Below are 58535 nucleotides of genomic sequence, written 5' to 3' on the forward strand. Positions count from 1 at the left end.
TCCTGCTGACAATTGCCATTTCTGGTGATAGATGTAACCCAAAGCCCCCCAGCTCCACCTGCTCATACTCTCATCTGTATGTGCATGTCTGCCCACTTTAGCACACTCCCAGGTACACACACCCTAGCCAAGATATGAAACTACCAGTTTCCAACTGCCATGGATGTCTCATCGCCCTTTTACTTGTGGGGAAATCGCCCTCCCCTCCCCTGGGTGGCGTCCTAGGTACTTAGGAATAGTGGGGAGGGATGGGGAGATTGTGCTATGTCTCTGAGGGGCGGGATAGGAGTGAGCACCTGTCCAAAATGCATACCTCCATCCCCAAATTCTCAATGGCTAAGTGGCTTAACAGGAGTGGTAAGGAAGGAAATCTTAACCCCCATCTTCAACATCAAAGCCCAAATCATCTGCTAGGGGCAGGAAGGAAGAAATGTCCTTTTCCTCTTGTCAAATATTATCCTGTCTTCAGCTAAAGTCATCCATGTGCTGTGTATTTGAGACTGAGGACTGTTCCGGTCTCCAGCCCATGACTGAGACACCCTGCTTTCTCCCAGTGAGTTCCTTCTCCCCCTATCAGTCAGCTCTGCACCCGCTGACCCAGCCAGGGCTGGTGGAAGAGGGCGGGGAGAGCTTACTGTTTGCCGAGTGGCCTTTAGGACCCAACGGAAACCCGTGCCTCTTGCAGCAGCCTAACCCAGAAGCAGGGGGGAATCCTGAATCGAGCTGAGAGGGCTTCCCCGGTTCTCCTGGGAACCCCATCGCCCCCCTGCCAGCACACACCTGAGCAGGTAGGACCGCGCACGCCCCTTCCCAATTCCCCCTCGGCCGCCTTCCGCCGGGCTTCTCCGCTGCTGATCTGGTCGTTTCCCTCTCGCCAGTTCAGGCTTTCCCCATCCCTCCTCCCCCACTGATCACTGTGGTCCGGGGAGGTGGGAGCCTGGGAACAGTGGGGTGTCTGAGAGCTCGGAGCCCCCCGCACCCTGCAGCGCCCTTCCCGCGCTCCCTCCCAGGCATTCCCCGATCTCAGGCTAAGAATGGAAAGTGGGGGGAAGGTCTGCCCAGGCCCCACGCCCTTGCACCCTCCTTTGCAGTATTGCCTAATCCCCCTTCCCCCACCTCACCTCGACAGGAGAATTTACCGTGCTGGGGTGATAGTGGAGGGAGCAGGAGAGGAACCAGAGCCTTCCAGGGGGATTTGTCTCTCGCTTCCTCCTGGCCTCCCCGCCCCAAGAGCTTGGGACTTTGGTTTGCCCCCAACTCCCTACTCACCTTGTAGGGGAACTAATGCCCCTTTCCAGATCTCACACTCAGGTGGCTAAAGGCTTTGCTGGAGGGTAGTGGAGGTTGTGAGCAGTTTTCGGTGACCTGTTCCTCTAGGGAAAGTTCTTTCATTCTTTCAGCTTAGAGCCCCCATCACTGCCAATACCTCAGCACCTATTGCAAAGAACCCCCCCCCCCCAACTACGTGTGTGTGTGTGTGTGTGTGTGTGTGTGTGTGTGTGTGTGTGTAGACCATGTGATTTTAAATCTACAAGCTTTGGATAAAGGTGGCTGCGTGCATTGAAGGGGAGAGATCCCAGAATGTGGCCCAGGCCAGAACAGGCTCAGCCCAGATGGCTGGGGAAGGGGGTGTGGACCAGATCTGGGAGGCCACCCAGCCATGCCAGCTCCCTGGGCTCCTTGGCTTTCAGAGCCTCAGGCTCCTGGTGTTACCCCAAAGCTTCTGCCCTCCTGCAGGCTCTCTGGGAAAGGGTTGAATGGCACCTACTGTTTACAGTGGCTTATTTTTCCCTCCAGCTGGGGGCTGACAAAGCCTGCTCTCTGAAGATCTAGGGCATCTCATTCTGGTTTAGTGGGTTTGCAGGAGGGGTGTATGACCTGTCAGAGTAACTGTGTGAATGTGTGTATATCGCCTCTGAGCAGAGCCGACTGGGGAGGAGAGTGATAGGAAAGACTGGTCACACTTTGGGGGAGCCCCTCTAGCTCTCTGTGGTGGAGTGGGCAGCATGTCCCCTGTCCCCAACTGTGAACTCTATCTAGGTGTGGGGTGTGCTTTGCAGTCTCCATGACTCCTTGGATCCCCAACAGGTTGGTTTTGTAGGAAAGGGTGGATAATGGAGTGACTTCAGACTTAGTTCTGCTCTTGACCCAGGAAGCAAAGTAGAGATTCTGAGTGTGAACAGGTATGTGCATTTGTACTGAAGCCTCAGTTTTCTTTCCTTCTTTCTTTCTCTCTTTCTCTTTCTTTCTTTCTTTCTTTTCTTTTTCTTCCTTCCTTCCTTTCTTTTTTTCTTTCTTTGACAAAGAAGGGAATTTATTTCAGTGAGGCTAATACAAGGAAGACAGCAGACTAATGTCTCAGACTATCTCCCTCAGTTTCTTCATTTGTAAAAATGGCTATTGGTAGCAAGCCCCGCTTGCCTGATAGGGACACCTCCATAAAGGCCCCATAAGACAATGTATTCTAAAACCCAGTGCAAATGGTAGTTTCCGCTGGGGTGGGAGTGGGGGTTCTAAGATGGGATTCTGTTCCTAAATCTAGGTCAGTCTCTCTGCTTTGGCTTTCCCTCGCCCCAATCCTTCCTTGCCCATCTGGGGGATGGTGGAATCAGGCAGGCTATTGCCCTAGGGGCTGCAGAATTACCCTAATGCCGGTGGTGGCTGTTGCCAGAGAGCCTGTGGTCAGAGAGGACAGATCTCTCTACTAGGCTTTTCTTCCTCTGGGGCTCCACACCTTCTCCCCTGAGCCCCGTCTCCACCTTCCTCTGCCATGCCTGCTCAGCGTCCTTGTCCCTGTCTCTCCCCTGCCCAGTGGCCTCCTTGTCCGGCTCACTGGACAGGGGCCCTAATCGGATTGGACAGCTGAGATATGTGTGGCGGCTGAGAGCAGGGGGGAGGGAAGCCAGTGGGAGGATGGTATGAGGGCTGCCCCTGGCACTGTCCAGGCCTCCCAGGCACCACCTTGGTCCTGCGGACTCCCGGCTTGGCTTGGTCCTGGGGAAGGGGTGCCAGAGGAGGCTAGGAATGAAGATTAGGGGAGGGGGGAATCCACCCAGGACCCCAGGACCTCTTTGATCTTTGGTGGCCTAAACGACACTATCTCTGACCGTGACCTGGAGGAGAGGACAGCAGGTGAGGGCCAGGCTGGCTCTGCCCCCTCCCCCATTCTCCTGGCCCTGTTTTCTTCTCTTCTTGTTTGGAAATGTGTTCACTTTCCCCATCCAGCCCCTTTGGCCAGTTCCCCCTTATGGGTCACATCTGGGAGCTGCTGGGGGCACCATGTGTCTGCCTCACTCTGGGCTGTTTCCTCCCCTCCAAGGTATTTCTCTCATTCACTCTCTGGGCTGGGCGCCAGGACTCCTGGGTTTCCCGCCTGCCTCCTGGTGCAGGGCTGTCCTTCTGGCCTCCAGAGAGTCGCTAAGCTGGTTTCCTTCCTCCTGTGTGGGGAGGGCCTTCTCCCTGGGCTGGGAGGTGTCAAGAATCCCAGGTGGGATAGGGGTGGGGGCACCACAGCCCCTGGCACTGTGTACCCCAACTCCTCCCTCCCAGCCTCTGACTCAGCTTGGGGGCAACACATGCCCTGCCTGGAAGGCATGGCCTGTTCTCGCCTCCAGGCTTTCATCTTTACATGTGGGCAGCCAAGATCTTCTGCTATTCTTTCAAGCTTTTTTTCTCATGGTATCTGGGGGTGGCCATCGAAACCCCTATGTCTGTACCCACACATTTTGGGGAGCAGAGGATTAGCATAATTAAGGCTGGGGCACTATTTTGTCTTCTCTCCAGCTGGGCCAGGATGAAGGAAACCAGCACAAACTTCCCCATGCCAATTCCCTCTGCCCTCAAAAGACCAGTCAGTGGAGCCAGGCCCTGCCCTCTCGGTGCCCACAATGTGGTTGGCACTGATTTGTCAGAAATTGGGAAGGTTTCCCTCTAGACTGCTTGCCTCCGCTCTCCTCCTCTCGGAGGGCAGGGACAGCTCCAGGATGGCAGGCACTTATGGGCAGGCCTCTCCCCTAGGGAAGGGGTGTGGGATGCCCCTGAGATGGCCAGGTTGGCACTCTCCCCAGGCTGGAGTCCTGGACTTGGTTTGGAGCTGGGAGTTTGTGGGGGAGAGCAGGACACGGGCCTCCCTGCCCCCCTCATTTCCTGCTCTTTGGGCAGCTGTGGGCGAGAAAGGCTGCAGGGACTATTTTTAGTCGGTCTGTCCCCTGGCAGGAGGGACGTGCAGAAAAGCACGGGGCAGCAGAGGGGCTGGCCAAGGTGAGGGTAAGCAGGCAGGCGGAGGAGTGAGGAAGAGCCAGAGGGGCAGCAGACAGGGCAGAGAGGCACGCATTGGGCTGGGGCAGGGTCTGGCAGAGAGGGTCCTGACCCAGGTATATGGGCTGGGCTGGGATGAGGAATACTGGGCACCCCTTGGCGGGTTCTCTGTCCTGCTAGACTTAGAACCCTGAAAGGGCATTAAAGACCACTTAGACAATCCCTCCCCCTTGTGGAGGAGCAAACAGGCCTGGGTGGGGGCAGGATATTTCTTGCACTAGGACATGCAAGCAGTCGTCTGGCTACACTGGGACCCCTTGCACTGATCTCTCTTCAGGGTCCCTCACCACACCTGGTTGTGTCTCCCTCCCCTGCTGCAGCAAGGAGGACCTGGTTGTTTCCTTCTCTGCTTGTTTATGCACCGTCTCCCGTCTCCCGTCTCCCGTAAACCCCAGCTTGGTTTGTTTAGAAGTCTCCACTATGTGGAGAGAGCCTATGTCCAGGCTGGAAGGAGGTCAGGGTTGGGGTTTGTTTAGGTGGCCTGTGGCCACTGGTGTGAATCGAGGTGCTGGGCATCTGCCAACAGGCTCACAGGCTGGCGAGTCTGGGCTTAGAGACACCTCAGGGAAGGGGCATCCAGTCTCATTCCACCTTAGAGACCCAGAGAAGGCCCGGATTTGCCCGCAGTCCTGAGATGAGCTAAGGACAGACCAAGGACGGGAGTTTTGCAGGCTCTCCTGAGCCCTCCGGCCCCACGGAGGTCATCCTGGTTGTTTGCCAGTGCCCCCAAGAAAGGAGGGGCACAGGCAGAAGAGTGGGTAGATTACCAGAGGCTTCCAGCCACAAGTCAGAAGTGAGCCCTCCTCCAAGGCCTGGGGGCAGAGCACCTGGTTGAGCTTTGGGAGGAGAAAGTTCAGGAGAGAGTTGAGGTCCCTCAGGACTCAGTCTCCGGTCTCAGTCTCACCCCCAGGGCCACCATGTTGCACAAAGACTGTGAATGGTGCCCCCTGGAGTTGTTCAGGGCCCTGCCTATGGAGGCAAACATGGTGCTTCTGTCCCCCACCTTCTTTCTTTCAATCAGCCTCAGATCCAGCTGGAAGGAGGTGTTCCAGGTGGGCTTGAATCCAACATTTCCTCCCCCACTCTGCCTCCTGCCACTCTGTCTCCTATTCCTCTGTTGCCTACCCCCTCCCCACCAAGCCTGGCACAGTGGGCCACAAATTGTGGTGCAGGCACCCCTCCCCCCTCTCCATTCAGTCTCTATGTCTCTGGGGGCTGATTTATCCTGCCCCCCCCCCCACTCCTGCCCGCCTTCAGGCCTGCTGCAGTGTGTGAGAAATCAGTAGTGCAAATGGATTGAGGTTGTTCAGCCAGTCCATTCCCCTTGGGCCACCCCCCCCCCCCCAATCCTCCTGGGACTTGGAGAGTTACCCAGTCCCCTTCCGGCTCCACATACACAGTGATATACACACCTAGTGGCTGTAGCTAGAGCGCTGAGCGCAGGAATTACTCTTTCTGTCCATCGCTGCCTCTGTCCCTCTCATTCTCTCTCTTTCTCTCATATACTGGGCTGGCCTTAGCATGACAAATACCCTTGACCATTTATTTTCTAGCTTGGGTGGAGTGGGGGTGGAGGGCCTTAGAGAGCAGTAGGCTGCCAGCCAGAGGTGGGGGGAAGCAGGTGGGTAAGGGAGACTGGGGGGGGGGGGCGGGAGGACTAGCTGGGGAGGGATTGGGTGACAGCCCACCCCATCAGCCTCTGGTAATCCAATCCCTACACCCCACCCTCCTGATTCCCCTCCTGTTCAACAGCTTCAGCAGCTGCTGGCAGAAGCAGGGCTGGCAGAAGTGTGTGTGACTGCATGTGTGTGTGTGTTGGGGGTGGAGAGGGGCTGTGGGGGCAGGAGGTGCTGCCAGGACATGTTAAAGGAGCCGCACAGCCTGGGTACGACTTGGGTGGCAGGAGGAGGTGGGGCTGGTGGGAGAGTGGGTGGTGAATGATGGCAGGGGGCAGGCCGCAGCGGGGCAGGGCAGCCTAGGGGTCTCACAGAACTTGTCTGCACTAGAACAGGGCCTGGCAAGCTGGGGGTGGGCAGTGATGAGGGGACAGGGGCGGGTACAGCTGTGGCTAGCCCTAGGATGCCTGCTCTTCGCCAGGGGGCGCATGTAACCATGGAGGACACAGCCTGCCCCTGTCCCCAATCCCTGGGCTGTGCCTGCTGGGCATCACAGTCTTGGTGACTAAGTCACTTCTGTCCTGGGGCTGGCAAGGTGCCAGGCTCAGCTCTTCTCGGTAGGTGAGTCACTGCCCTGGCATCTCCCCCGGATGCAGCTGAGTCACCAGGCTGTGCCTGCTGGGCAGGTGGGCACCATGCTTGGGGTGGGGTTGGGGGACCATGTGTGTAGCCTCCGGTGTCTTCTCTGATCTCTCTCTGGTATGTCCTGGCCCTATCCACCACCCTGCAGCTCTGGTGTTTGTCCCATGTGCTCTATTGAGGGGGTAAAGAAGGAAGCAGCATGGTACTGAGTGGAAATGTTTGATTCGGAGTGAAGGGGGGGCGGTTGAGAAGGGGCCTGTGGGTCAGAATCTTAGCTCTGCCGCTGGCAAGCTGTATGACCTTGAGCAAGACAATTTCCTTTTCGTACCTCAGTCTCCTCATCTGCACAATGGAAACAGGAGCCGTGCCCCAGATTACCCTTCAGTTCGAATCAGAGGGAGTGGAGAAGTGAGCGTGCTTGTGGGAGGAGCTCCCCCAGGGATGAGGGGGGCGGAGGGCAGCCAGGGAGGGGAAGAGGAGTCAGGGGCTGGGCTGGTTCCAGCAGACATTTCCCACACGGCCTGCATCCAGGTAGTCTCTTCTCACTCACTACCAGTGTGGTGCTATTCTTGAATAGGAGCTCCCCACCGGCTGTGAGAGGGAGGCCTTGTTTTGCTGGAATTGTGGGCCCTCCTGGGGGGGGTGTGTGTCTCAGGGCTATTTTGTATCTCCTTTGAGTGCTGCGGGCTCTCTAGGGTTTCCCTTTGGAGAGAGATCCCTGTCTTGGGAAAACAGTGGCTCAGACTTCTTCCCCAGCCCATTGCCTTCTGTATACAGGAGGGGAAGGGCAGGCCCCAAGAAGGAGTGTCTTTCCTAAAGAGTGAGGAGCCCCCTGGCCTGTGGCTTTTCTCAGTCTGATAGTCTCCTGCTGCCTCCTGCACTTTTCTCCCCTCCTGTGTAGGGTCCCTGCAGGGTGGGGGTGGGGACCCTGCTGGGGGTCCGGCACAGCTGGAGTTCAGCTGCTGCAGCTTGAAGACTCCTGGCCTCCCACCTGGGGACCTCTCCTGTTTCCTGGAGTCAAGCCTGGGTAGGGCTGGAGCCTGGACAGGCAGTACTGGGTGCCCTGGACAGGGGGAAAGTGCCCCAAAGGCCTGTGGGCTGTGTGCTTGTACATCTGGGGCCAGTCTTCTGTGCGTGAGTGTCTGGCCCCCTGTGGGGAGTGGGTGTGTGGGTGCATGAATTTCTTCCTCCATCTGCACATGGGCCTACTGCCGTGTCTGTTCAGGAGTGTGCCCCACACTGCCTCATGACCTTGTGCATGCACAAATGCCTGTCTTATATGTGCATGTTCTGTTTGACTCAAGGATGTGGATACATGTGTGCTCTGAATATGCATGTGGGTGTGCACATATGGGGGGGGTCCTGCATGTGCGTTTACACATCTGAATCTCAGTGTGCACGAGTGTACCTGACCCTGTGTGCTGGCACGTATATGTGAAGGCCTTTCTTCGTGGGAGGCAGTGTACCCGTGTTTATGCACACTTGCATTTTTGTGTCCATAGCTTTAGCTAGAAGGGATACTGGCAAAATCTAGGGCAGGAAGAGCCTGTGTGGGCTAGGGGTGGCTGGCGCTGAGCCCCCTCCCAAGCTGGTCTCACCCGGGGCGACGCCCCCTGCTGCTGGTTAGGCTCAGGCTGGAAGGACTGGGCGGTTGGGGGGTGGGGGGGGGGGGTTGGGGGGGAAGGGGTTAAGCGTCGGCGTCCACATCTGGGAGCCATTGGCGCATTCCTGCCCGCTGAGCGCATGTTTGCGGATGGATCTGGACGGGACAGGACGGGAGGGGCTGGGCGGGCGTTTCGCACCGGTGGACGGAAATCCAGACGAGAGCGCGAGAGCGAGAGACAGCCGGGCCTGGAGGGCGGGAAGGGGCCTGGGGAAGCGCTGCCCCAGCGCCCTGTCCCTGTGCCGGACCTCAGAGCAGATCATCCCACCGATCAGGCTTGTCCTACTTTACCAAGGCTGGGGGGCTAAAGCTGGAGGGAACAATCAGATACTCCGATTCTCCACCCAGCTGTGCAGCCGGTGTGATGGTGGACAGAACCCTGTGTCCATTCCCGACCTCCTGTTCCTCGTCTGTAAAGCGGGGGCCGTCGGGCCGGTGTCTTTGAGAGCTTTGCCAGCTGGGTCAGGCTGAGAGTCTTCCTCACTGGGGTGGAGGCCTGGGAGTGTGACACTTCCCCTTCCACTGGGAAGTCCTGTGGGGGCACTTGTGGCCACTTCTCTGACCGGGGAGGGGGGTGGTGTTGTTCCTTAATGATTTTGCTTCCCCCCAGTAGGCTGCTACAGGTGGGGACGCGATCCTTCCAAACGGAGCAGCAGGCTCGAAGGGGGCCTGTGGCTGTGCTGGGAACTGGGGTCTCTGCAGATGGAGAGTGATTCAGATCTTGCCCCGCTAGAGCAAGAACGAGAGCTCTTCTGGCCCCTTCAGACTGGGCCAGGAGAGAGAAGCTGGAGTCTGAGAGTCCTCTAGCACTGAGGGGTGCTCCTGGGCGCCCCCTGGTTGGTTCTTGGAAGATCCAAAGGCCACTGCCCTTCTGGGGGAAGGGTACTTGGCAAGGAGATGCTGAGGGGTTAGGTTGGGCTCTAGTTCCTCAGACCTGCTCGAACTGGAGAGGTGTTTGGGGGAAGAGGAGAGGAGTCATTACTCGAGGGAGGTATACCTACTCTTGCACTTCCTTTTTTTTTTTTTTTTTTTTTTTTTTTCAGATGAGAAAATTAAGATTCAGAGAAAGGAAGCGACTTATTCAAGGTCGCACAGCTCTGAGTTCCAATTGATCCCCAGAGAAGGATTATAACTATAGGAGTTAGGGGCTTAATATCTAGGGCCAGAGTCACTATATTCACTTCTATATTATGCTCTCTTCCCCGGTTTAGGTGTTGGGCGTGTGTGTGATCTGTGCCTCTGCGAGTGTGGGTATGTGTGATTGGGGGCAAGGGAGTGTGATACCACACACTGCTGTCCTTTCTCGACAGAGTCCTCTTTCCATTCTTTCCGCAGAACTCCTCCTGCCCTCTCAGAATCTCTCCTTTTGGGGCAGAGGGAGGGAATTCTCCCAGATTCCCACGGTCCAGCCTTTAGCTAGGCGCGTCTCCTTTAAGACTCGCCCTTCTCCGGGTCTGTTAAGGAGGGGCGGGGGGCGTGATCCCACAGGCCCGCCCCTGGCTGGTGATAGGTCGGTGGGCGGGCAGAGGCGGGTCTGGGTGGGGGAGAGGGCCGCCCCTCCTGCTCCGTACCCTCCGCCCCCCTAGTCTGGGGCTCCGGGTAAAGTTTCAGCCTCCGCACGTGACTCGCCATGGCCGCTGCCTTCGCCCCGCGCCCCTGAGCCGCGGCCCCCCAGACTGCTCCTCTCCTGGGATCCCGTACCCCTGACGCTTAACAGCACCGAGGCGCAGGGTCAGGGCAGACGCCGAGCCCGCGGGCGCTCTGGACGGATTGCTTCCTCCCGCTGCGAGGTAACCTCTGCCCCGGGGATTTTGGAGAGCCCCCAGCTCCCGCGGGCACCGGGGCCCCTTGGCCTGTCTCTGATAGGAGCTGCAGGCGGGGACCTGGTGCTGGGCGGGTTCGGACGGGAACCCGGGGTTTCCTGGGCTTCCTACCCCGCCGCCGCCGTGCCCAGGGTGGGGGAGTCCAATCTGTGCGTCTGTCTGCGCCCGAGTGTTCGCGCGCAGCCGTGAGGCATCTGGGGCGGTCTGCCGCGCGTGTCCCCGGCGCCCGAGCTGTGGCAGAACCGCCGCTGGGAACTCCTACTCCCTCTTGCTTTCCTCTTCAAAAACAAACAAAACAAAAAGACTTTCAAACCTGTTTGGGGAGAGATCGGATGCCCAACGGACTAGCCCCCTCCTTTTCCTCCTGTTATCTGAGCTGCCCTGTGGTTTGGGGAGAATCAGCCCGGAGGCCCACCCCCACCGGAGCAGGCGGCTGGGGGGCGGGGCCCGCTCAGCTGGTGTCCCCCGTGGAGTGAGGGGAGCCGATCGAATTGGGTAAGGGAGTCAGTGCAGTACCAGGAGGGAGGTCTCTGGATCTAGTGCTACCATGGGGTTATGGAAGCTTTTTGGGGTGAGGGGAGGACGGAATGGACTGGTTGTCTTTGCTCTGCAGAGGGTGTCTGGGACCTGGTGCCACCCACGAGGAGGAGAAGCTGCTAGCCAGATGTGGATGTGGAGGGGGGGGGGTGCTGGAAAATCAGCTTGGCTATGCCCCTTCTCCTCTCTGGGCACTGCCCTATTGTCAAGTTGCTCAGTGGGAAGGGCGGCAGGCCACCAGTGTGCTAGGCTGGGGATGGGGACCAACTCCTATGGAAATCAGACAAGAAAAGCCCCACAGCCTTGAAGATATTTCTCTGCCTCTGTCCATCCTGTCTTGGATAGGATGCCCATGTGCTGGCATGGGGTACCCTCAGCATTCAGCTGGTGCCAGCTCCTTCTACCAGATTGCTTTCTGCCTGTGGGCTGTGTGCACATGTGTGTGTGTATATGTTCTTAGAGGGACTATTCCTGAGAACACTCCCCCACTTCCCCACCCCCTTCTGCTAACTCCCCCTCACTTTTGCTCCTGACCACCATCCCTCCTCCAGTTTCCTGGGTGGGAGATTCAGGGATGTCTCTTGTCCCTTTCCCTGGCTGCAGTGGTCATAGGGCAGGGTTGTTCTAGGGAAGTGGTTCAGTAAAGGCACCAGGTCTTGCTACAAAGTGGGCTTGAGCGCCAAGCACTTCTTCAGGGCCTTGTGCTTGATGGGGAGGCTGGGTTGGGGAAGACCCAGATCGGAGCAGGGGTGGCTTGACACCTTGGGGCTTCCCCCTGTTGGGGGTGGAGATGAGTCTGGGGGAAGAACAAGAGAAAGAGTATTTGGAGCTGGAGGAAAGGGGGGGTCTGGGGGTTTCTGACTATGAAGGGTGTTAGTGTACTGGGAGGGGCTGGGACATCAGTTCTGTCTGGGAGTCTGGGCTGTGTTGGTCCTGAGACCGAGTAGTCACTAGGGTCAGACTGGAGTAGGCCCTTGGGAGCTGAGGATCTTAGATTTGGACTTTGAGGGTGTGAGTGAATGTGCATGAAATGGTCCATGCAGGAGTTTCCCCACCAGACTGGTGAGGGCAGTGCAGATGAGGTAGCAGTTCTGAAAAGACCCTGGGTTTGGAATGGCTTAATCCTGGCCACCTCCTCCTATCACCTCTCAATCTTCATCCTTAATTTGACCCTAAATGCCCCTGCTACCATTCTGGGACACTTCTCTGGTCCACCTCCTACTCCCAGCCATGTGGCAGCCTGGCAGGAAGCTAGCTGTGGGCAGCCCCATCCTGATCACCCCTGTGCCTCCCCCGCTGGGCACAGTCACCCACATGTGCCATGACGCGGTTCCTGCCACTCTGTCTAGTGTGGGGTAGAGGACATTGTCTGAGTGGCACTTCAAGTCTGTTTTGGGGGCATTGACCCAGACCTCGGTTAATTGGCTCCTCCTTCCTAAATCCTTTGGTCTTAGAAGCTGGCTCTGCCCTCTAGGACCTTTCCCCCCAACCCACTTCTTGCTCAGACTTCTAGGTTCTTTAGTGGGGTAGTCCTCAGAACTGTGTGACGTGAGGGTGCGGCCTGCTCCAAAATATAAACCTCAGTGCCTGGTTCCCTGCGCTTTGGGCAGCATAGGCTGGGCAGGGCAGGGCCTGACCTGGGCTGAGCTGAGGGATGGGTGTGTTTGGGCCTTTCTGGAGGTCTGTTTAGGAGTAGTGTCTGGGATCTATGGTGATGGGCATCTAGGGAAGGTAATCCTATCCCTGTGACGAATGAACATGGTAATCTCCACTTGCCCAGTGCCCCACGCCCCTTTCTGGTGGCAGTGGTTTTGGGAGTGTGGGAAGCTGGCAGGGTCCCTGGCAAGATGACCAGGGTTGTCTTGACTTACTGGGTTTTGGGAAAGGCGTGTGGCAACTGATACCTCAGCTCCCAGGGCTTTGGCCGCACATCCTCTCTGATGCCTGCTGTCTTTCTTCCCTCCATTCCCCTCTCCACCCTCTGGCTGCTGTCTAGAGCCCACACGGTTTGTAGGGGATGGAGGGTGGGGGCGAGGGCCTGGATCTCCGTGTGTGTCCAGGGAGTGTTCTGGGGATTGGCAGGATTGGCTGAGAGTGTCTGGGTGTCCCTGCAGGGTGGGTGGTGTGCAGGGACCAGGCCCAGAGTGTGAGAATGTGTCAGCGTCGGTGTGTCTGTCCCCCGTCTGGCTTGGGTGTGGGTGTCTCTTGCTTGTCTGGATCTTGCCTCCCGCTCCAGTCCCCGCCTCCCCCCCCCCCCCCAACCAGTTGGGACCGCCTGCTTGCTCTCCCTCTCTCTCCGCAGCAACTGGAGCCTCCCTTGCCTGTTCCTGGAATTTGGAGAGGAGGAGGAGGAAGAGGCAGGCAGACAGACCTCCCACACTGTAGCCCGCCTGCCTGGCATCATGGGGAAATGAAATAGGTGCTATGGAACTAAGGTTTCCTTGCCTTGTCTAGACCCTCCAACACACATCACAGAGTCTAGGGAGCCACGTTTACAGAAGGGCCTTGGGCTGCCCCCTACCTGCCTGGCAGTGATGCCTCCTTCTACCCAGCATCCTGCCTGCTTGGCCCCTGCCGGGACCTCTAGGCACCACTGTCAGCCCCGGGAGCGGATGGGGGATTAGACTGCTGCCAGCCTGGCCAGCACCTGTTGCCAACCCCCAGCGCTGTAACTGGAGCCGGCCGTGGAAGGGGGCTACAAAATGACAGGTGGAATTTCTGCAACCAGGCAACCCCCCCCCCCCCACTGGATATGCCTTTGCCTTCCGGCCGGAATAAGGAAAGCCTACCCCCCCACACCCCCTCTGCAAGTGTCAACCTGATCTCAAGGATGATGTCCCGATCCTGCCTGTGGGGGCAGGGCCTGGGAGATGGGCAAAGGAATGGGTTTATTGCTGTTTGCCCAGTGACCCCCCCCCATCCCCTTCACAGGCTGCAGAGCTGAGCTGCCCTTAAGTTAACTGAGCTCTGTTGCTCAGGGAGGGCTGGGGGGCATGGGGGTTGTGGATGGGGGTGGTTCTCTGTTAATGTTTTAATTGCATAAAAACTGGGAGCTCAGCTCCCGACCAGTGGGGAGTCTGGGTCTGGCTGGCCGCCCGGTTTGGGCTAAATATAGTCTGGGACATCTGCAGAGAAGGGGAGGGGGGTGGAGGGAGGTTCCTTTCCCCCCACCTTCCACCAAGGTGCCCTCGTCTGGGCGGGCACCTTGGAGCAGGGAGGGGGATTCCTGAGCACAAAAGGCTGGGGAGAGGCGGTGGGGGCTGGGTACAGTTGGGATCTCGCCTGTCTGGCGGCCAGTAGCTGCCTGAGATGAACCCAGAGGCTCAGGACAGGCTGGAGTGGGGTGTGCGGGCTGTATCCAATGGCTCTGCTCCCCTCCCCCCAGAGCTGCCTGAGGTCAGGCAGTCTCCGTGTGTCACTGCGCCCTGCCGGCGGCCGCCGCCGTGTGTCACCGTGACCCACTCTCTGTGTGCCTGTGTGTACACACCTACCTAGGAGTGGCTCCCTCCCGGCTCCTCCCCCAGAGCCTCTGTCCCCTGGGTCCTACCGCAGATCCCCAGCCCTCCTTCCTTCTGCCCCTCGGCCCACGGTGAAACCTCCAGCCCAGGAATCGAGACTTGAGAAGGGGAAGCTGCGGTGGGGAGTTCTCTGATCTCTAGTCACGGCAGGAAGTGGAGGGGAGGGGGAGGAAGGGGGAGAACCGTGAGTGGCAGGCCAGGAGGGAGGGCCCATCAGCCCTGCGACCAACCTCACACACTGCGATAGGGGGTGGCCACCCTCCCAGCTGGCCCCCTTCCCTCCAGCTCCAAGTGGGGGAACCTTAAGGGACAGCTGATTCTCTAGGGGCTAGTAACAATCTTTATCACCCCCCAACACTGGAAAAAAAAAGTCTTCCTGTCACGTGGCTGTCACTTCCTGTCCCACTGTGGTTCCAGGGATGTTTGTTGTTGGTTGCCATGGAGATAGCCGCCGTGGGCACTACCCCGGTTCTTGTGGGGAGGGAGCTGCCCCTCCCCCCAGGGCCACAGTTGGGAAGGGACTTGGGGGGCCTGCCTTGGGGGCTATTTCAGGCTGAGTGTGTGTGGTCTCTGATGCTCCAGATCCTCTAGGCAGCCCCCCCCACCCCCCCACAGACTTCTGTCTGTGGGAAGGAGTCACAGCCACCTACTCAGACCCAGTGTTGGGGAGACCGTGACTGTGCCTGGCTGTGCTTGACTGGCTGACTGTGTGAGTCTGACTGATTGTGTGGTCCTGTCCCCTCCAGGCTAGGTTGTGCTGCCTCAAAGATACATCACAGAGGTTCGTGGGACCTCTGCTCCCTATCTCCTTTTACCTTTGGAACCTTCTCCCATCTTGTGTTCTCATGGAAATTGCCTTCCCCAGGGAGCTTCTGGGATGTCTTGGGGTATAAGCTGGAGTGGGAGGAGGCTGTGGGCAGGTTGTGTGTGTGTTTGGGGGTGGGGAGGTGGGGGTCTGCCTCACCCTTGCACACAGCCTGTACCAGCCTTTCTCTGAGCCTGAAGGCCCTGTGCTTTAAGGGGCAGGCCATACGACTTTGTGACCCATTCTTCCCACCCCCTTGTGGGTTTCCCTCTTCAGCCAGGGATGGAGAAAAGGAGATTCCCCCTAGTTCTAACCCCCAACTGGTAGGCGAGTGCAGAGTAGGAAGTTCCTGGGGGGTCAGTGGATGGAGGGGTATGGGGCGGGGTACAGTCTGACTCAGGCCTGGTCTGGGGTCAGAGCCAAGAGGATATCCTGAGGCAGGGGATTGGCGTTCCCGGCTTCCCTGCAGTCGAGGTCCCCAGGGAGGGGTGCTGGGAGGGGATTGGTAGGACCATGTCCTGCTGACTTTCTGCCCTAGGATTCAGAATCTGGCAGTCTCAGGTTTAGGGCAGAGCTGAGGGGATAGCGGAGGGCGGGGATTGCTGTAGCCTTACACACACACACACACACACACACACACACACACACACACAAACACAACCTTGCTGTGTGTGCTGCCATTGTGAGAACAGTGTTTCCTGCGTGGTATAGTGGGGAGACAAGTGGTGAGGGGGCAGCTGCCAAGGTGAAGGTGGGGAAAGCCCCATGCCAGGCTGGGTATAAGGACGGTGGTTTCCAAGCTGGGGGGGGGGGTCCCCTTTGTCTGTGCCCCCTTGGTCCCCTGCCCGGACAGAGGGGCCTTTGTTTGGTCCACACACTCCTGTGGTCTGGCTGTGGCTTCGGCAGGCTCATCTCTTCCTCTTCCTGTTTTCTTCCTTCCCTGTAGGTTGCTCCCTCCTTGAAGCCTGGGCTGCCCCCTGCCCTTTCACCTACTCTCTGCTTTGAAAGAAGACCCAGTGGGTTCCAGGGGAGGGGGAGCTCAGCCACCTTGAGCTTTGGAGGTCCCAAGCATGTCTCCTAGGGGGCTCTGGGGTGCAGTCTTTGGGGATGCAGGAGTTGGAGGCACTGTCATGCCCACAGAGACCACCATTTCCTCCTCCCAGAACCTGGCCTGTCCTAGGTTTGGACTTACCCAGTTGCCCTTTCTGCTTGGTAATCAGTCACTGCTGGAGGTCAGGTGGCCCTGCGTAGCTGGGACAGAACCTAGGGCCAGGTGGGGGCACAGGTTGAGGGGACATCAGACCCACTCTTCTGGGACTGAGTGCTGCATCTTGAGGCAGTTGGGCAGTGGCAGCATCCAGAGGAAGATGCTGGACTTCATCCCTCCCCTAATCCCCTCTGAGGATGTGCTAAGGGCCTGCACATGTTTGGGGCAGGTTTTCAAACAAGTCCTAGCTCTAGTGAGGCAGGCCTGGGATTGCAAGGGTCTGGTAGAGAAGAGGTGCCCTGTACCTGTCCCGACATAGTCCAGGCCCTCCTGGGGTGGTGATCTCTTTCAAAGTGGGGCTGGCCTTGCTGGCTCCCTGCAGCTGGGACTCTGGTGAACAAAAGGTAAACAGAGGACCAGAGTGGCCAGACTGTGGACTTGTAGGGGAGGAGAGGGGTGAAAGCCTTGGCCAGAGGAACCTTTGGAAAAGGGAAAGAGGGAGTAGTGATCATCACTGCTCCCCAGACCCTGCCTGAAGATCTGAAGAGCTAGGAGGAGGGGAGAAGTTGTGGCTTTGTGTGTGTGTGTGTGTGTGTGTGTGTGTGTGTGTGTGTGTTCCTGGAAAGTTTATAAATAGTTCCAGCCCACTGTTCTGGTTTAGAATCTGCCCTGTCCCGCCCTGTCCTGCCCTGCCCTGCCCTGCCAGCTCCTTATCTGATTAGGGGGTACAGAGGGTCCAGGTCTTTGTTTCCACCAGGGTTCATGTCCTGTGTGTTCCCCTGGGTACCCCGTCAAGTTGAGCTGAGCTTTGGGTGTCATTTGCCTATGATTCATTGACTGTCTAGAATGCTGAGGAAAACCCCCATCTCCCCTTCTTTTAAGCTGCCCGGTCTCTGTCCCTATCTCTCAGCCTCTCTGGGACTGCCTGCCTTCTGTTCCTTGGGAGCCATTGTTGCAGGGGAGCCTGGGAGCTGAGAGGAGGGAGTCAATGAGGAAGGGAGGCTGGATCAGCTGGGTTTGGGGACCCCCGGCTCCTCTTCTCTGGGGATAGGAAAGGAAATAGTCTATTTCTCTTCCCTTCCTCCCCTCCCCAAATCCAAAAGGTTTCTCTTTTTTGGTTTGTGAAATGAAAGAAGGGAATTTGGGAAAGCGCTGTGGTTGGGCATCCACCCACACCCGAATATCCCTCACCCACATCCCTCTTCTCAGTCTGGGGGGAAGCAGACCCTGGAAAATGGGTAATTGTCTCTCTGGGGCCTGTCCACAGACACTAGCCCTGGTTGGGAAGAGGGAAGGGAGAGCAGACACATGGCCCAGGGAGGCACGGGGTGTGGTGAGAGGTGTGGGGAAAGGGGCCCCGTTGCCCAGCACCGCCTGTGTGCCCAGTGCTGTGCTAGGTGCTTTCCAGACTCATATGTCTGAAACCACACAGCCAGTTGTTGAGAGGGGTAGCTCACAAGTGAGTAAACAGACGCTTAGAGAGGTTAAGTGACTTGCCGAAGGTCACCCAGAGTGGCAGAGCTGAGATTTGACCCTACAAACCTCTGGTTCTTTCTACTGTCTTCATGGCTCAGCCAGCCCTTGCCTTTTCCTCTAGGTGTGTGAGTTTCCCCTGGCACTTTTTGGGAGTGGGGGAGGCTCCGGTGGGCAGGGTGCATGGCTGGTGGCTGGCACTCCAGCGCCCACCCCCTCCGACTGTGCCCAGGCGAGGCTCAGCCTATTGGAGGGATGGGCCTGTGGTTTTCTCTGCCTTGAGGGAGGGTGCCCACGGGTAGTAGAGCTGGTGGGCAGAGGGTGGAGGTTGGAGGTAGGTAGTTTGTTTTCCCTTTCTTTGGTGGTTTCAGTTCTCTACCCCTGGGTCCAGGTAGCTGGGGCCCAGGTGTCTCCCCAGGGTTCATGGCTCCAGAGGGAGCTTCTGAGGCAGGGCCTGTGCTCTTTGGCTCAGCCCCCATCATCCCTGCCCTCTCCCATCCCTGTTCCCTGGCCAGCCTGGCCCTCGGCCCATTTCTATGACCTTTACCCCCTCCCATGGCTCAAGGTCCTCCCTGGGGAGCTGAGTAACTCTGCACCAGAGTTTGCAGGCTGAGCAGGGTTAGGGATAGTGAGGCTCTCATGGGGTGAGGGAGGCCTTCCAGTCTCTCACTGGGGTGTGGCTTTGGAGGGCAGGGGGTTTTGAAGTTTGGTCCCATGTCTAACTCCTCACAGGCAGAGTTGAAGCATTAAGGTGGGCATAGTCATCTCTCCTCTGGGGGCAGGGGTGGGATGCAGAAGGTCCAGACTGGACCGACTGAATCCACCCCCTATGCCCCAAAAGCTGAGTCAGAATGCCTGGGGTCTAGAGTGAATGGCTTTCTGGGCCTCAGCTTCCTGGGCCTCACCTCAGGGAGGCCGGCCCCTGTGTGGACGTAAACCCTCCTGAGTATTTGTCAGAGGGTGCACCTCAGTGTGTGTTGGGTGCTGGGCCCCCAGGGAGGCAGGTACAAAGGCCAGCCTGGCTGTGTGAGGGCCAGGGAATGTGCAGTTTGGGAAACTGTGGGGCTGTGGTTGTGTGTCTGTGGGGGGCTGTGTCCTGGGGCCGTGCACACAAGCCCTGAACCATATTCATTGTGTGGTGAAGCCCAGGTGTGGAGAGATGGTATCTCCAGGTTCCCTCTCTTCACGTGCGTGCCCGCACACACACAGGCTGGGGCGTGCAAGCATACTCTTGCCCACCCGGATGCTTTCCATAGACCTGCATGCATGAGTTTCTGCAGGACAGAGAGAGAGAGAGAGAGAGAGTGAGAGTGTGTGTGTGTGTGTGTGTGTGTGTGTGTGTGTGTGTGTCTGACTGTCAACGCTGATGAGGCTCGGCCAACCCCTCCTTCCCTTGCCTGGCTCCCTCAGCTCAAGAGTTCCCGTTGTGTGGGGCCCCACAGGGGTGTGGGGGGCTGGGGTGGCAGCTGGCCCAATGGGTGGGGCCCCTGTTCCTCTGACGTCAGCCTTCTCAGCCTGGGAGGGAATCAACAGGGGCCTGGGGAGAGAAGGGGGTACTTCATTCAGGAGTAAGGAGAGAGGCCTTATGGTTGTCATAATTAGTACCAGTAAAAATCATGGTCATTAACAATGTCCAGATTCCACTCCTGGGGGAGCTGCTCCCTCCCTAGCAAGTACCTGTCCCCTCTCCCCCTCCCTCAGCCTGGCCCAGCTGGGCCCAAAAGTCCTGGCCTTGTCCACTGTGGCCTTGGCAGGAACTCCTCTATCCCAGGCATGGTCCTCTGCCAAACGCTGGCCATGTGCATGTCCCTTGGATTCTAGGTCTGAGCCTGGAGCCTGGAGCTTAGAACCTGGTGTGGCCTAGGCTTGGTGGGGGAGGTGGGGGGAGGAACAGGGGTTGGAAATGCAGGCAGTCCTTAGTTTGGGTCTTTGTGACCTTGTTTCTTTCCTTTTTCCTTTTTTCTCTTTCTCTCTTTCCTTTTCTCTTCCCTTCTTCTTTGTGTAATATTTATTTTTTATTTTTAATTAAACCCTACCCCCAATGTGGGGCTCAAACTCATGACCCTGACGTTGAGAGTCACACGCTCTACTGACTGAACCGGTCAGGGGCCCCTCCTTTCTTCTTTTTAACAGGTTTATTGAGATGTAATTCATATACCGTAAAATTCACCCATTAAAGTGTATAACACAGTGGTTTTTGTATACTCACAGAGTTGTGTGAATGTCCCCACCATCAATTTTTGAAAATTTTCATCACTCTAAAAAGACCCCGTTAACTGTCAGCAGTCACCTCCCATTTCCTTCAAACCCACCCCCCAGACCCTGGTGACTGCAGTCTGCTTTCTGTTTTTATAGATTTGTCTATTCTGGGCATTTCATAGAAATGGAATCATCATATGTAGCCTTTTAGAACTAGCATGACTGTTTTCATGTAGTAGTAGTATATATCAGTACTTCATTCCTTTTTCTGGTAGAATTAAGTTTGCATGTGGATGGACACTCTGTCCATTCATCAGCTGATAGACATTTGGGTCAGTTCTACTTTTAGGCCATTGTGAGTAATACTGGTCTGAACATCCGAGCACAAGTTTTTGTGTGAACTTATGTTGTCATATCTCTTGGAGAGATACCTAGGAGTGGACTTGCTGGATCATAAGGTAACTCTGTTTAACTTTTTGAGGAACTGCCACATTGTTTTCCAAAGTGGTTGTACTGTTTTACATTCCCTCCAGCAGGTGTATGAGGGTTCCGGTTTCTCCATATCCTTGACAGATTTATTCTTTTTGATTATAGTCATCTTGGTGGATCTGAGGTGATATCTCATTGTGGTTATTTATTTACTTATTTAAATGTTTATTTATGTTGAGAGAGAGAGACAGAACATGAACAGGGGAGAGGCAGAGAGAGAGGGAGACACAGAATCCGAAGCAGGCTCCAGGTTCTGAGCTGCCAGCACAGAGCTTGACGTGAGGCTTGAACTCACAAACCGAGAGATCTTGACCTGAGCTGAAGTCTGATGCTCCACCCACCAAGCCACCCAGGTGTCTCTCATTGTGGTTTTAAAAGGCTGTTTCTTTGGGGTGCCTGGGTGGCTCAGTGAAGTATCCTACTTCAGTTCAGATCATAATCTCATGGTTCATGAGTTCGGGCCCCGCATCAGGCTCTGTGCTAACATCTCGGAGCCTGGAGCCTGCTTCAGATTGTGTGTCCCTCTCTCTCTTTCCCCTCCCCCGCTGTCACTCTGTCTGTCTCTGTCACAAAAATGAGTAAACATTAAAAAACAAATAAATGGCTGTTTCTTTTTGTCTTCTTTTGTCTTCACATATAAACAATGCCATACATATGTCATATATATGTGTATATGTATTTGTATATAAAGAAATATATCCATGTACATGTATTTATTTTAGTATATCCTATACCCCAGGTGGATTTGATTGGAAGCATCCTCTTGCGGATGCTTCTCTTTTTCCCCTTTCTCTCTTTTCCCTTGTTGCTGCCTTTCTGTCTGTGTCATGGCATCTCTGGGTTCATCTCTGCCTCTCTCTGCCCCATGGTGTTATCTGTGCATGCCCTTCTGATCCCAGCTGTTCAAACAGGGTTTGGATCTGTATACACACATGTGTGTGTGTATGTGGGGGGGGGGGGGGCGGGCATCTGGTCCTTCATCGTGTGCCCTCCTCCCACCCCATCCAGGGATGTTGCTTTTGCCACCGACTATGAGGGTGAACTTTGAATTCATCAATCTCCCTTACCGTTTCATTGCCTGGGGCTGGGGAGGTTCTACCCTGTGCAATCCCTACCCTTCTTACACACTGCCCACCCCTGGCCCATCATGCTGGTAAGCATTGGAGGTGATACCCAGGAGTCCTTGGTTCCCGTTTCCTTATTTGTATGTATGTCAACGGGCCTCCTCCCTAGGCCTGTGGGACAAACCCATCTGGGGTGCTGGGGCTTGGATTTTGGGGGGAAGTGGTATAAGAGGGGCCCCCTGGCCTAGGAGTCATTTTTCTGAGAAGTGCCAATGCTTTAGGGAAGCGGCTTTTCCTCCCCCACCCTCCCCCCCTCAGGCACACGGTTCTTTGTATCTTGACCTCAGGTAACCCGCACTGGGGGAGGAGGAGGGCCAGCTGCTGGCCTCTGCCACAGGGATCCTCTGGGGTGGCAGACCCTGACCTTTCCCCTCGGGACTGTGGGTGAGAGGCCCTTTGTGGCTCTGGGCTCTGTCCTCGTCTCCCCAGCCTGGCTGTGCTATCCTGCCACCCCCAGCAGTGTCTGGGCCCTGCTCCCAGGCTGTCTCTGCCAGCCAGGCATGGTGCCAGCTGTCTGCTCAGCCGGGTGCCACGGGAGAATCTCCGGCCGCCCAGGTTGGGGAGCTCCACGGGGAATGCCCGTGTACCCGCTCCTCAGTGCCCACTCACCTGCCTTTCCTTTTTCTGCAGTGCCACAGAACATGGCCCCCCGAGCCGCCTAGCCAGGGCCCATCTGGGAGAGGCATCCTCTTCGGTGTCCTGAAGGCCAGCTCTGGACCTTCCCAGAAAAGTGCCAGCTCACAGAACTGCTTGACCGAAGGACCAGCTCTTGGGACCTCCCCCAACCCACACGGCCCCCCGCTAGAGTGGGGGATCCAGGAGGCTGAGATTAGCCTGTTGGCCTTGGACAGAAGCTCCAGGACAGAAGGGGGGGGTGGGCTGACCACCCAGACCCCCTCTGGGCCCAGGCCCCATGCCCCGAGGAGGGGCAGCCTGAAGCCCGTCAGAGCCTCCTGCCAGACTGTCTGCCTACCCTTCTGACTGTGGCTGCTTGGCATGGCCAGCAACAGCAGCTCCTGCCCAACACCTGGGGGAGGGCACCTCAATGGGTACCCGGTGCCCCCCTACGCCTTCTTCTTCCCGCCAATGCTGGGTGGACTTTCTCCGCCAGGCGCCCTGACCACTCTCCAACACCAGCTTCCAGTCAGCGGCTATAGCACACCATCCCCAGCCAGTAAGTGGGGTGGTGGGAGGCTTGGTGGGAGGGGGATGTGGCGTCGGCAGGCCTCAGGGCTTGGCCTCCAGGCACATCTGTTTTGCGCGTCTTCTCTAGATGAGGGGGACCATCGTTGTGTGTGTGTGGCGGGGGGGGGGGGTGGCTCCAGGCTGGTAACAGTGGTTGTTTGATGTTGGGGGCGGCTGAGGGAGAGATGCAACCGTGCCGTTCCCTGGGGCTCCTGGCGCCCTCTCCTGTGCTGTGCTCTTGAGGGCCTTATAAATAGCTCCGAGGACTGGACACAGAGGCCGGAGGCGGGTAAACACACCTCTTGACATTTGGTGGAAATGGCAACTCTCCTGAGAGTGGCACCCCACCTCCATCCCACCCCTCTGAGGAAAGAGCTTGAGGGCGCAGACTGCCCTGGAGGCTGACGAGCCCCCCCACCTCTCCCCTCCCTGCCAGCTCCGCCCACGGTTGCCTGGTGGCCAGGGCCAGTGTCCCAGGAGGGGGCGCCCAGCCTGGACTCTGGCTGTGCACGCATGCATGGTCTTGGCAGGGCCTGTGTTTTCTCTGTGACTCCACCCTCTGCCACGGGGGTCGCCTGTTGGCTGGACAGGGGTCTCGGTACCCTTCCCCGGCTGGCTGAGCCAGGTAGTGGGAGGTGGCAGCAGCTATGGCCAGCTGGCGGAGTCCAGGCCTTGGGCCTGCCAGGCCGCTTACAGTAACTCTGGCCCCCAGGGCCCAGCTGGGCACCAGGCCAGGGCTTGGGGAGGAGGGAGCAGGGGCCTGGCCTGGGGCGGGAGGGGTTGGAAGCAGCAGAATGGGCCATGGACGGTTGGCTGGTCGGTCAGCTGCTGACCTGGGAAACGTGTCCCACCTCTCCTGGTGGGCGGGGACTGAACACCCTGCCCCAGGCACCCACTGCCCCTCCCACAGCCCCTGGCAGGCTGCCTGGCACCACTGCCCTGTGCGCCCGGCTGGGCTGGGTCAGTGCCCCCTTCTCAGTGTGGGGGCAGCACACTCTCGCCGGAGCCAGGGAGTCTCTTTGTCCCTGGGGCAGGCCCTGGCCGGGCGCCTCGCTGCCCGCACTGGCCGTCTGCCCACCGCCACCACCGCTTCCTGGACCTCCTCCTCTGGCTCCGCCACGGCCCCTCCCTCCCAGGCCCCACCGGCTGCTGGAGCAGGGGCTCCGTGTCTGTTCCTACAGGCTCCCCCCTCTTTCTGGCCTGGGACCAGAGGGCAGGCAGATACTCCCTCAGTTTCCACTGCAATGCCATTCATTCTCTACCTTCTGTTTCCTCCCTCTCTTCTGTCCTCATACGGCAGTGGCGGGTGGCACAGTGACCCGGAGTTGGGGGAACTCCGAGTTTGGCCTAGTCTTCCAGTCCGTGCTAGGTGGCCAGGGAGGCCAGTCTCTGGGTTCAGGGTTGCTGGGGAATGGAATTGGGGTTGTGGGCATGTCTGTGGTTCCTTTTGTCTACAGACACTGGAATTCGTATTCTTGGCTGGAGTAACTGGAGTGTCTCCTTCCTGCCAGGGTGGGATTTTTAGGGAGGGAGACGTGGGGGGCTTGCAACCTGGTACCTGTAGATAACTTGTCCTTCCCCAGGTGATGGGAACAAAGCCCCAGACACTGCTCAGAGTTGGAGGTGGACTGGGTTCTTGCCCATCCTGTGTCAGACGAGCAAAGAGCAAATGCTATGTCCTCTGAATGTTGCAAGCTTCTTCCCCTTTCTTAGAGGTGGGTGGGGAGGGCTTCCGGGTCCCCCACTTCCCACCCTGGTAACATTCTCCCCCCTCCAGGGCGGGGTGCCCACATTTTGGGCAAGTGGAGCCTTCTCTGGCTTTCCCCACCCAGGTTAGGCAATGCTCCTTTCCTGCCCCCTCCCTCTGTGAGCCTGTGGGTTTCCCTACCCTTCCCCTCTTCCTAGTAAACAACAACTTCTCTTCCTACCTAGACCCCCAGCTTCTGAGCTGCTCCCTGCCATTCTCCTACTCTGGGACCAGGGGTGTAGCCATGGGCTTCAGGGAGCCAGGCATCTCCCCTCCTTCTGTGCAGGGCTGGGTGGCCTGGTGACCCAAGCTCCTCAGCCCTGGGTAGTGAAGCATGACAGATCAAAATTCATATGTGTTGGAGATGGAGGCAGCCTCATTTCTCTGCTCTCCCTGCCATGAGGCTGGTGCCAGGGGTCAGGCAGTTCCTAGGAGAGGTAGACATTGGTGGCCCCCATTCCTGCAGAGAGCAATGGTCACCTTTTTTTGTAGGAAGCCTCAAATGGGAGGCTCTTTACTCCCATTTCCCACCAACAAAGGTGTTTGCATAGTGCCCCTCCCTTTCCCATCCCTCTTCCCATGTAATGTGGAGGCTGGACCTTGGGTGTCTTGGGTGTATCCTTCAGAGACCCAGTGGCCTGTGGAATGACAGGTCTGGGTCACTGTTGGGGAAGGGGTATTTCTCTTACTCTGGTCAGGGAGTCAGAGTAAGAGGCCCCAGAGATGGGACAGGATTCCCTCCCCAGAGCCCCTGGGGCTTGATCTCTGAGGACTGGTATTTACTATGGAGGGTTGAGATTCTGTGTGCATTGTGGGGAGGGTCAGGGTTGTGTGTGTTTTAGGGGTGGGGGTGTCAAGGCTGAGTGTGTGTTGGGAAGGGGGTTAATGGCTTGTGTGTATGGGGTGAGAAGGTCAGAGCTGAGCGTGTCTTGGGAGAATCAAATCCAGAGCTGGGGAGGGGGGGCGGTCAGTCTGTGTGTGTGCTGGAGGAGGCGGTGACTTAGGGCATAGAGTGTTTAAAGGAGAGGTCTGCGGATTGTGCTGTGTGTCTCGGGAGGTCAGGGTCTCTTCTTATCGCCAGTTTAGGCTGGGGGTGGTGGTGTGGGGAGTGGGGAACACCAACCTGCCCGTTTTGTTGCTCACTGTAGGAATCCGTGTGGGCTACCTGCTGTAGTGGAGCCTGAGTTCTGGCTTTGCCACTTAACTACATGTGATAACCTCTCTGAGCACGTTTCCTGGTCTGTAAAACAGGGATATTACCAGAACCTCCCTCAAAGGCTGAGATTAGGCAAGATCACCGACGTAATGTTCTCAGCTCTGCGTCTGCTTGTGGCATCCTGTCGTCTGCATCCTTGCTGTCTCCTGCGTGGTACCATTACCACGGTGAAAAGGGGACCCAGGTCCCTTCTAGGTGGAGGAGTTGGAGAGAACTGGATGCTGACATGTGTGGAGCACGTACTATGTGCCCCAGATTATCTCTATGGTGCTGGGAGAGGGTTATTATCCCCATTTGTATTTGAGGAACTGGTGTGGGTGGAGGTTAAGGGATTGGGTTAAGTGAGCGGTAAAGCTGACCTATTTTCCACCATCCAGATAGGCAGCTGCAGGAGGGTATGGTGGTGGGCACTCCTGGGTTGGGGGAGCCTTTGGGGGGGAGGGGTCTGTCAGGGCCAATGATGAAACCTCCTCTCCTATGGCTGAGTCCCACTTCTGCCCAGGAACCTCCTGCTTTCCCCCAGTAGGGGGCGTCAGGGAAGGCAGCCAAGCCACACCCCCTCTTCTGTGTTTTGGATCCTGAAGGCTGGAGGCAAAGAGCCCTAAGAGGCCTGGGCCAGATCTCCATCCTGTCCTGGAAACTGTGGATACAATCTGTTCACACCCATCCCCACCCCCTAATCTGCCCGCTGCAGCCCACGGGAGTTTGCAGAGCTCAGTAGGCAATCCTCCCGTCCCCCTCCAGACAGACATTGTAGGAACAGAGTGTAAAAGCCACAGTTGTTATTCTTATTTTGTTTCAATTTGTGGGGTGGGGGCAGGGAAGTTGGAAGCAATCAGTAGAGGAGCTAGAGATGGGAACCCCAAAAGACTGGCTCCAGACTTTTCCTTTCTGTCTACATATTCATAATGTGTGTGCCTGGAGACTGGGGAGACCAAGGAGGGAGTGAGCCCCTCTTCCTTTCTTCTGCCACTCCCTTCCTTTAGTCTCTTCCTCCCACCCTCCCTTCCGTCCACTCTTTCCCTGGACAATAAGAGAGACAGCCCAGGGAGAGAGGGTATTGCTAGCAGTGCCTTTCCAGAGGTCCAAAATGCAGAGTCAGCCAAAGATTGTTGGATGGGATTTTGAGTGAAAATGGGGCCCCTCACCTTTTATCTGGTAGCAGTGATAATGCATGAGCTCCCTCAGGCAGGACTCAGGGAAGGAAGCCTGTCTTCCTTTTGGGCTGGCAGGACCTGAGACATTGGGTCCACCCCATGCCAAGGGCCATGTGCCCACAGGGATGTACCAGTGCAGGCTATGACTACCCTTTAGGGGGTAGCATCTGTAGAAAGAGGAAGTGTTTCCCTTCTCCAGATCACTTTGGGGCAGTGCCCACGTGGCCTCCTCCTCCTCCTCCTCCTCCTCCTCCTCCTCCTCCTCCTCCTCCTCCTCTATGGAGTCAGGCACAGCCAGTGGAGCTGGGTGTCCCAGGGTAGACTGGTTAGATCAGCCCTGGCTAGATCAGATATAGAGGCTCTCGCCTCCCCATTTTGACTTCTGGGTTACTGAGAACCTCAACCAGCCCACAGACCAAGGCACCATGGACAGAAATCTTAAAAAAGACTGCTCTTCCTGTGCAGCCTAGGGCAGGTCACCTATCCTCTCTCTGAGTCTGTATCCTCTTCAAAGAAAGACCCTTAATGCGTTCCTGGCTGGGTGAGTTGCTATGAGGCCACAGTGACCTGCTGACTGTTGAGCCTGGGTGAGCTTCAAGTATCTTGCAAGGGCAGTGATGATGAGGTGGGTGGAGTTGGGCCCTTGTCTTGGGGGATGACCACCCTATACTGGGACCCCACGTCTGGGTGCAGGCCTCATGATTTTCTGTTTGTGATCCCCTCCAGATGGGGTTGGGGACAGGAGGGGGCCTGGAACAAGTGGGGGCTAGTTCAGTTCAGCCCATACCTGCTGAGGGCCTGCTAAACACACAGTCCTGGAGGAGCTGTGGGGAATGTCACAGAGAAGCAGCAGAGGAGGCCTGGACCTCAGGCCTGCAGGTAGCTGTGGCTGGAGCCCTCCCTTGGCCACCAGAACCTTCCTTTTTCCCTCTTCTCCCTGTGCCTCAGGAAACTGTGTTCTTCTCTGACATGCCTCATGACCTTGCTGCTGCCCAGAACAGGTATCTCACCTGGACTTTTCCCTTTCTCCAACTCCAGAAATCCTACCATCCTTTAAGGAACATCCTGAATCCAGAAACCCTCACATCCTCTTCCTAGAAACCTTCACAGATGTTTCCCATTCCACACTACACTCTTCCACCTTTGAATACCTGTGTGTCATTTTTTTCTCTTGTAACACTCATCTTTCTACCACGAAGTGACTTCTTCCTGCCTAGTTCCTGCCGTGAGCTGTAATCATTTGGGAGATCTTTTCCCAGTTACCAGGTCTTTGATGGCAGAGACAGTCTCAGATCCCTTAGTAGCTCGCAGCAGTGAACACAGAGCCTAGCACATAACTGGTGCCCAGGAGCTATCTCGTTTGGGAGGAAAGATCCCAAAGGCTGTGGAAGCAGTCTGCCCTCTTCCCCATCACTCAACCACTGCCAAGGCTTGCATATGTGCCCCAGACCCCAGCATTCCACCTGCAGCCCAGACTTCACTTAGGTGGGACCTCACTTTGGAGCCCCACAGCCACCCGTCCGCCAGACCAGTAGATGTCTGTACTTCGCAGTCTTGGGAACTTCGCTGTTGCAAAGCCACACACCAGAGTGCTCTTGGCTACCCTCCCCCTGTCCTTTTATGCTGCCTGGACTGTTGTAGCAGCTACTAACCGGTCTCTCTTGCCCCCCTACAGTCCATTCTTCACACAGCTGCTAGAAAGATCTTACAACACTGTAAATCAGATCTTGCTTCTCCTCTGTTTGGGAAGCTTTCTGTGGCTTCTCCTGGCATTTAAGATAAAATCCAAAAGCCATACTGAAGCCAACAGGCCCACCTGGTCTGGCCTCTGCCCACCTCTCCAGCCTGGTCTTGTGTCTGTTTTCCTCTTGAATTTTACGCTGCCTCTACCCTAGTCCTCTGTCAGTACCCTGAATGAACTCACCAACATCTCTAACCCCAGGACCTTTGCACAGGCTCCTTCCTTTACTGGGACCGCATTCCTTCCTACTCTTTGCCTGACTAACTTACAAACTTCTACTTTCTTTAGGTCTCTGCCTTGAGGTCCTCCCTGACTCTTCAACCTAAATTAGGTACCTACAGTATTAATTCTCCTTCAAAGCATACTATAGTTGTTTCCAAATACCAATTATCTGTGTGCAATTACATATATATATATATATATATATATATATATATATATATATATATATTCGCTTAATGGCTGTTGCTCCTTAAGGTCTGCTAGAACAGACTCACCAGAGTATCTATATAGGAGGTGCTCAGAAAATACCTTTTCTTGAATCAGCCTGGCATGATGGGAATATGGGCTTTGGCAGCAGAAAGTTCAAATACTCACTCTAGCTTTATTAGCAGTGTGAACTTGGGACAACCCACCTAGCCTTGCTGAGACCTCAGTTTCTTTATATGTAAAATAGGAATAATGCCCCCTTATCTCTTGGAGTTGCTGTGAGGATTTAATGACCAGATTAAGAACCTGACTTCTAGAAGAATGTCCTTGGGAAGCATGTCAGTTCCCATCCTTTTTTAGAATGAGGAGTTCTGCTGCAGGGTTAGTGGGAGTAACAGGATACCCTCTCCTCTAGGGGCATCTCCCTCCTTCACGTACCTACCCAACCTAGACCTTTCTTCCACTGAAACTGGCATCCCTAGGGCTTCCGGGAGGAAGTGGTCAGCTGGAAGGCACCAGCCCCTCCTCTTATCTCTCCGGGGTGGATTGCGCGGTGGGGGGCCAATCCTGGTTCAGCCGCTGGGAGACACCTTGGGCGGGGCTTTGCTCGCCGGAAGCACGCAGAGCGTGGGGAGGAGAGCCCCTTCTGCAAGCGTTTATGCCAAAGCAGACGCGCTGCCGCGTCGGGTTCCGGCGGGCGGGCGGCCGGAGTCACACATGATGTCACAGACAATGACACAAGCCGGGTGTCTCATCCCGACACTACGCCTGAGCTGCACAATGTCATACCCGGGACACTCGGCACACGCTGCACGTTGCATTCGTGGCGCTAACACTTGGCCACGCGCGCCCTGGTCCCTCGCCTCCTGCGGCCACTCTCCGCGGCTCCAGGGACGCTGGCCTGGCCTGAGGGGGCCGGGGGCCGGTGGGCGAGCCCCGCGAGCGGGCTGGCAAGCGGGTGATGTCACGGGCAGCGGTGGGTGGGTCACCCGGAGGTGAGGCGCCGCCAGGCGAGTTCAGCGAGAGTTCAGCCGCATTACATTAGGCAAATGAGGCCCGGGCTGGGTGGGGGGTGTGTTAGGGGGAGGACACCGGGACCACCCCCTCCTCCCCGCCCCGTCACCTCTCCCCTTCCAGCGCCGGGCTGGGGACTGTGACCGAATCACTGGGAGGCCGGGAGCCGGAACTGGGATGGGGTAGACTCCCGCCCCTCTTCCGTTCCTGCCTCAGCGCCAGCCCCCACCTCTCCGCGTACCCTGCCTCCGTCCGTCCTCCGCGTACTCCTCTGTAGCCTTTCCCCATTCCGTCCCCGCTTCTCTCCTCCCCCTTCCCAGGCTCCCCCCACTCGCACGCCACAGCCCGCCTCTCCCTGTCAATTCCCTGAGCTTCGCCCGCCGGACCCGCCGGGCAAGGGTTAAGTCAGGGGCGGTGCCTGGACGGGACGGGGCGGAGGAAAGGGGGTGGGACCGCCGGGGAGGGGGCGCGCAGGCTCCGGGCAGGGGGCAGCGGCGAGCACCTCCGAGACCGAGCGTCGGCCGGCGGCCCCGGGCCTGGCGGAGGCGGAGCCGCGCGGGGTCCCCACCCCCACCCGGAATCCTCGTCCCGGAGAAGCCCCGGGAGCCCCGGGGAGGAGGAAGTGCCCGGCGTCCCCCCCCACCCCCCACCCCCCGTGCCCCGCGCCGATCCCGCCCCCGACCGGCGCACTTGGGGAGCCGCGGGACTCTGCCTAGGACAGCATGCGACTCGAGACGGGAGCCCCCTCGAGGTGGAGCCGCTGAGTTCCCGGGCCTCCGCCGGGCGTTCCCGGGGGGAGCCGAGGGACACCCCCCCTCGGCCCCCGCACACAACTTCCCCGCTGTTCACCTGGGACTGGCGGAGCGGCCAGCCGACTTAGACGCAGGACTTCGGGCGACGGGCGGCCCCCGGCCCGGGTCGCCAGTCGGGGCGAGGGGGACGTGCCCCTCGCCCCCAGCTGCTCTCCGAGGATGGCGCCGCCGGCTGAGTGAGAGAGGCGGCGCGCAGGACTTCCCCGCCCGGACCTCTTGTCTTCGCGGGGAAGATGTACGAGAGTGTGGAAGTGGGGGGGCTCACCCCCACCCCCAATCCCTTCCTGGTGGTGGATTTTTATAACCAGAACCGGGCCTGTTTGCTCCCGGAGAAAGGGCTCCCCGCCCCTGGTCCCTACTCCACCCCGCTCCGGACTCCGCTTTGGAATGGCTCAAACCACTGTAGGTACCGGCCTCCCCTCTCCTATTGTAGGAGCTGGGGCTGGGGGTGGGTGGTGGAGCTTCCACTCCCACTGGGGATGCGGGCCTGGGGCGCGGTGGGGGTCTTGTCTCTACTTTCCCGTCTCTATTGCTGAAACTCGGGTGCCCTTGCTGGACAATTGGACCCTTCCAAGTAACCCCTGGGTGCTCTTTCTGTTACATTAGGGCTGAGGAACTTTAGAGGTTCCTCCCTTCGGGAAGCATTCGTTCATCTGTTCTGCTACTTCTTGCAGGGGAAGTGGAGCCCTTTGCCTCCACTTTGTATCTTCTTGCTAGGAATCCAGTAGCTTCACGGCAGAGTGGTCCTTTCTCCCACCCTGGAGGGTGGGGTAAAGGTCCTATCTGGGCTTATCTGCTCCAGGAGGAGGGGCCTCCTTCCCAGGTCCCACCCGTCAAAGCCTGGGGGAGAGCCCCCTCCTGTGCAACAGCTGCTGCCCCCAGCCCTTGCCCTTGTGTCATTAGAGTCCCTGTCCGGGGAGCGCTTAGTGTCTTTGGTGTTGGCAGTGGGGTGTGGCAGGAAGGGGCAACTTCACTGACACCCGTCTGCCATCCTAACCAACTCTTTACATTGGGGAGGGCACCTGTTCATATGAGGGTTGTCCTGTCTCTGGACACTTGGCTGGCATCTTTGAGGTTTCTGTCTCAGGAATGGCAGGGAGAGGCTGCTCTGGTGGAAAGAATCCCTCCCTAGTAATCCTAAGCTGGTTTGTTTTCTGGGAATGAGTTTGTTTTTTGTGGGTCTGGGGCTGCTCTGGAAATGAGGGATGCATTCCCTGCCAACCCAGCTGTGTCCTTTTGTTACCCTGTTTTCGCTTAGGGATAGGAGCAGGGAACTGGGCTGACCCTAAGAGGGGTGCTGAACCCTGGAGCCCTGCAGCCAGCTCACCTTCCCGCTGTCCTCCGTCTGGGTTCGGGCTCTTGTGGAAGGGAGGGGCTCTGTGCACCCTCGAGAGCTAGCGCCTGGGGTGCACACCTGGGCGTGTTCCTACCCAGCTGTGAGGTAGTGTACCTGGGCGGGAGGGAGCCGGCGCTAGAGGGCTATTGTTACCTGGCTCGGGTTTCTTCCTTTTCCCAGCTCGGGGCTCAACTCTTCCCCGGAGCTTCTCCCACCCTCCCGACTGGCTGCCTCCCTGCTGCCTGCCTGGGAGGAGGGGTGGAGTGGGTCTCTAGGGGCCCAGCAGATTGGAGAAGGTTGAAGGGCAGCCCCCAGCCCCTTTGCTCTAGGAAGAGAGACCTGAAGTGAAGAGACACCCCACCTGTACCCCTCCCAGAGCCACCTCATCTGCAGCTTTTCCTATTGTCCTGCCCCTTGACCTTTGCCTCTGGGGCTGAGTGGCTGGGAGGCTGCAGGCTGCCTACCATGGGAGGGAGGGGGTGTGTGAGTGGGCCGACTTTGGCCAAAGGGGATTGGTAAGAAGTGCCACACTAAGACCCTTTTCCCCACTTTTCACAGCTGGAGGAAGGTGTTCCTCCGCAATGGGATAATTGGGGCACGGCTGCTGTGGTCACCCCCTCCACCACCTTGGCCACCTGTGCCAGAAGACTAGGGGGAAGCTGGGATCAGAGACCTTGGGCTCCAACCCCATCTCTTCCTTTACCCCACGGGAGCAGCTCAGCTCTCCCTGGCCCCAAACTGGTTGGGGAGGAGGAGCATGGGGTCCCAACAGGCCTTGAGTTTGGTGAGGCTCGGGATAGGGAAGTGGAGGGCTGTTTCCCACACCCTGTCAGGTTAGGTAGAGCTAGAGATCTGGGTTTCCCTGTTCCCAAGGTCCCTTTGTAGGCGTGTGTATGCGTCCTCAGTGGGGGTACCAGTGGGCTCAGCCCCAAAGCTGTGGGCTGGGAGTTGTTCTGAGGCGCAGGAAAGACCTGAAGGCTTCCGGTGGTGACTTGACCCTGCCGTACATGGGGTCACACCACTGTCTTGGGAGGAATCCCTTGGTGTGTGTGGAGGTCCTATGGTGACAGGAGCCCTCCAGCCTGCTCACTGCCTCCTGCTACCTGCATGCAAGGTGGGAAGAGGGCAGCCTGGCTGTGGAAGGAGATCTTTCAATCCCGCAGGGCCCTGTGGGGACCTCGCCTCCATCCCCAGAGACCCTACTGGGGGGAGGGGCACTGGAGGACAAGGGGTACACGGGATGCGGCTCCCCATCTGTCCCCCACCAATCTCACCGCTCACGCCTCCGCCCGCTCCCAGACGTCCAAGAATGTGAAGCACGTGGATGCCCGTGGTGGGGGGAGGGGGAGAGATGCTTATCGGGGCGCTGGGCTAGGGGCCTCCTTCCGCCCTACGCCCAGAGCCACCCCACCCTCCCCCGCGGGGAGGGAGGAGGGGGCAGTACAGGGGGGCCCTGTGCCCCCTCCCCAGCCCTCCCCAGGGGCAGCGAGGGGAGCTGCGGAGGAGCGGGCGCCAGCTGGATTGGGAGGGGAGCCGCTGGCCAGGGGCCCGGCTGATTTCCTGCTGATCTCCTCCAGGAAACCAGCCCCTTGTGCGAGCCTGCGAACGGCTCTGGGGCGTGGGGAATCCGGAGCGCTGTGCCTCTGCCTCCTGGCCCCTGCCCGCCAAGGGTGGGGGAGGGGCACCTGGCAGTTCTGGCGGGAGGGGACGCCTGTCTTCCTGGGCCGGCTCCAGCCCTCCGAGGGGGCGCTCCCCCTCGGGCACTTGGAGCCGAGAAGGTGTGGTGCTCCTGCAGCCTTCTCCTTCAGGAAGAGAGATTTGTGGGCTGGGGCCTCTTGGGAGGGAGGTGAGCAGGGAGGGGCCAGGCCCTGGCAGTCCTTCCCCCAAAGGTCCAGTGTGCAGACGTAAGGCCGACTCCTAACTCTTGCAGACGCCGGGAGGGTCCCAGAGTGCCGTCCCCCCCCCCCCCTCGCCCGACCCCCACCCGCCAGGCCCAGCTTCACTAGGCTGTTGGCCAGAGGCTGGGAGGTGGAGACTGGGCCAGGGCTCTGGGTTCAAAGGGCATGGTGCAAAACCTCCGAAGTGTTACCTGGGTGACAGGTGGGGATGTGCAGGGGGTGGGGGTGCAGAGCATGCTAGAGCCTCAGAGGCAGCCAGCCACAGTGGGGTGGGCTGCAGGGAGGCCTCACCCAGCCCAGACTGTAGCTCCCACCAAGGCTCACCTCTCCCATCCTGCCAAAAAACGATTTTAAAAAGCACATGCTTTTAAGTTCTGTAAACATCCTCTGGACTTTGCCTTAGCTCCAAATTTCTATGGGCCTTTGCCCCTTTAGTCAGTCCCTGGCCTTAGAGCTGTCTGTCCCTCATCACGGTATCCTGTGTGTCTCCCTATGCCCTCCCTTCCCTCTGCCCCACTCGTACCCCAAAGCTCCATCTGTCCTTTCTTCTCCTCCTGTCTGGCCCATTTTAGAGGTGGGGCTTTGGGGAGGTGGGCCAGGGCAAAGGGTGGATGCGGAGGGGAGGGGAGGTTGGTGCCTTCATCCTCTGCTTATTGGAAAGCAAGCTGGGATTCTAGGCCATGGTCCCCCCCACACACCCCCTTGTCCTTGACACCCCCCCCCCCCCCACAACCAGTCTGGATTGTCTATTGTTACTCCTTTTACGTCTTGGAAAAAGTTAGCACAACAAAGAGCTTCTTTGTCACTCACCCCTCTGCCTCCTGGCCTCACCCAGAGCCCCCAACCCCACCCCCCCCAGCAGCTGTTCTCAGGCCTCTCGCCTGTCTGATTTGCTTGTCTGGCCTCTGAGAGGGTGAGGTGGGGGGAAAACCAGGCCAGGGCAGCTCAGTGTTGGGGTGAGAAGCAGAGAGCCAGGGGAGGTCAGTGAACAGGCTGTGGACTGGTGGGGGTATGGGCATCCACTATTCCTTTGCTGCAGGCTGGTCTCTGGGCAGGGACGGGGCACGGGACCATGGCAGTGGTGGTCAACCAGGCTGACCAGGGAAGTGGTGCCCAGGTCCTGCAAAGAGCCAGGAAAACCCTGCCAAGGTTGTTGGCCTGGTTCCCTGTCATCAGCCGCCTGGCAGTCCCTGGTGTGTCTGCAGGTAAGGTGGGGGCGGTGGTCGTACGCAGCCAGCCCCCAGTGTCCGGCTACTGCTTTTCTCTGTGTCTGGACTTTGGGGTCATGTGATTCATGGCCATAAGGTGCTTGGGTCAGGAGCTGCCCTGAGCTCCTTTGAATTCCAGAACCTTGCACGCTGGAGTTTGGGAGGAGACTAGGTAGGATTCTGGGGTGTGGGAGGAGGCCAGGATCTACCTGCTCAGGGAGGCATCCTTGCCCCTCCTTGGCCCCGGACAAGTAGATGTGGCAAAGGCCTCTGGGGGATGCCGGGTGGCACCTTGGGAATCTGGGATTGCCTCGGGTCACAGTTCTCATCCAGCATGATACACCCCCAGCTGCCCAGGCTTTGGGCACAGACAGCCCCCACCTAACCCAGCTCTGTTCTGCCTGGGGTGATGGGCAGGGGGCCAGGCACTGGGGAGGATTTGGCTAGTGGGGGCTGCCCCTGTTGGCTGGGTCACTCCCCCCCCCCCCCTTCCCGCTGCCCTCTTGGGGCTGAATAACCAGAGAGGAGGAGGGTAGTAACCCGGACATAGTATTGAGGGCAGACAGACAGAGCATTGATAAGAACAGATCCCCTTTTGTCATGCTGCTTCCCCCCTAGATAGGGGGCATCTAGAGCAGTGGGCTTCCGGGGTCCAGAGGGAGTCTTCTCCCTGCCTCCGGGGGGTCCCCCTGCTTATCTCAGGGGAATCCCCACCTGCTCTGCTCCAACATTGGCAAATCTTCTTTCCACACCCTGCCTTGGGTCCCTGGCCAGGGGATTGTTTAGGTGGAGGAGGGGCTGTGGCTGCTGGCTGAGGGGTGGAGGGGGGGAACGGAAGCAGAGGGGGTGGGGGAGTGGCCGCTTTGAATATCCTGTTGACCCCAGTTTCCTCTGCCCCCAGCTTGTGTCCTCTTCCTTCCCTCCTCATCAGGCCTTAACTCCTTCCTAACTTGGGGGAGATGGGGCCAGGGCTTGAGAGCCAGGCTGACTCCTGTCCCCAACCCCCAAGTGTGGCTATGTCTACATACAAATCTGATGGTTTATCCTCTGATCTTTCTGGTTTTGAAAGGCGGGGTGCTGGGGGAGTAGGCAGGAGTGATGGGGTGCTGGAAGCTTCATTGGCAGCCTCGTTCTCCACGTCTGGCTGTGAAGTCCCAGCTTTCCTGAGACTGTCCCTGCCTTAGAGGGAGAGCCCAGGGAGCAGTGGTGAGGGCTGGGAGAGGCAGGGTGGGTACGGTATTAGGGATGGTGACCTGGGTCTCTAACTGCTCCTCCCCTCTTCTCTCTCTAGCCATTGAGACCCAGAGCAGCAGTTCCGAAGAGATAGTGCCCAGTCCTCCCTCGCCACCCCCCCTCCCCCGCATCTACAAGCCTTGCTTTGTCTGTCAAGACAAATCCTCAGGCTACCACTATGGGGTCAGCGCCTGTGAGGGCTGCAAGGTGAGTTGAGGGGGTCACTGGGAAGGACAGTCCTGATTAGATAAATGGGATGTCCCCACTGCCTCGTCCTGGAGTATGCTGGGGGTGGGGGGCTGGGGATGGGGGATGTCTCTGAAACTGCTGCCCTTGCTTCCTTCTGTGCAGAAGGTGGCAGATCCTTGGAGGAGAGGGACACTGCATTAGAACCTTCCTGTAGATGATCAGGAACCCCCAAACAGGAGGTCCCCCCTCTGCCTGAGCCCCTCTCCTTGTCTCCATCCTCTAGCTGCCAGGGTGTGCACTCCCTTTGCTGCCACCCAGGTTGCCATAGTGAGCTGGCTGCCAACTGGGTCTTGGCTGGAAAGCCAGGAGGCCTGCCCCCAGTGGCCCTGCCTGAACCTCACCATGGCAGCCTGGCGGGAGGCAGGTAGGAGCAGGCGCCCTGCTTTGGCCTCCTTCGGGTGCCCAGGCTGTGGGCTCCCCGGGGTCTGACTGGATTTCCCCGTGCCCACAATAGGCTCAAGAGTGCAGATGAGGCTGCCACCTTCCCAGCAGCTGTGGGTGTGGCTTCTTCCCCTCTCCCTTGTGCCTGAGCCTCTGTATTGGTTCCTTCCCCAGAGATTGGGGCTCAGAAGCTGCATGGCTTGAGGCTGCCCCTCGGCGTGGAGTGGCTATCCCCAGGGGCGGGGCGAAGACAAGGGCAAAGCACAAGGCTTCGGATGTGTGTGTCCGCCTGTCCTGTCTGGTTGTTCCTAGTTTGTCCCTGGGTGCTTGTCTCTGGTCAGCCTGTGTGTGCAGCCTCTGACCAGCCCAGGTCTGCCTGTGACCATGGACATCTGCCTGGTCGGTGACCATGTGTCTCGCTGCCTTACTCCCGATCACGTGTGCATCTCCACCTCTCTGGCTAGCCTGCGTATGTCCCTCTATGGCCTCTTTCTCCTGTGCTCTGAGCCTGGGGCTGTGGATTCCAGAGCTCTGCTTCTCTCCCATCTAGTCCCCTCTGCCCCTTTTCTTGACTCACTAGCAGCCCTGAGATCCTTCTCCCTGGGAGGGAGAAAGCCAGGCATGTGGGTATGGGTTGTGGGAAGACCGCTGCCCACCTGCAGTGTTAAGGCGGGCACTGGGATTCTTCTGGGGGTGTCTTTGTGGGACTGTTTTCTTCACCTCGTCGGGCTTAGGACAGCAGCGGCGTGGCTCTCCACCCTCCAGGCCGAGGCTGCAGGCCCGCCACGCTCCCACCGTGGGTGCGGCTGACCTGACTCCTTTTCCTCCATACCCAGGGCTTCTTCCGACGCAGCATCCAGAAGAACATGGTGTACACGTGTCACCGGGACAAGAACTGCATTATCAACAAGGTGACCCGGAACCGCTGCCAGTACTGCCGGCTGCAGAAGTGCTTTGAAGTGGGCATGTCCAAGGAGTGTGAGTGCCACGGTGCCAGGAGCCGGCTCTGCATTAGGCAGGGCCCAACGTGCTCCTAAAAGGCCATGGGAGTCGGGGCGGGTGGATAATGTGTGTGTGGACCAGAGCGCGTGTGCCCGTGGTGCAGTGTGCGGGCTCATGGTTGAGGACGGTTTGTGTACAGCTGCAAGGACGTGTGCGTCTGTCTGCACCTTTAGCCCGCTGTGTGTCTGTGTGTGGGCAGCCATTCCGTTTGCATGCAATTGGCTGTGTGTGCTCGCACACGCATGCATGTGTGTCTGCTTCCAGGCCCCGCTGCGCTTTGGGGCGGGGCTCAGGCACACCTGAGGCCCTCTGGATTGTGCACCTTAGGGGAGGGCTTGCACAGAGGGGTGCTGGCTGGTATTTGTGTGTTGTTGGGGGGGTGTGTGGCTGGCACAGGGATTTAAAAGCCATTGTCTGGTGAAGCCTGGGACCTAGAGTTGGAAGAGAGAACTGGGACTTCTCAGGTCCCAGAGGAATGGGGGTTTCCAGTTTGGGCTCAGCTGAGGCCTGATGGAGGGAGGGAAGGAGGGAGGGCTGGACAGGGAGACCCTCTTGTGTTGAATCATGGGTGTTGCCGTGGTGACCGGTGATTGATGATGTCAGAGATAAATGACGCTGACAGACGCCTCCTTGTCTGCGTGGCCGTTGCCATGGAGCCAGAGCCTTGGGGGATGGGGTGGGGGAGGGGGGCTGCGGGACCCCCTAGCCCTTTGTGGGGAGGGCAGTGGAAGAGGGAAGTGGGGAGGGGATGTGGGGGGGGGGACACAAGGAACCCCAGAGAGGAGCAGAGGGGCCCTGCAGCAGCCTGCCACCTCCTGCCTTGGGAGGCAAGGGACGCGTGGTCTGGCACCCAGGAAGCGGTGGCTTTACACTGTAGAGTGGGTGACAGCCCGGGACCCTTCCCTTCAGGGCCCAGCGCCGCCACCTCCCACTGCTTCTGCTGCCTTCCACTCCCAGAGCTTTTCAGCGCAGAAGGACCAGGGTGGGGACCCCCTCTCCCTCCCATCACCAACTCCCCCTTTCCCTCCCTCCTTCTCCTCTCCGGCTGCTCTGTGCCCCGGAGCTGAGCAGCTGCCATTTCAATAGAATTAAAGCTTCCGAATGATAAACGTCTTGTCACAGCTGCAATTTTCTCTTCCCAAATTATCCCCCCCCACTCTCCCTCTCCCTCTTCCCTCCTCTCCCTTGCACTTTATTGAATTTGCAGAATCGACATGAGTGATCTCCAAATTATGCCAGCTCCCCCCACCCCCACCCGCTGCCCCCTCCCTGGGCCCCCAACCCCCACCCCCCTCTCTTCCTCCAGCGTCAGCAGCCGCGCCACCACTGGCCCTGTGAGTGATTGTGTGTCTGGGATAATCGGCTGGTAACGACCCCATCGCTTCTTTAAAGCCGAGTGGTGTGTGCGGCTCAGCGCCCCTGGTGATTTGTCAGCTCCCCCGGCTAATGGGCCGAGAGATTCTCCCGCCGGGCCCCCACTTTCAGGCTGGGGAGCTGCTCGGAGCCAGTCCCTGGGACCCCCAGGGAGACTGCTGGCAGGGGGGCTGGGGGCCCGTGGAGGCAGGAACCAGTCCTTCCTGGAAGCAGAGGGAGTAGGGGGCGGGGGAGGCAGAGCACGGAGCTGGGACCCTCTGCACACTTGCTTTCAGCCCTGGACACCTGCACACTTGGAGTGTGGGCTGGTGTGGCTGTGTAGGAGTACAGGGGACACAGGCTGGCCAAGGGGTGTGTGCGCTGTGGTCACGTGCTGGGGCAGGACTTGGCGTGTGGGTCAGGTGGGTGTGGAGGGGTGGGCCATGTGCTGACACCTTACCTGCCTGTGCACACTCGTATGTGCGCATTCACACGTGCACTCCTGTGAGTGCGCTCCTGTGCGCCTGCGCCGGGCCTGGCCGGGTGACTTCCTTGGCAGCCAGTGGTTCTGTCTGGTGGGAGGAGCTCAGGCAGGAATGGGCCACTACCCGCACCTGCTGTAACCCCGGCCTCTGCCCTCCACAGCTGTGAGGAACGACAGAAACAAGAAGAAGAAGGAGGCGCCCAAGCCTGAGTGCTCAGAGAGCTACACGCTGACGCCCGAGGTTGGGGAGCTCATCGAGAAGGTGCGCAAAGCGCACCAGGAGACCTTCCCCGCCCTCTGCCAGCTGGGCAAATACACTACGGTATGGTTTCCCCCGGCCTGGCAGGGTGGGGTGCACCCAGTGCCAGGGGGCCCATCTCGCCCCTCCTCACCCCTGCCTGGGCCTCCATGTCCTCCCTTCCCCTCTTCTCCTTCCTCCTGCTGCCTCCTGATTCCGGGGCTCTCAGGAAGTGAAGTGGGTGGAGGGCAGGCCTGTGGGGGCAGTGGAGCCAGGCTGAGAAGGGGTACTTGAGGAGAAGGCCCTCACTGTCCCCCGTCCCTCCCAGAACAACAGCTCAGAGCAACGTGTCTCTCTGGACATTGACCTCTGGGACAAGTTCAGTGAACTCTCCACCAAGTGCATCATTAAGACTGTGGAGTTCGCCAAGCAACTGCCCGGCTTTACCACCCTCACCATTGCCGACCAGATCACCCTCCTCAAGGCTGCCTGCCTGGACATCCTGGTGAGGGTCTGCACCCTGCCCACCCGGGCACTGCCCCTGAGTCCTTGGAGAAGGTCCTGCCACTCAAATAACCACCCTGCCAAACACACATCTGGAATCCATCTATCCAAATGCCCACCACCCGGTGTCCACCCTTCCTCTCCCCCATGTGTCCACCTGTCCACTTAGCCACTCAGCATCTGAATGTGCCATGCTTCACCGATTCACCTAGACACGCATCCATCCACGCCCACCTGATCTTTCCACTGAACCTTTCACCCCACCACCCATCTGCCCATGTCTTCAGTCTAATAAAGTTTCACGTAGGACCCTGTGTGGCCAGGCCTTGAGCTGGGTTTCAGGAACAGAGGTGAACACAACACCAGCCCCTCTCTTGAGAACCTTCTGTGGGTGGAGGCAGCAGATATGTAAACAGAGGTTATAAAACTGTGCTGAGTGCTGGCTGGAGATGGGGGAGGGCTGTCCCTTCCCTTTTGGGGGAGAGAGTCAGGGCTGCTGGGCCCCAGGGAAGGCATCCAGAGGAGGGGGCAGCTTGGGGTTGTGTAGAAGGGGCATGTGAGAGGGCCCTAACTTAGGAGCAGGGTTTGAAAGGCCCAAGAGGGTGTGAGACCAGCTGGGTTTAGGAGACTACAGGGCATTTGGTGGGGCAGAGGGCGACTAGGCTGGAGGCAGGATGTGTGTGATGGGGACTGTCAAAGCCAAGGCTGAAAGGATTCTCCTTGTCATCCCTGATGGGCTCTGCTCACCTGTCCCCTCTTGGCCACTTCCAGGGTAGGGGAACCTGGGAGGTGACAAGGCTTACAACTTCCTGGTGGGGGTGGGGCAGGAGGAGCAGAGTATGGCATCTCTGGGTAGTCTCCTGTCCCCGTGCCCCAGATTTAAGAGTTTCAAATCTGGATCGGGGTTTGGAATGGTTGGAGCTGATACACATTTATGGAATTCTGTTGTGTACCCAGTCCCAGGATCTGTAGACATAAACCTGCTACAGTCCTTGCCTCCTGAAAATTCTAGTTTCCCTCTAAATTCTCTTGTGGATGGAGATCAGCTGATCTAGATCTGCACTGTCTGTTACAGTAGCTGCTTGCTGTGTGTGGCTCTTTAAATTTAATTAAAATTAAACTTAGTTCAATTCTTCAGTGGCACTAACCACATTTCAAGTGCCCAATGGCTACATTGTAGCTGGTGGCCACTACTTGCACAGTGCAGACCTAGGCCATCTCCATCATTGCAGAAGATTCTAGAAGGTTCTGTCCGACAGGTTGGCCACCTGCCAGGTGGTCCTGTGGGGGATGCTGGTACTGGAAGTGCTGGAAGGATGGGTCAAGTCCCTGAACCTGTGCATCCTCTGTACCCAGATCCTGCGGATCTGCACGCGGTACACGCCCGAGCAGGACACAATGACCTTCTCAGATGGGCTGACCCTGAACCGGACCCAGATGCACAATGCCGGCTTCGGCCCCCTCACGGATCTGGTCTTCGCATTTGCCAACCAGCTGCTGCCCCTGGAGATGGATGATGCTGAGACTGGTCTTCTCAGTGCCATCTGTCTTATCTGTGGAGGTGGGCAGGGGGCCTGGGACTGCGGGGGTCAGGCCCAGGGTGGGTGGTGGGGCAGCCCCCGGAGTCTCTTCCCAGGGAGAAGCCCAGGGTCAGATCAGAAAGGGACCTTAGCCTCTGTCAGGCCCCTCTCAGAGGGGCAGACTGAGAACCCAGAGGGGCAGGATTTGGTCTGCGGTCACACAGCAAGGGAGTGGCAGTGGAGACCTGAACTCTGGTTCCCACTCTAAGGGGGCTTAAGAGTGAAGGCTTGAAGGTGAGACCACCCAGGTTCAAATCCTGGCCAGCTTGTGACCTTGAGCAGTTGCTGAACTTCACTGAGCCCCCGTTTCTTTAAAATGGGGCAGTAATGGTCTCCACCTCATAAAGTTGATGGGGGGATTAAGAGAGTAATAAATAAGGCACAGTGTGACTACAGTAAGGCCCAGTAAATGTTTGCTGGTGTTATTATTTTATTGTTAAGAGTTTTGACATACTGTGCTGGTGTCCACAATGATGGGTGGGAGTGAGACCTACCTGGGCATCCTCCCTCCGCCTGAGGACGGCACTGCCCGTGTTCAGGGGACACATCCCTATAAATTGGGCTGTCAGAGGGGGCCCTGGACAAGCCCCACCCCAGTTCTCTGCTCGCATTTAAGAGCCTCTTGGAGCCTTTCTCACAGCCGCACAGGCTCCAGCCACTGCCCTTGTAGGGGAAGGTCCCAGGAGCAGAGACGCTTAGCCTGTGGCCTGGACAAGCGCGCCCTCCCGTGGCCAAGGCTGGGAGCGCGGCTGTGTTCCTTGCTTCTCCGGGGCAGCTGCTCAGGGGGCATCTGCTTCCTCAGACCGGCAGGACCTGGAGCAGCCAGACAGGGTGGACATGCTTCAGGAGCCGCTGCTGGAGGCGCTGAAGGTCTATGTGCGGAAACGGAGGCCCAGCCGCCCCCACATGTTCCCCAAGATGCTGATGAAGATCACGGACCTGCGAAGCATCAGTGCTAAGGGTGAGGCTCCCGCACCTGGAAGGATGCCCTGTGCGTCCGCCAGGGCTGGACCCCGACACCTGGCCCATGCCCAGAGTCCGGCCCCCCACGTGTGAGCCAACACGCCACGTCTTTGTGCCCAGGACGATGCCCCACTCCACTCACCTGGACTTCACCGTGCCCAGGTGACCTGCCTGTGAGCTCTAAGGTGGCAGTGTCACCTCTGCGTGGTGGTTGAGGGCATGGCTCTGCCTCCAGACCCTGTGGGTGTGTGTCCTTGAGCAGGTCACTTAACAGCTCTGAGCCTCAGTTTCCCTGGGGATAATTAATGATGGTGTTTACAGAGTTTTGACGTGTCAGTAGGAGAATCCGTAACACACAGCACCTAGGAAAGGGCCCGGTGTCAACCCCAGGCAGTCTGACCCTGGAGCCTGAGTTTGGAAACACTGCTGCCCCTAGACCTGGGGGCTTAGGAGAGCTGGCTTATGTCAAAGAGCTGAGCCCTGAGTTCGGTCCACACTGGATGCTGATACTGGTAGTACCAGTCCTCCCACCCCTGCACCCTCCCTCCTGGAGCTTTGTGGGGCTGGGGGCCGGGGTGCTGACCTCTGCTCCTCCTTTCCTGCAGGGGCTGAGCGGGTGATCACGCTGAAGATGGAGATCCCGGGCTCCATGCCACCTCTCATCCAGGAAATGCTAGAGAACTCCGAGGGCCTGGACACTCTGAGCGGACAGCCAGGGGGCGGGGGGCGGGATGGGGGCGGCCTGGCCCCCGCCCCCGGCAGCTGTAGCCCCAGCCTCAGCCCCAGCTCAAACAGAAGCAGCCCGGCCGCCCACTCCCCGTGACCGCCCGTGCCCCGTGGACACAGCCCTCACCCCACGCCCTGGCTTTTCTCTGCCTTTCTACCAACCATGCGACCCCCACCAGCCCTGCCCCCCCACCTGTCCTCCCTTTCCTGGGGGACAGGAGGGAGGAGGCGACGACTCTTCAGATGGAGGCCCAGGTGCAGATGGACTGCCTGCTCCTGCAGCCTGGGCTGATGTCAGGGGCAAGGTCATGAACTGAGTGAGGACCCCTGGTCCTGGGCCTCAGGATGGAGCCTGGGGGCCTGGTGTTCATCAAGACAGCCCTCTGCCCCCCTTGCCACATCTTCATCACCAGCAAACGCCAGGACCTGGCTCCCCCATACTCAGAACCCGCAAGCCATTGCCCCCCGGTCGGGAACCCCCCCCTGCCTAGGTTGGTGACAGAGGGGGTGGGCCAGGGGTGGGGGGTTCCCCCTGTACATACCCTGCCATACCAACCCCCAGGTATTAATTCTCGCTGGTTTTGTTTTTATTTTAATTTTTTTTTTGGTTTTGATTTTTTTAATAAGAATTTTCATTTTAAGCACATTTATACTGAAGGAATCTGTGCTGTGTATTGGGGGGAGCTGGATCCAGAGCTGGAGGGGGGTGGGTCCTGGGAGAGGGGAGCGGCTCAGAAGGGGCTCCCAGTCTCTCTCCATGTCCCTGCACCCCCTAGCCCTCCTCCCCAGCCTTTTCCTCCTCAGTTTTCTCTTTAAAACTGTGAAGTACTAACTTTCCAAGATCTGCCCTCCCCTTCTCCCTCTGCCTAACCACTGGGCGTGGACAGTTTCCGGCAGCCCCTGGAAGGAGGGGGCTCACCAGGAGAGACAGGGCAGGGGCAAAGCAAGGGGGGGGTCCTCAGAACATCCACGTGTGTGTGTCTCCGCCCTGTGGCCTTGGCAGAGCTGCCTCCCCATCAGGGCTCACATCATCGAAGCCCTCCAGCCCCCACTGCGAAGGGGCTGGCCGAGGGGTTCAAGCTGCCCCGTCCCCCAGCCTCACAGCCACCAGCACTGCCCACAGGGCCCCCAGACACACACACGTGTACATACACACACACACACACACACACACACACAGCGGATGGGCGGACAGACACTTGGCCCGAGTTCCTCCGTTTCCCTGGCCTGCCCCACCCCCACCATACCCGTGCCCCCTCGCCCCGCAGGACGGGCCTACAGGGGGTCCCCTCCCCTCACCCCCTGCACCCCCCGGCTGGGGGAGCTGGCTCTGCCCTGCCCTCCTTGCCCCGGGGTTGGGGTCTCATCCCCCCAGAGCCCGCTGGTGCACCTGTTACTGTTGGACTTTCCACTGAGATCTACTGGATAAAGAATAAAGTTATATTTATTCTACACATGGCTCAGAGTCTCACTGCCTCGCTGCCTTCTCTTGGTGTGTGGGCAGGGACTGGGGATGGGGGGCCAGGTATGAGCACCAGGGGGCAAGCTGCTTTCAGAGCCTGCCTTGCTGTGCTGGGGTCTTTGGTGGAACAAGATAGGCCTGCCCTTGGGAAGCCCTCTGTCTAGGGGTCCACACGGCCCGTGTCAGGGAGCTCCAGTCTGAAGGTGGGGAGAGCAGAGGAGAAACGGTTCCCACCTGCAGGGAGTCCCCAGTTTGAGGGAGGAAGCCAGCCTCAGCTCTCTGGCAATCTCAGTCTGAAGGAGGAAGCCAGCTCCTGCCTGCAGAGTCCTGAGCCCCTGGAAGCCAGAGGTTGGGTCTGAGGGTCCCTAAGTGGCAGAGGAGCTCTAATTTGCGCTTGACCTTCAGAGGTGGAATTTGGCATGGGCACTTGGGTCAGGAGCTCCTGGCAAGCTAACAAGAACACAGATTCGGATGAAGATTAGAAAACTAGTCCATCCATCCCTGTGCCTCCAAGAAGGACTGTCCTGCCCTCCCCTGCCTACCCCTAAAGTCACTCTGTAGGCAGGAGGCACAGAGGACAGGTTGCAGGAGACCATGGATGCTCCTGGTTGAGAGGATCAAGTGTGGCAGTCCTGTAGGATCATCAGAGACCAAGTTTATCCACACTTCACACTCTACACATCAAGGCCCAGAGAGAGCAGCGCCCTTGCCCAGGATCACAGCGAATTCACGGCTGATGGGGGACCAGTACTCAGAGCTCCCACCTCTCACCCAGAGGTCTTTCCTGGAATCTTGCCCCCAAAGAAGCATCGAGCACTGAGGTCTGAGGGTTCCAGGGAGGTGGCAGTGGAAGCTGTGTCTGGGGTGGGTTAGGGCGCCTGGACAGGAAGAGATTCCTGGGCAGAAAGAGTTCCTTCCGTGAGAGTCTGCCTGCCATTTCTACTTCAGCCACCAGGTGGCGGCAGCTCCCTACTTATCTGGCCATCTGGGCAGTCCCCGTGCACGTGGAGGCCAAGGTTCTCTTCCTCCAGCAAATATTTTCTAACATTTTCTTTATGAATCTGACAGAAGTTTAACGTAACATACCTATCCACGTGATTTACAAAAATCACTATGCTATCACGCTGTATTGTAAAGGAGAAATGAAGGGGAAGGACTATGAATTTCAGTACGTTAATACTTGGACACAACTGCATAGCAGATAGAACATTGTCCTATTCCTTCTACTCTTTTTTCTTCTGTAAGGTTTTTAAAAAAATTTTTTTAACGTTAATTTTTGATACAGAGAGAGACAGAGCATGAACGGGGGAGGGTTAGAGAGAGAGGGAGACACAGAATCTGAAACAGGCTCCAGGCTCTGAATGGTCAGCACAGAGCCTGACGTGGGGCTTGAACTCACAGACCGCGAGATCATGACCTGAGCCGAAGTTGGACGCTTAACCGACTGAGCCACCCAGGCGCCCCTCTTCTGTAAAGTTTTTATTTATTTTGAGACAGAGATAGCAAGCGGGGGAAGGGCAAAGAACGTGGAAGACAGAATCCCAAGCAGGCTCCACGGTGCCAATGAAGAGCCAGAAGCAGAGCTTGAACTCACGAACCGTGAGATCATGACCTGAGCCAAAGTCAGATGCTTAACTGAGCCACCCAGGCGCCCTAAGAAGCCTAGGAAACTTTATGAGTAATGTTGAAATAAAAGCTGCCAATGTATAATAAAACCACGCAAAAAAAAAAAAAAAAAAAAAAAAAAAAATCCCCAACCACAACCCTAAGGTTTTACTTGTGAAACAGAATCAGGTTTTGGGCTTAGGTAGTTATGGAGAGGCTTTTCACTATGTGACCATCCAGTGGGACATTCTAAAGTCATGTGTGAAATTTCTTTTCTCTCTCCCTTTTTTAAAAAAGTAATCTCTACACCCAACTTGGGGCTCTAAGTCACAACCTCCAAGTCACAATCTTGAAATCAGGGGTGCCTGGGTGGCTTCGTTGGTTGAGCGTCCGACTTTGGCACAGGTCGTGATCTCATAGTTCGTGAGTTCAAGCCTTGCCTCGGGTTCTCTGCTGTCAGCACAGATCTCTCTGCACCTCCCCCATGCTCTCTCTCCCTCTCTCTCTACCTTTCCCCCACTTGTGCAAACGAGCAAGCTCTCTCTCAAAAATAAATGAACATTAAAAAAAAAACCCAAATCAAGAGTCATGCTCTGAGGCAGCCAGGTGCCCCCACGTGTGGTGCGTGTTGTAAGAGGGCATCTTGGCATTTCTAGCCCCTGCCTACCAAATGCCAACAGGATTGCCTTCATTTTGACAACTGTAGCAGTGGCCCCACATTTATAAAATGCCCCCTTGGAGTTGTACCTTTGATGCTGGGGCTTGAGGTTGTCCTCAGGGGCTCACAGTTCAGCTATGGCACAAGTGACATTTTGGGCCCAGGGATTCTTTTGTCGTGAGGGGCTGTCCTGTGCATTGTAGGGCGTCTGCCCCTAGATGCTAGCTGCACCTTCCCCCCAGCTGTGACAAACTAATATGTCTGCAGACATTGCCAAATGTCCCCTGGGGGGAAAAACTGCTCCCAGGTGAGAACCCCTGCTGTGGGGTCTGATCCTTGCTGACATGTGCTTTGCACCATCAGGGAGACTGACTGAAGGATGCTGACTGGGGTACAAGCTGGGAAAGGCCGTGGCTAAGTCTTGGGTCTATGGGAGCTCAGGGCATTTAACCAGGCCTGGGACAAATTTCAGAAGGCTTCCTGGAAGAGGTGTCCCAGCTCCCAGCTAAATTAGGTGTAAGGGAAGGAGTTAGCCAGCTGGGACACAGAGGTGATAAATAGCTTCATGTGACCAGAAACTGTCACCAGCTCTGTGCTTTAACCATTTTGGTTGGAATGTTGGAAGAAGTGAGTTGGAGAGGCTGGGATGGGCTCAGGCTAGGGCCGGTTCAGGAGCTGGACTTGACCGAGAGGGCAATGGGAGTGAAGGATCTCAAGCCAGTGAGTGAGCTGTTTGGACTGGAATTGCAGGGAGCAGAGAAGCTGTGGGAGCAATTCCGGCCACTGGTGACAAGGCTGACCCTGGTCAGCGCCTGGAGGGATGAGAGTGGTAGAGGGAAGAAATGCTTCGGTGGTAAAATGGGACTAGGTGGTTGACAGGACATGGGAGGTGGGCAGAAGACAGCCTTCGGCAGTAGTGGGTGCAGGTGGCCTGGGTGGATGGAGATAACAGCACTGAGAAGGGAACTAAGGCAGTTGGGTTGCATTTGAGGTGTTGGTGACCACACTCCCATCCCTCATTCCACTCCAGCCACAATGGCCTCCTTGCTGGCCTCAAACACCCCAGCATATTCCTGCCTCAGGGCCTTTGCACTTGCCAGCCCCTCCACCAGGAATGCTCTTCCCAGAGCCAGCTTCATGGCTAGCTCTTTGCTACATTCTGTTCCAGTGTCACTCCTCAGGGATAGTCACTGTCTGCCCTTACTCTGAGCGATATCTGGCGGTATGTGCTATATTTATTGCCTGCCTTGTAAGCTTCATGAGGGCAGGTTTTGTTGCCCACTGGAGCCCAACATCTGGATCTGCTCTGTTCAGTACAGCAGTCACTAGCCGTATGTGGTGACTGAGTCCAGAAATGTGGCTGGTCCAAATCCAGATGTGCTCCAAGCATAAAATATACACCAGATTTCAAAGACTTAGTAAAAAAAAAAAAAAAAAAAAAAAAGAATATAAAATATCTCCTTAATGCTTTTTTCATATTGATGATGTGTTGAAATAGTATTTTGGATATGCTGGGTTAAAGAAAATATATTATTAAAATTAATTTCATGTGTTTCCTTTTACTTTTTAATGTGGCTAATGGAATATCTGAAATTACACATGTGGCTCACATCCTATTTCTATTGAACGGTTCTGATCTCGAATGTTGTCTGGCATATAGTATGTGCTCAGCAAATATTTCTTGAACGAATACATCCGAAGAACAGCTGTGTATCCACATTTGAGTTTGTTGGAGATCCAGGCTTTGCACACCTGACTGATCAACATCAGAGAGACACTATTGCACACCGTGAGCAAGGATAAGTGCTTGGGCCTCTGGGACGCCTTGGGTTCCTTATCAACATATTTTACTAAGCATGACTCTGGAGCCATTGGTGGGGGAGCAAGTAATGCCATTCAGCAGAAGTGCTCTTTCTGGAGAAGCAAGGGTGCCGTGGTCATCTAGCTCTGACTTGGGGGTGGGGGCCATTAGGAAAAGGATCTATTTATTTCCAAATGAGACTGAAAGGCAGGTAGGTATTAGCTAGGGTGGGGAGGGGGGTGCTGCAGAGAGAGGCTGCTCCAGGCAAAGAAACAGCACGTTCAAACATCTGGAAGGAAACTGGTCACTGTGTTTGTAGGAAGAGAAAAGTCAGTATGGTTAGGAAGCCCGTGCAGCAGGGGTGAAGCAGGGCCAGGAGAGGGCAAGACTTCAGAAGGCTCATTCAGGTGCTTGACTTAACCCTGATGACAGGGAGCCCCTGGGGGCCTAAGGAGGAGGACTATTTAGAAAGACCCCTCTGGCTGCTGTGTGCAGTGCAGGCAGGGGGGGGGTCCAGGAAGAAGAGTGCAAGGAAAGGAGGACAAAGAGGGAAGGGCCAAGGATGCAGGAGAAAATCAGGCAGAGCGGGTTGCAGCAGCCTGCTCAGGGGGGTTGAACAAAGTCCAGGGTGTAGTCACGTGGTGGCCCCTGGATGTCACTTAGGGCCTGGGTGATCTTACGGAGAGCAGCTCCACTGGGGTGGAGAGGGAGGAAGACAGATGGGGACAGAGAAGAGACAGGAGCAGGACCAGAGGCGGCCATGTAGGTGGCTCTTTATACTCTCAGAGGAGAGAAGAGGGTGGTGGCTACAGGGAAATGCAGGGCCAGGGGCACGTTTCAGGCAGCTTTCTTTTGAGGTCGGCAGGGACTTAGCCAAGTTTATGGACTGGGGGGGAACAGCAGCAGGGTGAGGGGGTGAATCTAGAAAAGAGTCCTGCCCTCTGACCCTACCGCCCACCCCTACTCTACCTCCACCAAAGGGAGGGCTTGGCCACTGCCCAGGCCACAAGGTTGAGTGTGGATGGTGTCCACAAGCCCTACCGCACTGAGGCCTGCCCAGCGTGAAGCGGCGCCTGCCTCCTCGCTCTGTGGGCTCGGTCAAGAGGGGAGACCTTCCTGCAACGCCCCTGCAGGTAGGGAGGAAGCCAGTGTGGCTGCTGCTGGCACTGGGTCCTGACCACCCACCCGGTACATATCGGAGATCTCTCTCTGTCTCTCATACACACACACATGCACACGCAGCTCACACAGGGCATACAGATGCCTGCACAGACGCAGACCTACAGGGAATACACACGCACACACAGAGAGCCCACATAGGATGTACACACACACGTACACACACGGTTCATGTGCACGCACACAAAGAGTTCATACAGGTTTTACATGTGCATGCGCACACGCAGCTCATACTACACATATGTGCAGTGTGTGGCCATACACAGGGAGCCCACACAGAGGCCACGCCTCAGCCCCAAGAAGGAGAGGCCCTCGGGAGGCTGGTATCACAAGTACTTTTTCTGGGCACCACCTGCAACTCCCCTTCCGGCTCTGCGGTGCCCTCCTCCTGTGCACGTTCTCTCAGCCCCAGGCCTCCCCCCTGCCACCTGGATCAGGGCAACAAGGACCTGCCACAGTTCAATCTACGGGGCCCCCACTCAACCCAGCGCACTCGGGAAGTGCTGGGGACGCTGCAGGGCAGGGTCCCGGGGACAGTTCTCCGGGAAGCACCCGCGGCCCGCCTCTAGATGGCCAGGTCCTGGCGGACCGTGGCCAGGGACGCCTTGCTGTGGCCGCTGCCGCCCTCGCTGTCGCTGGCCGGCGCCGGGTGCGGGTAGGCGGGGGGGCCGCAGGGGTCGGGGCGCGCGCGGTGGCGGCGGCCATCGCGCTCTGCCGCCTGGCGACGGCGCCCGGCGCGCGGGCGGCCCTTGCAGAGCAGGTGGCCCAGCTCGGCCACGCTGAGCAGCGCCGAGAGCAGCCCCACGGCGAAGTAGAAGAGCACGAAGACGGTCTTCTCGGTGGGCCGGCTCACGAAGCAGTCCACGGTGTGCGGGCACGGCGGGCCGGCGCACGCGAAGTGCGGGGCCACGCGGAAGCCGTAGAGCAGCGCCTGGCCCGCCAGGAAGGCCAGCTCGGCCAGCAGGCGCAGCGCCACGCTCAGCAGGTAGCAGCGGCGGCGCGGGGGCGGCCCGGGCCCGGCGTCCGCGCCGCCCGCCTGCTTGCCGGCGCGGTGCACCGAGTAGATGACGAAGAGCACGGGGGGCGCCGAGAGCAGCAGGATGTGGAAGAGCCAGAAGCGGTAGTGGGAGACCGGGAAGGCGCGGTCGTAGCAGGTCTGGCGGCAGCCGGGCTGCAGCGTGTTGCACACGAACTCCTCCTGCTCGTCCTCGAACACAGCGCCGCCCACCGTGGCCAGCACCAGGATGCGGAAGATCAGCATGACCACCAGCCACAGGCGGCCCACGAGCGGCGACTGCAGCTGCACGGCGTCCAGCAGCGAGCCCAGGAATGCCCACTCCCCCATGGCGCTGGGGACGCGGGGGTTGGGGGGGACCGGTGTCAGAGGCTACCGATCCGCGCCCCACCCCAGCCCCCCAGCCCATGGAGTGAGGTTAGCTAGCCCTCCTCTAACTTGGGGTGCGGCAGGGGCTCAGTTAGGCCTGGGTTTAGCTGGGATTTTGTGGGAACAAGGGAGTCAGCAAGGGGGCGGGGGCAGGAGGGGTTAGGAGATTCTCAACTGTGGGTGCCTTTCTCCTTGGGGAGAAGGTGCTGGGGAGGAGCCCCACCCTGGTGCTCTAACCAGACCCCCACGGGCCTGCTTGGTTGGACCCCATGCTCCTCCAGAGTCTATATCCGTAGGGAATCAACTTGACATCGGCAGGGCCAGACCGACTGCATTGTAGAACCAGAAGCCCAGCGGTGCCCTTACGTGCCCAAGGATGCTTTCCATGGGCAACCGTGGTACCTCCAACCGGGGAGTCCAGACCCAACTTAACCTGGGAGAGGTGGGAGCCAGCAGACCCAGAGGGACCTCACCTCCTTCCTTCTCTGCCCACCATTTCTCCTGCCCTTCTTACTGCAGTGAACTCCTCTCAGAATGGGGAGTTCCATAACTCTGTCATTATCCCTTGTTCTAGGGGTCCCCTGCCATCCCACTCCTGAGCGGCCCAGCCATCTCCGATCTCCTCCATGGTGTCCCTCTGCTTCCAGCCTCCCACATCTCTGGAGAACCTCCCCAACACACTCACACAGGCCCCACAGGCTCCCCGTGCCACCAGACCCCAGCCTGACCCCACTCACCCTGTGGCTGGAGCTGAGGTGTTAGAGCTGAGGGACGGATCCTGGGAGATGGCTGGGACCTGTTACTCTCCCGGGGCCTCTTTCATTTTCCCTTTTGGGTTTGGCCAGGATAGATGACAGGACAGAATAGCCGAGAGGGGCTTGCTCTCCCCCTTCTCTTAAAGGGACAGGGTGGCCCTGTCGGTTGGCTCCACCCTTGGGAACAGACACAAGGCCATGCCCCTTGCTGGGCTTTGCAGCCCTCCCTTTCTATCCCTTACCCACCCTCCCCCCATCCCACCTGCTGTGTCTCCTTCTGGAAATGGGGGTGGGGGTTAACCAGAGCCACACCCCTTTTGAGGGAGGGGGACTTTACGGAAGCCCATGGAACAGACTCCCCCAAACTGGAAGGCCTAGATCCACTAGCAACTGACTGTCACCTTTGAAGGCAGTCTTCAGGGCTGGAGGAGGGTTTGGTGCTAGCGTTGGGGGCAGCAGATCTCAGTAGATCTGGTTCCACCTCTGCCACTACTGGCCTTAGACAAGTCACTGAGCTCTCCTGGGCCCAGTCTCCTGGCTTGTCAGCTGAGGAGGCTGCGCTATCTGACCCCCAAGTTTCCTTATCTTAATGCTAAGGTCCCAACCATATTATGGAGAACAAAGACAACCTGTGCCCAGGAAAGAATCCCATATGGGAACCATTAAGGCATCAAGAGTGTTCAGCACTGGTGGTTAAATAAAAGCTTTTGCTTTCTTCCTGCTTTTCTATAATTTCCAGATTTATTCTAATAAGCATGTTATTTTATAATGTGAAAAATGAATAGAAGGACTTCTCTGCCCTCGTAAGGCTCTGAATCACATTCTACAACTCTAGGTGGCAGGAGAAGCTATCCCTTAGGGGAAGAGTTAGGATGATGCGTGGTGATGAGTGGCTGAGGAGGGGACACCCTCAGGTTGAGACATCTTGTTTGTCCCCTCTGGGCCTTTCTAGGAATCTGCCCCACCCGCACACCATTCCCCTTCCCCTGTACACCCGCTCTGGACCAGGCCTTGCGCCGAGCCGATCACACAAATCAGCTCATTGCATCCTCTTGATGACCCTGGCAGGAGGGAAGCTGAGACTGGGAGGGTCTAAGCCACTTGCCCACACAGCAAGTAAATAGCCAGTTCCCGTCTCATGCCTGGCTTGATGGGTTGGGAGCCCATGTGGTTAAGCCCCTCATGGAACTGTTCTCACTCTAGCTTGGCTGGGCTTCCCAGGTGGTGTTCCGGGGCCTGACCATCCCCAGGGCTTTGGTTGGGTCTGGTGGGCCCAGACACGCCTGCCCCTCTCTGAGTGGGGAGGCCAAGAACCTCCCCCTCCATGACAATTCCTTTCCCCGTCAGCCATGGCGGCCTGTATAGTTTTCCATGTGTTGACAGGGACCCCCTGGCCTGATTTCAGGGAGGGGTGGGAAATGTGCCCTTCACCTACGCTGGCTCAGGGGTCCAGCCCAGCCTGGAAAAACCCTCGGTTAATGATGGATGTGGTGGGGAACCCTCCCCACTGTCATGCAGGGTTCCCTTGGGAGTGGACCTGGGTGGGGAGACACTGCCTTGGACAAAGTCCAAAGGAAAGCACATGCTGGGGCCCCACATTCCAAAAACAGGATGTGGGGTGGGGGTATGGCTGACTTTCCCAACCCTCACCTCTGCCTGCTCCTGGCAAAGCTGCTCCCCGACCCCCGACCCCCAACCCCCAGCCCCAGCCATGGGGGCTCAGGGACACACCTCATCTCTCCTGACTGTCCAGGAATGGTCCCTACCCTGTCCTCACAGCCCCTGCTGGGTCGGGACACTGGCCCAGCCTGGAAAAACCCCATCAGATCTGTCTGCTTTTGGGGAATGGAAAATGGCAGAGGTAGTGGGCTAGGGTGAGGCAGGAGCATGGTCACATGCTGTCCACAATCCCTGATGCCACAGGCCAGACACAGGAGACTGTGCAATCTCCGGGGCCCGTCCTCCTTCCCAGATAGCGCTGTCCAGACTGAGAGGAGGTGTCACTGATGCTGCCCAGGGCTGGTGACACATGGCCCCATTCTTGGCCATACTTAAGGTCTGGAGCTGGGCTGAGAGGCCCATCCTGCCCAGTTTCATATTCAATCTCTGTCCCAGACACTTCACTCTACCCTGTGGGGGCTGGGGAGCCAATTCCCATTCTGTCACACATGGACACACATATGCAGGCACTACATGGTTGTACCCAGTAAGTGACATCATCAACACATGGCTGTATTTTCTGTCCCCGTGCCCCTCTAACATTTTTTTTTAAAGTTCATTTATATATTTTGAGAGACTGCGCATGAGGGAGAGAGAGAGAGAGAGAACGAGAGAATCCCAAGCAGGCTCCCACTGACTCAGGGCTTGAATTCACGAACTGTGAGATCATGACCTGAGCTGAAATCAAGAGGCGCCCAACCGACTGAGCCACCCAGGCATCCCAACCCCTCTAACATTTTTTAGTCTTTACAGAAATGTTGCCTTTTAGTGAGGCCTTCCCTAGCCTTCCTAACGGGAATTTAACCCCCTACTTCCTATCCCCTTTCTCAGCTTTATTTCCTTTGCACTGATCACTACATGACATACTTGGTTACTTAAAAATTGTATCCCGTGTAGCACCCATCTCCTCCATTAGCATGTATGCTCCACGAGGTGCCCTGTTCACTGTCCCGTGTCAGCACCTAGAACAGTTCCTGGCACGTGGTAGAGGCTGGGTGGGTGAAGGTTGGGGTGGGAGGGTTGCGGACCGGGCAGACCATCTCTGCCCCAAGACGGTGAGCTCACTCTGCCTCATTTGCTAACTCTGGTCTCCTCTAAAGCTAGTGATCACTTAAGTGGCCGATTTGGTCTGAGATCGGTAATCAGAATGTCTAGTCCTGGGTAGAAATGAAAACCCCAAAACGGGTTAATGGTAAAATTCCTCCCTCACCTTCCCCCTCGGCCTGGGTGGGAAAGGTGAGGGAGTCAGATGCGCGTGGTTGTGTTGGCTTCTGATTACTCTGGAGCATTCCCCGCCACCCCCCTCCCCCCTTCCCCCTCCCCCCCTCCGCTACACAGTGTCTGACCCTTCAAACTCTTTCCAGGCCTGCAAATCCTCCGGACAGGCGACCTTCGGTTCACAGGTTGTCCCCGCTCCTCTCTCTTCTCCCCGCCCTCAGCCTGTGGTTCCCAATAGACCCCTCAGGCTCTGCGGTTTTATCACTCACGGGGACCTGCTTCCCCTTCAGGCCTTCCCTCCTCCCTTGGCTCTATAATTATTTAAGATTAGGTTCGGCTGTAACAGCACAGCTACTAAGCCGGGGCTTAAACAAGAGAGAAGCTGGTTTCCCTCTCACACAAAAGGAGGAGGGCGATGGGCTGTTCAGGGAGGAGGGGCAGCTCTGGGCCTCAAAGTCCTTGGGGGTGCAGGCTCCTTCCAAACTCCTCCCTGGGTGTGGTCCTCGTCCTCCACCATTCCTCCTCCGCCGCATTCCAGGCAGCAGATGGAGGAAGGGACGAAGGCGGGACAAATTTGTGCAAAAACGGCTCTCTCAGAAAGTCCCGGAAGCTGCCATGTGACCGACTGCTCACTTATCATTGGCCAGGATGACCTTCCGCAAGGAAGGCTGGGAAATGTAGTCTTTTCTCCCCGGTAGGTGTCCTTACATCCAGTAAAGGGGAATTTAACCCTCATTGTCGCAGATCTGCACCACTTAATGGCTTTCTCCGCGGAGGTGGGGATTCAGAGAAACTAGTTCCCCCAGGTCTGCCCCCACCCGCTGAACAGTTCTATTTTGGTTTTCGGCGGATTGGATGGTGCCCAAAAGGATTGGAAGGTGCCCATCCGCATGGATGGTGCCCATCCGCATTGGTAATGGTGATCTTTACCCAGTCTACTGATTCAAATGCTAATTTGTTCTGGAGACACCCTAAGAGACACACTCAGTAATATTTTACAGGCTATCTGGGCATCCTTAACCCAGTCAAGTTGACACCTACAATTAACCGCCACACAGTTTTTCAACACAGCTTGCGGACACCCTCCTCAGATTTGCAATGGTGCGGGCGGCCCATCGGTAAGAAACACCTGAGATCGATTCCTGGCGTGGTACAAGTTCAGCATCATTTTAGAACTGGAACCCATTTAATACTTTAAAAACCTGAAAAAAAATTATAGTTATTTTCATTTCGAATAAAACCATGTAACACTGACTATTTTTGTGAACTATAGGAAGATGCAAAGAAGAAAATGAGATCACCCAGATCTCATTATCCAAAGAAAAGCAGATGACGGTTTGCTGCAACTTGCAGTTGGCCTTTCAGCGCACATAGCATTTGGTCTCAAACTTCAGTTTGCATCAGAATTAACGGAGCGCTTTTTAAAACAGGTGCTTTTAAATCACCCAGTTCTGGAGTGGGCCTGATAATTTGAATTTCTAGCAAGCTCTCAGGTCATCCTAATCCTGCCGGTCCAGGGAACACACACACACAGAGGAGCACTGATATGTACTCTACACCTTTGCTTTTCCAAGTAGGCTCCCCAGACAGCAGCACTGACATCACTTGGGGAAATTACTAGTAACAACTTCAGACCTCACTCCAGGCCTACTGAATCAGAATCTGCAGTTTAACAGGATCTCTAGTGGATTTGTAAGTGCAAGTTTGAGAAGCTCTGGTTTATATTTGAGCTTCATACTATCTAAAAGATAGCTTTTCCTATTTTGTTGCTGTATAGTTTACACGCAGCGAAATGCACCATTTTATAATATAACTTAATGAGTTTTGATGCATTATACAGGATAGTTTTTGTATCTTTTTCCCCCCTCTACCCAACACAATGACTTTCCTGTGCTATTAAATGTTTTGGGAAAATATGACTTTTAATGACTTGGTAATACATGATAAGGGTGTACCAGTTTAACCAATTCTTCCATTGCAGCACACCTATTCTGTTCCATTTTTCACCAGTGTAAATAATGCCACGATGAATGCTTTTGGACACAAACTTTTTGTTTTTTGGACTTCAGAATAATCTTCCAAAAGTGGAATTACTGAGGAAAGAGGTGCTGGATAGGTCAGAACAGATATCCCTCACTCTAGAAGTAAAAAATGCATGCAAAAATTTTGTCTTTGGGTTTTAGGAAAAATGGCTAGGAATCACTTAAAAAATTCCCCTTCAGCAAAACAGTGGGATGCAATGTATTTAAAAAAAACAAAAAGGATAGGACACCTGGGTGGCTCGGTTGAGTGGGATTTTTCTCTCTCTCTCTAAAAAAATATAATAAAAGAACAAAAAGGCTTAGTAAGCTTATTGTATTATATATCAACTAATGCAAGTTTTGAATCCCTTATTTTCCTAGTAAGTATTCTTTTGTAATTCTAATTGATGTAATATTGCTTAATATTTATTAAGCAATGTTTCCTGTGTAGGAGAAATAATTACATTCTATAAAGGGTTTAAATGTATACGACCAAGTTTATTAGCACTAGAATTTTTATCTTCTCGAATGTCTAGAATGAATAGTCAAGAGATGTATTTACTCAGTCTTTTAGTTAGCAAGTGCTTTACTGGGAACAAACTTCCACTTTTATTTTTTTTAATTTTTTATTAAAAAAAAATTTTTTTTTAACGTTTATTTATTTTTGAGACAGAGAGAGACAGAGCATGAACGGGGGAGGGTCAGAGAGAGAGGGAGACACAGAATCTGAAACAGGCTCCAGGCTCCGAGCTGTCAGCACAGAGCCCAACGCGGGGCTTGAACTCACGGACCGCGAGACCATGACCTGAGCCGAAGTCGGACGCTTAACCGACTGAGCCACCCAGGCGCCCCAAACTTCCACTT

At 57.0% G+C, this 58535-nt stretch overlaps 2 protein-coding genes across 11 annotated transcripts; one reads left to right on the forward strand and one right to left on the reverse strand.

Annotated features, from left to right (window-relative positions):
- Positions 1-707: 707 nt before the first annotated feature.
- Positions 708-45321, forward strand: RARA (retinoic acid receptor alpha). Of its 10 annotated transcripts, none has more exons than XM_042915598.1 (9): positions 708-788; positions 22044-22587; positions 36448-36596; positions 37856-37997; positions 40020-40180; positions 40425-40601; positions 41957-42161; positions 42983-43141; positions 43749-45321. In XM_042915598.1, exons 2-9 carry the CDS (start codon positions 22410-22412, stop codon positions 43964-43966), a joined length of 1389 nt encoding a protein of 462 aa, XP_042771532.1. In that variant the 5' UTR covers positions 708-788; positions 22044-22409; the 3' UTR covers positions 43967-45321. The 10 variants fall into 10 exon arrangements, with proteins under 10 accessions (XP_042771532.1, XP_042771539.1, XP_042771535.1 ...); XM_042915605.1 differs by lacking the exon at positions 708-788 and adding an exon at positions 6595-6619; XM_042915601.1 differs by lacking the exon at positions 708-788 and adding an exon at positions 8390-9229.
- Positions 45322-51022: 5701 nt separating this feature from the next.
- GJD3 (gap junction protein delta 3) lies at positions 51023-52084 on the reverse strand. The gene has a single exon (XM_042915977.1). It carries the CDS (start codon positions 51917-51919, stop codon positions 51140-51142), a length of 780 nt encoding a protein of 259 aa, XP_042771911.1. The 5' UTR covers positions 51920-52084; the 3' UTR covers positions 51023-51139.
- Positions 52085-58535: the final 6451 nt, after the last annotated feature.

Source organism: Panthera leo, chromosome E1 (genome assembly GCF_018350215.1).
Source record: "Panthera leo isolate Ple1 chromosome E1, P.leo_Ple1_pat1.1, whole genome shotgun sequence".
NCBI classification, from domain to species: Eukaryota; Metazoa; Chordata; class Mammalia; order Carnivora; family Felidae; genus Panthera; species Panthera leo.

Bases quoted from the DNA above. Each gene is read 5' to 3' on its own strand.
- RARA (XM_042915598.1), top strand. From the start codon at position 22,410: ATGGCCAGCAACAGCAGCTCCTGCCCAACACCTGGGGGAGGGCACCTC. The intron at 22,588-36,447 runs GTAAGTGGGGTG...TTCTCTCTCTAG, and splicing joins TAGCACACCATCCCCAGCCA to CCATTGAGACCCAGAGCAGC. The intron at 37,998-40,019 runs GTGAGTGCCACG...TGCCCTCCACAG, and splicing joins AGTGGGCATGTCCAAGGAGT to CTGTGAGGAACGACAGAAAC.
- GJD3 (XM_042915977.1), bottom strand. From the start codon at position 51,919: ATGGGGGAGTGGGCATTCCTGGGCTCGCTGCTGGACGCCGTGCAGCTG.